The following is a 72,089-nucleotide window of genomic DNA, read 5'->3' as shown; positions in this document are numbered from 1 at the left end:
TGTTTCCTTAGTATGCTTGTTCCCTGTAGTTCTTAGACTCTTTCTGCCTTCTCTTCTGAAGAATTCCCTGAGCTGGGATGGGAAGGAATTGATGGAGACATCGCATTTAGGAGGACCCGCTGTTCCAAGGTCTCCTGCTCTATGCACTTTGTCCAGCTATGGGTCTTTGTATCTATTTTCATTTGCTGCAGAAGAAGGAGTCTCTGATAGTGGCTGAGCAAGACTCTGACCTATGAGTATAGCAGAATGTCATTAGAAGACACTTTATTCTTGAGGTTCTTTGGCAGAACAGTGCTATATTAAACTGCAGAGGCAGGAATAATCTGCCTTTCTTTTTTTATTATATTTTCATTTGTTTTAATTTATTCACACTACACCTCAACTGTTATCCTGTCATTTTTATCTTTTCATTCCTTTCACTTTTATCTATTTCTTCCTCCATCTTCTGCCCTAATCTCCTTCCCTAGACCTCTGAAAAAGGAGAGCCCTCCTCCCGCACTGTCTGACCTCAGCCTATTTAGTGTCATTAGGATAGCACGCATCCCTTTCTCTGTGTGCCCACAAGGCTGCCCTGCCAAGGGGCAGTGATCAAATCACTGACAACAGAGTTCTTGTCAGAGGCAGTCGCTGCTTTCCTCCCCTGTGAAAATGTGGAGAATGAGCTTTCCATCAGCTGTATCTGAACAGGGTGTCTGGATTCTCTGCGTGCAATATCCTTGGTTGGTGTATCAGTTTATGTAGGCCCCCTGAGTCCAGATCCACGGGGCTTGATGGTCTCCTTGTGGAGCTCCTGATCCCTCCAGGTCTTTACATCCCCCAACTCTTTTATGTAATTCTCAGAGCTTTGCCCACAGTCCCAGTATCTGTCCTATCCTCCACTGGGTGGAGTCTCTCAGAGGACATCTATGTTGTGCTAATATCACTTATAAGTGAGAATATATCATGCATGTCTTTCTGGGTCTGTGTTACCTCGATCAGGATGATCTTTTCTAGTTCTATCCATAAGATTTCTTTGTTTTGAAAGCTGAATAGTATTCTATTGTGTAAATGTACCACAGTTTCTTTATCCATTCTTCGGTTGAGAGACATATTGTTTGTTTCCAGATTCTGGCTATTATGAATTGAACAAATGTCCTTATTGTACAGTGGAAGTCATTCGGGTATATGCCAAGGACTGGTAAAGCTGGGTTTTGAGGTAGAGCTCTTCCCAATTTTCTGAGAAAGCACCAGATTGATTTTGAAAGTGATTGTACAAGTTTGCACTCCCACTAGCAATAGAATAATGTTTCCCTTTCTTCACATTCTCTCCAGCACATCCTATCACTTGAGTTTTTAATTTTAGCTATTATGATAGGGGTAAGATGGAATCTTAGAGCCATTTTGATTTGCATTTCCTTGATGATTAAGGACTTTGCGTATTGATTTAAGTGATTCTCAGCCATTTCATATTCCTCTGCTGAGAATTCTCTGTTTAGCTTTGTATCCAGTTTTTTTAATTGGTTATTGAATTTGGTGGTGTTTAATTTCTTGATTTTTTAAAATATATTTTGGACATTAGCCCTTTGTTGGATGTAGCATTGGTGAAGAATTTTTCCAGTCTGTAAGCTGTTTTGTTCTGTTGACAGTATTCTTTTGGTTTTTCTGTTTTTGTCTTATAGATGCTTTTCAGTTACAGTTACATGAGTTCCCATTTATTAATTGTTGATATTAGAGCCTGAGCTCTATTGATGTTCACGTTGATGAAAGGCATCCAGTCTTTCAACCCGTATGGTACTTAAGTTTTCTACTTAGCAATACATACACTTTATTAAGTTGAGAAAATTCCCCCTCTAGTCTGCTGAATGTGTGCGTATATATTATTCAAAACAATGTTGAATTGAGAGAAGACAGACAACCCTGTGTTTGTGAAGTGGAATATGCAGCTTATAGGTTACACACACAAAAAAAAACCATTCACCATAGCAATAGCTGTGAACACACAGGCACAGAGATTTGTTCTAATAAATAGATCACATCTTAATGAGTAATCATAATTGAAATTACAACCATATTAAGGCTGTAATAACTCATGCTGTTTTCCGTGGTTTCCTTATTTACAAACACTCCAGAGGAGATGAAAATTTTTGGTAATCATTAATCTATGATGATCTACTTTCTTTCTCTTCCTTCTCAAACTCCAGTACTGGAGCTTGAATCCATGAACTTTTTCATGATAAAGAAACACCCTATCACCAAATTACAGACACAATCTAAGTCTGTCAAAATGAAAATTTACACTGCTTCTTGTGTAAAATTTTATTTTCAATTGATCCTATCCAGTGTATTTTTTTCATTTCAGATATTCTAATTTTTATCTCTAGTTGTTCATTATAAGTATGTTCTATATAATTTATCTCTCAAAATATCTAATCTTATTTTTCTTGAACATACAGATGGCATGTACAATACTTTAACGCCCCTATTTACTAGTTTTTTAAAATTACTTATTATTAGTTTTACTAACTGATTTTGTTTCACACTAGGTGTTGCATTTTTCTGCTCTTTCAGACTTGAAAATATCTAACCAATGAGTATACACTGTTCATTTTGTCATGTAAGGTCTTATAAATTTTATGTAACTTTAACTGAATTTTTGTCAGGGGCGTGTTATTAAACTATTTGAGAACTGTTTGAGAATCCAGGCCTTTCTTTTAGGCTTTGTCAGATGAGACGGAACTAGTACTGTATTCAGTTTAAGGTTAATTTTCCACACTGTTGAGCCGTGACTCTTCTTAGTGTAGTAACAGATGGCTCCCAAAATATGTGGCTGTTGACAGGACGTGCCATTTCCAGCCTCGTGCTTTATCTGAGCACAGCTTCCTTTATTTTTTTTTTTTAATTGATTTTGTTTCTTGCCTTCTTTCCCCTCACATTCACATTCTGACCTGTACCCCACTTGGGATTTTAAGAGACTCCACAGAAGCCTTGCAAGTTTTTGTATGTATAACTTCTGCTTCTTTGGTATTCTTCCCCAGGAATTCTAATGTGGATGGTGTCCCAAGACAGCAGGGCATCAGGCAGGACCTCTGAGATCTGTCTGGGACTGTCTTCTCTTGACTGCAACCACAACACTTCCCTCCAGACAGTTGGCAGGAATATCCTTCAGTCACACCACTGTTCTTCAGCCTTTCAAGAATCACCACCTACCAGTACCTTTTCATCTAGCATGCTCTGTGTCATCGATATTATTGTGCATCAATATTATAATGCATCTTAATTAGAACATTAAGGTTTTTTGTTTGGTTGGTTGTGTGGTCAGATGGTTGGTTGGTTTGCTACAGGGTTTCTCTGTGTAACAAGCCTAGCTGTCCCAGAACTTGCTTTTCAGACAAGACTGGCCTTAAACTCACAGAGATCCTCCTGTATCTGCCTCCAGAGTGCTGGGATTAAAGACACACACTACCAAATCTGGCTAAACACAAGGTTTTATAATGTAAAATTTAAATTTTAATATTTGATTTTAATATGTCTAATAGTGAAATTAATACATATATGGAGTTATTAAATTTTTAAAATTTATTAAAATATATAAAGTACATAATTCTATTTTAGACAATATTTCTAAGATAACAATTTCAAATGTTTATAAGGATTTATGTAAAATTCTCTGTACTACAAAAATTTCCACAATATTTACAAAAAGGATTATATAAATATTTACAATAGGGTAATATTAAGTAAATCATTCACCAATATAACGTTATGTGGTCATTATAAATAACATTTGAGAAAAATGTGAATCATAACTACATTCTTATATACATGAGATGAATAAGGAAGATTATACAATTATAAAATTAACTTGGTGATAAAAAAAAAAGCTTGTGGGACTGGGGCTGGGAAATTTATAGCCCTTTTTGCTTTTGCCAAGGACGCAGATTCAGTTTCCAACACCCACATGGTAGATCACAATCATATGTAACTATATTTATCAGAAATCTCATTACTTCTTCTGACATCCTTTGTCACCACACAAACATGTGGTACACATATATACATGTAAACAATACACGCATACATGTGATATTAAATAAATAAAAACAAAACCAATTTTATTTTTTTTTTCAAAACCAATTTTAAAATGAAAAAGTTTGTGCAGGACTAAAATATGCCAAAGTTGCATTGTGTGTAACTATAGTTTATTATGCTCAATTTTCTTTAATGCCCATATTTGTGACACTGAGTATACATTACTTTATATAACATGTAAGACAAAGATATAGAGCTAAGTGAATCACAATTTAATAGAGTATATCATAATTTAACATGAAATATGCTAAAGCTGAAATCAAAATTCCTAGAGTTAGAATAGAATGCTTCACCTGGACATAATTATTAACGAGCAATTAATTTTATGTATAAGTAAGGAGCAGTAAAACCACTAAGCTAGATCACACCATGGGTAGGAAGAACAGTTTATTCAGGGAAAATCAGCTGGATTGCCTCAGAGGATATAGAACAGTACCCAGCAGGAAAAGAGAGTTTTATAAGAAAAGATAGTAATGGGAGGTGTTGTGTGTGTGCCAGAAGAGCCTAGGAGTTAGCATAGGGACTTTGGTCTTTTGCATGCTGTTTGAGTTAATCACAAACTAGATGTACATTGCCATAAGACTGTTGACTGTTGGCAGCAGAAGAGGGAAGTAGAAGCTTTCTGAACAAACTTAAGGAATGTTTAGTTTAGGTTTCTGTTTATCCAATCTGGATAGAAACCATTATGTTTGCCTGGTCAGAATCCCATGTGGGTTGTGTGTAGGCTGACATATTACAACATTGTCAGAAGCACTACTATTTTGGGGGCCTGCTTGGAACTTAACAGCATTCAATTGTCTTTTTCATATAAGTATTATTCAATCAATAATCCTAAATACTCTCAGGGTAGGGTGAGATCAAGAATGAAAGGAAATATCCTTGGCACAAGTTGTAACGAGTTCCACAGTCAGTGTTTCAGAGCTGAGCAAGTTTCTGACAAATAAGAAATTTGGAAAATATTAGGATTTAGACTTTAGAACTAATTTATCTCAAGAGCTTACTGAAATTTGTTTCTCATATTTTTTTTAAATTTTTTATTAATTTATTCTTGTTACATCTCATTGTTTATCCCATCCCTTCTATCCTCACATTCTTCCCTCCCTCCCATTTTCCCCTTATTCCCCTCCCCTATGACTGTTCCTGAGGGGGACTTCCTCCCCCTGTATATGCTCATAGGATATCAAGTCTCTTCTTGGCTACCTGTTGTCCTTTCTCTGAGTGCCACCAGGTCTCCCCCTCCAGGGGACATGGTCAAATGTGAGGCACCAGAGTACGTGAGAAAGTCATATCCCACTCTCCACTCAACTGTGGAGAATATTCTGACCATTGGCTAGATCTGGGTAGGGGCTTAAAGTTTACCTCCTGTATTGTCCTTGGCTGGTGCCTTAGTTTGAGCGGGACCCCTGGGCCCAAATCTGCCTATCATAATGTTCTACTTGTAGGTTTCTAGGACCCTCTGGATCCTTCTACTTTGCTATTCTCCCATGTTTCTCTCATTTAGAGTCCCAATAGGATGTCCTCCCCTCTGTCTCAGTTTCCTGGTAAGTGAAGGCTTTCGTGGGACATGCCCCTTGGGCTAGTATGCAGATATAAGTGAGTATATACCATTTGAGTCTTTCTGCTTCTGGGTTAACTCACTCATTTTCTCATGTTTTTAATGTATTAAAGAGAATGGTAGAGGTCTCAAAACCAAATAAAATAATATAAGTGAGGTAACCCAGAGCCAGGAAGACAAATGTTACATTTCTCTCCTGTATTGATTTTACATATATATATATATATATTTCTTAGAGTAGAGTATATAACTCTGAGTAAAACTAAAGCCTAGAAAGATAGAAAGGTTCCATGAGAATGCTGGAGTTTGGGGAAACACTCTAAGACATGGAGAATAGTATAATAAAAAAAAGAACACATGAAAGTAGAGAGAAGGAAAATTCAGGATACAAAGATCTAAGTATGGATGTCAGTAGTAAAGAGGAAAGGAGAGGGAAAGCGAGAGGTAATCAAACTAAAGATGTATGTAAAAGCTATATCAAACCTACTGTTTTTACTGATTTATTTTTTAAATGCTTTAAAAAGTTTGAAGGGAGATACTCTCCATGTATTGATAATTCCCCTGTCCCCAAACCATAGATTACTATCCAGTATTGGACACTCCCTTGTACCTGTTAGACCCGAAGGCCTCACAGGGCCCCTAAACAACACAAGTTCTTGTTATTGCTTTTGACTGTCTACAAAAATTGATGGGAGACCCATGCACTTTGTCCATAAGATGTAGAGAAACCAAGCTGGGAGTTCCATCCCTTTTATAGTACCAGAAGGAGATATGCAGGCTGCTAGGAGAGAAAAGTCATCAGCAGTCTTACTGCCTTAGTTAGAATTTCTATGGCTGTGATAAAACACCATGACCCAAAACAACTTGTGGATGAAGGAATTAGTGTCATCTGAGAGCGTTATAATCCATTACCCAGGAAACTCTGGGCAAAAACTTAAGACATCAAGACTGAGTAGCAGGAACTGATGCAGAAGTCATGGATCACTGCTTACTGCCTTGCTCACCATGGTTGCTAAGGCTCAGTTGTAATTTTCTTCAGTGATAACAGCCACTGCTTGGTTTCTTATGTTCTAGTAATTAAGCTTCTACTCATGCTTTTCCAAGAAATTATATTAAGCTCCAAGGATCACACACACAGACACACACACACACACACACACACACACACACACACACACACACACACAAACACACACCCGTAAAACATGAAAAATAGAAGGGATAAAAATTCCAGTGGAACCTCAGGTGGGAGAGGGTACAATGAGAGGAAGTGCAGTGTGCCGACAACTAAAATTAATCATATTCCTATAGGAAACTATCAAAGAATAAAAATCAAAGAAATCTGTGCTTTTGTGTTGCAAGTTGTGATTGAAGCAGCCTTTCTCTGTGATTTGGGAAACCTGGCTAAAGGAGCATTTAACTCCACAAATGTGAAGCAAAATTACTCCTAAGAAAGCCAAATGAAGTGATGTTGCTACCAAGGACTAAACTACTTGAGTGAGCTACTACTACTAGCTTTGTGTGTGTGTGTGTGTGTGTGTGTGTGTGTGTGTGTGTGTGTGTGTGTGTGTGTGTGTGTGTGTGTGTGTGTAGGGGTTGGGGGGGAAGCAGATTTTTATTTCCTCTGCACTTGAGTCTCTCTTTTTTAAAAGTCTTGCTAGTTTGTTCCATAAATGTACAGGGTAGCATTTTTCCATTTTCCTATGATTTGTTTTTCAGGTACTATGACATATAGGCTGGGAGATGCTTTTTGGATAGACTTGGTGAGACATTTGAAATGATATATTTGTGAATCATCCTGGTGATACTTTGAGGAAGATCAATTCTTGACTCCAAGAAACTCTTCCTAGGGAGAGCCTGCGAGGGCCCAAGACCATCCAGAGTAGAGATGTGGCAAGAAATTCCACAGCCAGTCTGCTGGGTACTCATTACTGCTAGACTTTTCTTTAAATGATTTAACATTGCTTGTGCTAGTTAATAATCCACTACTTCATTCCAAGAATGCTGTGTCTTTGTTCCTTAAAAGGCAGTTTTAAGGCCTTTATTTTATCTTATTTGTCTAGATAATTTAGTAACAATTCTCAAATTTTAGTTTCTTTAAAAAGCACAGGAATATTATAAGAATTTGTTTTCACTTTAATCCAAGGTGTTGGGATACAGGACTGCTTTGGATTGTCCACAGCAGCTGACTGTGATTTGCCTCACGATCTAGCAGATACATGATTTTACCAGATGCAGAGAGTTTCTGTGATTATGTCATGTTTGGAATTCTGGGATTTTTTTCAGAGTGTATATAAATGTTTGCAATAGATGGAGTTGGTGGTTGTTGATCATCCAGGAGTTGTGGATGTAACTTGTGAGTAGTCACTCTCAAAGAAGAGGTAAGAATGAAATTAGATTCAAGGTTCGATAGCTCACTATCTCCCCTCCATCCTTGTTTCTATTCTTTCTAGTAATAGGAGAGGAAACCAACAGATAGAAGGTTAAGAAAGAAAGAGCTCACAAAGCAAAGACCAGCAACAAGAGGCTGAGTTTATTATTCTTTGACAATTTCATACCTGGATATTATGTACTTTGATCATATTCACTGCCATTCTCTTCTTTTATCTACCTCCATTCTTTGCTCTGGAAAAGCTCTTCTTCCTTGCACTGTTCTCTTTCTACTTTCAATTTGGGAGATAACCACAAAGAAAACTTACTTCCCTCTTCCAATGGCTATTTACTATTAATAGCTCCTTGTGTGTTACTATGAGGTTTACTATATTGTGCATAGTTTTACAGTAAGTTGTCTCTGTACATCTATAAATAGGTGAGAAGTAAAAGACACTTTCACTTATAATAGTTCTTAGTTCTGAAAATAAAGGGTAACTCTAAAAATAAATTAAATACGTAAACACAAAGGAACATGAATGAAATATTGTAGAAATAACTTTTTCTTTACATTAAAATATAATATTTCATTAATTTTTTATAATGAATACAAAATATTTTGGCCATTCAACTCTGTCCACCTTCCCCCTAACTATTTTAGATCCTTCCTCCATTCTCTGCCTAATCCTAAATTCATGTTCTATTGTTAAAGTCCACTAAATCAAATCTGTGCTGCCCATATCCTCATGGGTGTTGCACTACCCAAGGGAGATTGTTCAACCTACCATTGGCCACATTCTTTAAAAAAGGAAACTTACCTTCCCTTCGCCAGAAGCCATCAACAGTCAATAACACTCAACTATGGGTGGGGGTGCAGGAGCCCCTCCTGTTCTTTGCGGGAATGCTGACTAGCTTGATTTTCTGCAGTCCATTCAGGCAGCTACCGATGCCATAAATTCACGAGTCCATTTATCCTGTCATTTTGAGAAGACATTGCTTAAATCCTTCTTCTCAGCACTTCACAGAATCTTCTCCAAATTGACCATGTACTTGGTCACAAAGCAACCCTGGACAGATACAAGAAGAATGAAATAACCAGTTGGATCTTAACAGACGACCATGGAGTAAAGTTGGAACTTAATAACAACAGAAAGAACAAAAAGCTTACTAATTCATGGAAAATGAACAACTCCTTACTCAAGGACTTCTGTGTCCAGGACAAAATAATAAAAAAAAAAAAGAAATGACAGACTTTCTAGAATTTAATGAAAATTAAGGTGCAACATACCCAAATCTATCAATGTAATTCACCATATAACCAAACACATGATCATCTCCTTAGATGCCAGAAAAAGCATTTGACAAAATCCAATACCCATTCATGTTTAAAATCTTGGAATGAGAATGGATACAAGGCACATACCTAAACATAATAAAGGCAATATATAGCAAGCCTATAGCCAACATCAAACTAAATGGAGAGAAACTTAAATCAATCCCACTTAAATCAGGGACAAGACAAGGCTGTCCACTCTCTCTGTATCTCTTCAATAAAGTACTCAAAGTCCTAGCTAGGGTAAGAAAACAACTAAGGGAGATCAAGGAGGAAGAAGTCAAACTATCACTATTTTCAGATGACATGATAGTATATATAAGTGACCCTAAAAATATACCAAGGAACTCCTGTAGCTGATAAACACCTTCAGCAAAGTGGCTGAATACAAAATCACTTGAAAATCAGTAGCACTGCTGTACATAAATGACAAATGGACTAAGAAAGAAATTAGGGAAACTACACCTTTCTCAATAGCCACAAATAATATAAAATATCTTGGTGTAACTCTAACCAAGCATGTGAAAGATTTATATGAAAAATTCAAGTCTCTAAAGAAAGAAATTGACAAACATATCAGAAGATGGAAGATCTCCCATGTTCATCTATCAGGAGAATCAGCATAGTAAAAATAATCAACATAGTAAAAATGATCATCTTACCAAAATCAATTTATAGATCAATGCAATTCCCATGCAAATTCCAACACAGTTCTTTACAGATCTTGAAAGATCAATTCTCAACTTCATAGGAAAAACAAAAAACCCAAAATAGCTAAAACAATCTTGTACAATAAAAGATCTTCTGGAGGAATCTCTATTTTGGATCTCAAGCTGTATTATAAAGCAACAGTAGTTAAAAAAAAAAAAACTACATGGTACTGGCATAGAAATAGCCTCGTTGATCAATGGAATCAAATCGAAGACCTGGAAATACAGCCACACACCTATGGGCATTTGATTTTTGACAAAGAAACCAAATTCATACTATGGAAAAAAGATAGCATCTTCAACAAATGGTGCTGGTCTAACTGGATGGCTACATGTAGAAAAATGAAAATACACCAATATTTAACACCATGCCCAAAACTAAAGTATAAGTGGATTAAAGGCCTCAACTTAAAACCAGACACTCCAAATCTGTTAGAAGAAAAAGTGGGGAGGAGCCTTGAACTCATTGGTAGAGGAGATAACTTCCTGAACAGAACACCAACAGTTCAGGCTTTAATATCAATGATTAATAAATGGGGACTCACAAAACTGAAAAGTTTATCCAAGGCAAGGCAAAGGAAACATTCAACAGAGCAAAATGACAACCTACAGATTGTCTGACAAAGGGTAATGTCGAAAATATACAAAAAACTCAAGAAATTAAATACCACAAAAACGTATATCTCAATTAAAAAATGGGGCACAGACCTAAACAGAATTTTCAACAGAGGAATATCAAATGGCTGAGAAACAAATGATGGTTAACATTTCGGGTTATCTGGGAAATGCAAATCAAAATGACTCCGAGATTCCATCTGACACCTATCCAAATGGCTAAGATCAAAAGTTCAAGTGACACCACATGATGGTAAGGATGTAGAAAAAGGGAACACTCCTCTATTACTGGTGAGGGTGCAAACTTGTACAACCACTTTGGGAATCAATCTGGTGCTAGGCTATCTCAGGAATTAGGCATAAGTCTACCTCAAGACCCAGCCATACCATGCCTGGGAGTATACCCTAAAGATCCCAGAAAATGCCCTATCACACAACAGGGACATATGCTCAACCATGCTCATAGCTGCTTTATACATAATAGCCAGAACATGGAAACAGCCTAAGTGTCCCTCAGTAGAATAATGGACTAAGAAACTGTGGTACATTTACACTATGGAATACTACTCAGCTATTAAAAACAAGGAATTCCCGAAATTTGTGGACAAATGGATTGATCTAGAAATTGTCATAATGAGTGAGTTCACCCAGAAGCAAAAAGAGACAAACGGTATATACTCACTTATATCAAAACATTAGTCCAAGGGATACGTACCATGAAAAACTTTACTTACCAAGAAAGTGGGTCAGAGGAGAGGACATCCTATTGAGACTTTAGGCAAGAGTAGCATGGAAGAATGGGGAAATAGTAGGACCCACAGGGTCCTGGAAACCTACAAGAAGAACTTTATGACAGGCAGATCTGGGTCCTGGGGTCTTTTTCAAACTAAAGCACCAGCCAAGGAGAATATAGGCGTTAAACTTCGAACCCCTACCAAGACCTAGCCGACGAACATGATATTCTCCACCGTTGAGTGGAGAGTGAGATCTGACTCTCACATTAACTCTGGTGCTCCTTTTCTGACCACGTCCCCTGGATGGGGAGGCCTGGCAACACTCAGAGGAAGGATAGCAAGTTACCAAGAAGAGACTCGATATTCCAAGAGCATATATAGGGGGAGGAGGTCTCTCTCAATCACAGACATAGGGGAGGGGAGAAGGGGAGAAGTGGGAGGGAGGGAAGAATGGGAGGAAACAGGGAAAAGGCTAACAATCAAGATGTAATATGAATAAATTAATAAAAAAATATGAAAAAAAGATCCTCCAATATACAATGAGGACATCTGCTCAGATATGTTCATATCAGCCTCATTCATAATGGCCAGAATCTGTGAACAACCTAGACATCCCTCAACAGAAGAATGGATAAAGAAAATATGGTACATTTACACAATTGAATGTTATTCAGTTATCAAAAACAAGAAAATCTTGAAATTTGCAAGGCAAATGGATGGAACTAGAAAAAGTCATCTTGAGTGAGGTAACCCAGATTGAGAAAGACACACATGGTATACACTCACTTATAAGTGGATATTAAACTAACATAGATGTCCTCTGAGAGACTCCTTCTGGCAGGTGTTTCAGACAGATACTGGGACTCGCAGCTGGACTCCGGGCAGACTGCTGAGACATGTATAAAAGAGTGGGCAGGGCGTTGGAAGGACCTGAAGGTGTCAGCAGCTCCACAGGGACACCATCAAGCCTCGCAGATCTGAACCCAGGTGCCATGCACAAACTGATGCACCAACCAAGGACAAAGCTTGCTGATTCCCTAGAAACCCCCTGCTTAGATGCAGCCCATGGACATCTCATTCTCCATGCATGTGGTGGGGAAGGAAGGAGATGGGGCGAGGAGACTGCCTCTGATATGAACTCTCGTGCCTGCAATTTGATCACTGCCACTTGGTAAGGCCGCTTTGCAGGCATACAGAGGAAGAGGATCCTGGCTATCCTACGAGATCTGATAAACTGTGGTCCAGTGGTTGGGGAGGAGGGCACCACTCCCCTCAGAGGTCTGAAGGAGGGGAAGAGGGCCGAAGACGATGGTAGGAGTGGGAATGTAAGTGATGGGGTAACAATCAGGACATAATGAGAATAAATCATAATGAATAAAAAACTCTGAACCCCTACTCTGATCTAGCCAATGGACAGGACATCCTCCACAGTTATGTGGAGAGCAGGGACTAACTCTGACATGAGCTCTGGTGCCCCATATTTGATGACCTCCCCTTGGTGGGGAGCCCTGGTAGCACTCAAAGAAAGAATAGGCAGACTACCAAGATGAGGCTTGTTAGCCTGCCACCATAAAGTGGGGGAGGAGAGCCCCTTTAGACATGGACCTAAGGGAGGGTAGTAGGGTGGGGGTGGAAGGATAGGAAGAATGGGAGGATACGAGTGATGGGAGAACAATTTAGTTGTAATCTGAATAAATCAATTAAAAATTTCTCAAAATAAATGGGACTTCTTGAAACTGAGAAGGTTCTATGAGGCCAAGGACATTGTCCATAAAAGAATAGGACAGTCTGCAGATTGTGAAAAGATCTTCACCAATCCTGCATCTGATACAGGGCTATTATATAAAATATATAAAGAACTTAAAACATTAAATACCAACAAACAAAATGACCCAATTTAAAAAAAAAAAAAAGAGCTAAACAGAAATTGTCATCATAGGAATCCAGAGTGGCTGAAAAGAAATGTCTAACATCATTAATCATCAGGGAAATGCAAATCAGAATGACTCTGGGATTCCATCTTACACCCTGTCAGAGTGGCTACGTTCAGAAACACAAGTTATAGCTCATGCAGGGAAGGATGTGGAGAAAGGGGGACACGCCATTGCTCATAGGAATGCAAACTTGCACAGCTACTTTGGAAATCTGGTGCTTTCTCAGAAAAGTGGGAATAGCTCTACCTCCAGACTGAGCTATGCCACCTCTGGGTATATACCCAAATGATGCTTCACTGTACAATGGCACTTGCTCAACTATGTTCATAGCAGCTTTATTTATAATAGCAAGAATCTGAAAAGAATGTAGATGTCCCTCAACTGAAAAATGGACAAAGAAACTGTGCTACTTTTACTCAATGGAATACTACTCAACTATTAAAAATAAAGAAATCATGAAAATTTTAGGCAAAAGAATGGAACATCCTAAGTGAGGTATCCCAGACCCAGAAAGAGACATATGGTGTGTACTCACTGATAAGTAGTTTTAGCCATATAGTACAAGATTAACATACAACAATGCAAAGATCCAAAGAAGATATATAACAAGGAGGAATTAAGGGAGGATGCCTAAATATCACCATAAGGGGAAATAAAACATGCCGAGAGAGTGGTTCAAGAGAGGGATCAAGGTAGGAGAGGAAACACGGAGAAATATAGAGGCAGACATCAGACCTTGGGAGATTGGAGAGTGGCGGACAAAGGCCTGTATAGAAAAGAAAAACAGTGGGAGAGGTCATTTCTATGACAAGCTGGAGATCTAAGTCAGGCTAGTATCTAATAAAATATACATCTAACAAAAATTAATCAAAAGAGATGGGGAAGGACACTTAATACTTGTCAAGTGAAAAATACACCAAGACAATGCCTCAATTCTTGATATTTCTGTCCCAAACACAAGGGCACTCACATTTATAAAAGAAAGACTACTAAAGCTTAAATCACACATCAAACCCCACACATTAATATTGGGAGACATCAACACCTCAGTCTCACCAAAGGGCAGATCATCTAGACAGAAACTAAACAGAGAAATAATGGCTTACAGATGTCATGAATCAAATGGACCTAATAGATAGCTACAGAACATTTCACCCAAATCCCAAACCTTAGCACCTTACAGAACCTTCTCCAAAATTGACCATATACTCTGTCGCAAAGCAAGCCTCAACACATACAAGAAGATTGACATCACTTCTAGTATCTTACTAGAGAACCATGGATTAAAGTTGCAACTCATCAACAACAGAAACAACAAAGAACCTAAAACTGAACAATTACCTACTCAATGACTCCAGGGTCAGCGAAGAAATAAATTAAAGACTTTCTAGAATTCAATGAAAATGGAGGCATAACATACCAAAACTTAAAGGGCACAATGGAAACAGTGCTAAGATGAAAGTTCATAGCACTAAGCACCTTTACAAAGAAACTGGAGAGATCCCATACCAGTAAGTTAATAGCTCATGTTAAAAATCTTAGAAGAGGGAGACGAGGAACAAGATGATGATGCTGATCACACACACTGTTGTAGGGTCAATTTTCTTAACAAATATACTTTATTACGAACTTATTAACCGAGTGTACATTACTCACAACTCAACTAACCGAAACAATAGGAGAAGAGGATTAAAGAATACAATAACAAAATCGTAAGGATATCCGTTCCGAGGAACGATTCTCCTGGCATAATCAGCAGGATTTCTTCTGCTGGAACCTGGAGCAACCAGGAACCTCAGCAGGAGCTGGAGGCCCGAAGCCTTCCCTCGAGCGAGCGGTTCTCTCTGGGAGTGTCTTGAAGTGGAACAATGAACAGCCAAAACTTTCCCAAGTCTCCATAGGCCCCACCTCTTGTTTTTGGCTCACATTTATACCTTCTCTCAGCATTTTTTCAAGGATGTTTTTCAGCTGCTTAATAACCAATCTCCCCCACATGGTGGTTCAACTTCTAAAGGGGATAAACATCACCTGCTCTCTCACAAGTCTTTTTTTCACCACCACTTGTGATCTAAACAAAAAACATGTTTATCACTCCTTCACACTGTCTGACCAGTAGGACAGCAGTGACTGCACAGCAACCAAAGGAGTGAACTATGGTCTCCAAAACACCAGTGCTGGTGCTTACTAGGTGAGCGGGGATAACACAGAATGGAACACAGGTGGGTGGAGCCTCAGGTCACCTGGCTAATCTGCAGAAAGTCTTCACAAGCGTGGGTTCTCAACCTATAGCCACCCACATACAAGATAATCTCAATGGCCAGGGAATGACACCAGAACCTATCACCCAACACCAGAGAGATCTAGATGGCTAAAGGCCAACATAAAAATACAAACATCAAAAGCCAAAATAATATGGACTCTCCAGAGCACAATAATCCCAGTGAAACCAGCCCTGAACACTAACACAACCAAAACAGAAGAAAATGACCTCAAATCTCTCCTTATGCAGATGATAATGAAGGAAATGAAAAAGTCTGCAAAGAAATATAAGAAGGAGACTGACTTTCACACGAACTCTGGTGCCCCATATTTGGCCACGTCCCCTAGATGGGGAGGCCTGGTGGCACTCAGAGGAAGGACAGCAGGCTACCAAGAAGAAACTTGATACCCTATGAACATATACAGGGGAGGAGGTCCCCCTCAGTTACAGTCATAGGGGAGGAGAATAAGGTGAAAGTGGGAGGGAGGGAGGAATGGGAGGATAGAAAGGGTGGTATAACAATTGAGATGTAATATGAATTAATTAATAAATTAATTAAAGAAATATAAGAAGATACAGTAAAACAGATTGAGGCCCTTAGAGAGGCCATTAGAGAGGCCTATAGAAAGAAAATGAATAAATCACATGAGCAAATTCAGGATAATGCAAACAATCATGTGAAAAAAATCAATAAAATAGTTAAGATATGAAGATAGAAATGGAAATACTTAAGAAAAGCACAAATTAAAGAAATTCTGGAGAGAACTTAGGGAAGAGAATAGGAATTACAAAGGGAAGCATTGCCAACAGAATATAAGAGATGAAAAAGAGAATCTGAGGTGTAGAAGATACAGTGGAAGAATTTAATGCAACTATCAAAGAAAATGTTAAATCTAAAAAACTCCTGACACAAAATATCCAATAAATCAAGAACCCTAGAAAAAGACAAAACCTAACAACAGTTGGAACTGAAGAAAGATGACCTGACCAGCTCAAAGGCCCAGAGAATATTTTCAAAAAAGTCGTAGAAGAAAATTTCTCCAATTTAAAGAGATGCCTATAAGCATACAAGAGGCCTACAAAAACTCAAATAGAGAATACCAGAATAGACAATCCTCACACCATATAGTAATAAAAATATTAATATATGAATTATATATTTTATATATAAAAATAATAATAAACACTTAATGTACAGAACAAAGAAAGCTATTAAAAAACAGCAAGGGAAAAAACAATTAACATGTAATGGCAAACCTGTCAGAATCACACCCAACTTCTCACCAAAACTTGAAAAGCCAGATGGCCTTGGCTGGTGTCTTGCAAACCCTAAGAGGCCAGAGATACCAGTCCAGACTATTATATCCAGCAAAATGTTCAATTACTATAGATGATAAAAATAAGATATTCCATGACAAAAACAAATTTAAACAGTACCTATCCACAAATCCATCCTTACAGAAGGTAATAGAAAGAATTAGGAAAACCGAATTAGTGTCTCTGGTTTTATGTTGAGATCTTTAATCTGCTTGGACTTGAGTTTTGTACATGGTGACAAACATGGGTCTAATTGCATTTTTTTTCTATATGTAGATATCCAGTTAGACCAGCACCATTTGTTGAAGATGCTATCCTTTTTCCATCTGATAGATTTGGCTTCTTTGTCAAAAATCAAGCACTATTGATGACACTCTGCTGTAATTGCTGATGGGAGCCTAGCATGGCAGTTCTCTAAGTAGCTTCACCCAGGAGCTGATGGGAGCACATATAGAGATGCAAAACTAACCATGGGGTGGAATGCAGGGAGTGGGGGAAGAGTGGAAGGTAGAATGAATGACTCAGAGGGCACAAGAGCTCTATGGGAGGATCAGTAAAGCCAGATAACTAGGTCCAAGGGGGTCCTGTGGAGAACGGGGCTCCAGCCATGGACCACGCATAGGACTGGACTTGGACTCCCTGCACACATATAGCTCATGGGCACCTTGGTCATCATGTGGGAGCTGGTTCTGATGTGGATTCTGCTTCCTGTTTTTTCTGTCACTTTCCCCTGGCAGAGCTACCTCACTGGGCTACAGGGGAAGGGGATGTCCTCAGTCCTTGCATGACTTGATATGCTGGGGTGGATGGATAGGGGTGTATCCCTTCTCTGGGGTGCAGGAGAGGAGGATGCAGGAAACAGGGAGAGAAGGTGGGAACTGGGGGAGAGGAGGAAAGGGCCTATGACCAGGATATAAAGTGTATAATTAATTTAAAATGTAAAAAAAAATTATTACAGGAAAACATTGGTGAAACATTTCAAGATCTAGGCAAAGCCAATGGCTTTTTAAGTGAAATTTCAATGTCAGGAAATAAAAACAAAAAAGAATTGATAAATAGAATTGAATAAAAAAGTCTTCTGTAAAAATAAAAAGAACAAAACAACAATCCAAAATAGCTCATAAGGTAAAGGTACTTGCTATCAAACCTAATGACCAAATGATGGAAGACAGAACCAAGCCCTTCCACATATGTGCTGTAACATATGAGAGAATGTGTGGCTGTGCATGAATGCATTAGCATAAAAAAGATGATTCTTCAGACCCAATGAAGTAATTACCAGAGTGAAGAGACAGCTCATAGAATTGGAGAAATCTATAACAAGACATTCATCTGACAGAAATAAATACAAAATATTATTCTTCATAGAATGAAAAATTTTAAAAATCAAATGAGCAAATAATCCAAGCAAAAACAGCCAAACTAAGTGAACAGGATTTTTCAAATTATACAGTACAAGTAATTACATAAGACATGTAAAGATTTTTCCATGAAGGAAATGTGTCAAATCTACACTGAGATCCCATCATATACTCACAAGAATAACTATGGCCAAGGGAATAAAAGCTAATCAATGTCAGTGAAGATGCCAGGGAAAGTAACACTCATACATACTTTCACATTGTTGATGAAAATATAGATTAGGCTGTATTCTATGGAGATCACTATAGGGGTGATCTCAAACATAAATATAGAACTACCGTAGGACTGAGTTATACTACCTCTGGGTATTTTCCCCAAAGAATCAAAGTCATCCTGTGGAAAGAGATATCCACACATTCAAGTTCATGTAGCTCTATTCACAACACCCAAGTTATGCAATCAGTCTAGGTGTCTATTAAAGGATACATGGATAATGAAAATGTTGGAGATATATATATATATATATATAGTGAAATTTTATTCAGCCATAAAAGCAAACAAAATTATGGCATTTTTAGTAACTGGATGGAAATAGAGATATCATCATAACAAGAAAGATACGTCATTTTCACAAAGTCAAGCATCATATTTTTGTTTCATATGCTGGATCTCGGAGGAGTGTGAAAATTACAGGAGAATTATTAGGGATGTAGGAGAGCGAGTGAAGAATAGTCTAGTGATTTGGGATTACGTTCATGTCATAGAGGCTGAGACCCTGTTCCTCGTTTGAACTGTCGCTGCTGAGTTTCAGTGAACACTTTTAGACTGGTCTCCTTCTCTCCTTACAGGGACGTACTCAGGAATCATCAGTGAAGTTATGGTTCGTAGAATGAAGACCCCTCCCATTCCTTATGTAAACTCTAGCGGCTTGATCAGCGTGTGGCTAAATGTCAGAAATAGCACTTCAACTTGACTCTGTTTCCTTGGTTATTTCCTTTATTATTACAATATCTTCTTCTTACTTGAACTCTGTAGTCTGATCAGTGCAGGGAAGAGGCGCCTTAATAAGCAAAGCCATTGCTTCTATATTAATCTTTTAGGTGTTTGTGCTACCTTATTTGAATAATGTAAGTAGAGAGGATAGACAAAAAATAGTTTCCTTAAGCTTAAAAGTTCTGTCCTGGCTGGCCACCTGCTTTCAGCCTCGTGCCATTTTACTGAGTTGACATATGAACCCGTCCCTCCTTCCTGTCCTCCTCCTCTTCAGGAAATTGGGTTTATAATAGAAACACTAAGTCAACATTAACTAAAGTGATACTGTCAAGTGATATGATGAGACCCCTGCCGATGTTTTATGGCAATAGATTCTCTTGGGGCTTCCTTCCTAGGATCAGGAGATGATGACTCACCTCTCAAAGGGCAATCATTATGAATAAATAAATGAAGAGTGAAAGATCCAGAAGAAGGAAAGCCAGGGCATATCAGGCTTCCTGCGTACCTTCATTCTCAACTCGCCAGAGAAACATGTGTTCCATTAAAACAAAATGCTGCAAAGCTCATTCATAAAAGCAATCTCTTGTTAGTGAGCCTTGTAACAAACCAATACTATGTTGTTCCTCCAGTTTCCCATGTGGGTCTATTTATCATGATTCCTAGGATTACACTCATAAGACCTCTTTATTCGAATTCTTTAGAACAGAAGTGATGTAAATGTATATTTTATTACCTTCATTGGTTTCTCTTACTTGACTTATGGTAGGCAACAGTGAAAAGGGTAGCCGACGTGCAAAGAATATTAATGAGGATAAATCATATTAGAACTGCTTAAATGGACACATTTTTACTCCCTGGCTTAATACACTGTAGTGGCCTAAGACTAAAAAATTTTGTTTCTCACAAGGCTTAGATCTTTTTCAGTGCACCTCTCATGCCAACTCTCATTTTAAATCTTGGCTTATAGCACTCAGTATCTGTGTTAGGTGTTATAAAATATAAAATAGTATTTAATATGAAAAGTGGGAATGATAAATGCACCTCTATCACTGGATTGTTGGGAGGATGCAATGAGATACATTTAAGTATTTGGTATACAATGTGCTATAGGATTCATTAAATGTAATTTATCAGTACTGCTAAATATCTTGGTAGATAAAACTGAGTTTTACAAAATATAGTCGATTCCCATATGTGCTTAAAAACAAAACAAACAAAAATTGAGAAGTACAGATTTTTCACCACTCTAGGACCAGAGTATTTACCTTCAGCTTTAAGTAGAACAATGTATTCAATTTTTTATATTCTAGTGATGCAGACAGTGAATTAGCCAGTCATTTGAAGCATTCTTATGTCATGATAGATGTGCCCTACATGTGAGTCTAATCTTTTAAGATGCAAAAAGCCACATGAACCATGCCAAAAACCATTCAAAATTCAGCAAAGGGTTAATCTCTCTGTGCTACCTCATTTTTATGTTAACTTGTCACAGGTTGGGGTTACCTAGGAAGAGGAAATCACAATAGGGAAAACATCTCTGTAAGACTGGCCTGTAGGGGACATTTTCTTAAGTAGTGATGTATGTGTGAGTGTCCAGCCTATCTTAGGAAGTACTACACATTCCTGGGGCACATAAGAAGCAGATTGAACAAGTCTTAGGGAGAAAGTCAGTAAGCAGCACTCCCCCATGGCTCCTCCTTCAGTTTCTCTCTCCAGATACCTGTTCTGCTTAACTTCCTACTCTGACTTCCCTGGATGATGGGCTACAAGCTGTGTGCTGAAATAAACATTCTCCCCCATGCCACTTCTGCTCATACTATTTCATCACAGCAAGAGAATTCCTAAGATACTCCCTGACTCTATGAATATTATTTTTAAATCATAAAGTGGCCTCCTTTTATATTATTCATTGCTAAATACTGTTCTTTACTAATTGTGCAAAATTATGATGTAGAGAAACATCTAGGATCTTTCAGGTGATTTTACAAATAATGCAGAGATCCCATTGGATTATTGCCTAATTCAGGGTTTGGGAGATTCAGTGCTAAATTTAGCCTGCTGGTGTTAGTGGTTATTGGCTTGATAGCCTTGATTTCACAGGCACAATTATTAAGGATGCAAAAGAAATGAACATAAATTTAAGCTACATACCATTTAGAACCTTGCAGATTTTTAGAAGCCTCAAGGCTGTGACCTCTTAACCCTATTACATATATTACATACATGTCTATGCTGTTGGAGCCATGCTCTGTGCTTCCAGATGTATTTATCAGAGAAGAGTTCTTCAAAATGGTTTCTTTTTGGTTTGTAGTTTACTGATATAATGCTGGATAAGAAGCAGGAAATAGCTCAAACTCTCTTGATTTGATTATTTCATGATGAGATCAAAACGGATGTTTCTATAGGACCCAAGTACATTCTGAGCAGAGGACACCGCGATATGTAAGTTTGCAGAGTGCAGGTAGTGTAACGTCTTTTAGTCCTTTTTTGGACCAAGGAGTGTTCGCACAGAAAAGTCATGGGGCTGCGTTAAAGAGGGCAGATGGCTTGGTTTTTCCTGGTGAGCAGGTTGTTTAGCTTGCAGACGGCGCCCGCCTTGTGTCCTGCTGCCCGCTGTTCTGGACACCACCCAGATGAATCGGTCACTCCTCCTCCACAAAAAGCATATTCCAGATATTTCCAGTGTGGAAAAAAAGACATGGATAGTTTTAATGCATTGGCATTTAAACTGATGGGAACTTTAATTCCTATATATAAAGTTGTTCAGCCTCTATGTGTGCCTGAACATAGTAAAAATGGCCTATGTTTACCTCCAAAGATACACATGGAACTGTGGCCTCTAACTAGATTTACCTCTAGATAGTTTGGGTTAGAATTATGTTTCTTTCTTTTTCTTACAGACATTTTTTTTTTACAAAGTAATATAGCCCTTAAGGAACTTTGTCAGATGTTTTCTGTGACAAATTCATGTTCACTAATAACTCTTGTTGGAAGAATGCTCCCAGGGCATGAGTCTGCAGCATTCTCTCCTTACTCAGCTCAACCTGACAGCCTCACAAAGGCAGGCAGGAGTAATCTTGCAGTTATTACTAACAGAGAAAGGAAGAGAGATTTTTATGAGTCAAGACTGTGTGGCTTTGAGGTTATATTCCTTTTACTGAAACACCAAATGCATTTAAGAATGAGCCCGCCCCCACCCAGGTGTGGTAAAAACTGCCCCAATATAAAATATACAGAAACACACATCTCTGTGATCTGCATGAAGCTGCAGCTTAATTAATATTATCACAATAGGAGGGGGGCTTGGCTCTAACAAGCTGCATCCCTGAGTAAACCACACTGATCTTTGATTCTGTAATATTTGAGAAAAGAATTTGGGGATGCTCTCCTCAGATCAGAAATCCTAGTGCCCAATACCACTGTGATGGTGCTGATGAGAAGAAGCCTTATTGTGTGTGGTTAAGGTTGCCTGGCAGATAATTGCCAGGATGGAGTGCTAAGCAAGCAGCCTCCGTGTCAGAGAATTCGACCTTGGGAAGATAATGAGACAAGGAGAATTCAGAATAGATGAAAGCCAAGAGTACCTACTTTATCTACTGACATCCAGAGAACACCTTCATGCTCAATCAGTTCCCACTAATGAGACAAGATGGGGCAAGATGGAAAAACAGCAGTAACAGGCAAACTTTTTTTTTTTCAGCTTAATGATCTATAACTTAGTCAGATAAAATTATCTTTTAGGTCAGGCAGCATCATAAGTCTGAGGCTTAAAAAATAAGGAACACCTGAGTCGTTTAGTTTTATTTACTTTGTAAAAGGTGGCGATGTTCAAGGAAGTAACGGAATTGAGAAGGCTGGGTGGGAAGGCAGCTCCTGTATGTTTTAAAGGATCTGCTTCTCGATGGAGACGAGTCGGGAAGCCGCGTTGTGAGGTGGCTGTAATTCCCTTAAATTGTTCTCGTCTACAAATCCTGCTGCCAGCGGATTCAACCTCCAACAGTAATTTTAACACACATGTGACAGTCTTAATTACTCAGTGTTTTCATCTTTCTTTTCCGTGCGGCGAGCGACTGCATGTCTCCAGGAGGCGACACTGCTATTCCCATGAAGACTTGAGTGCCTACCAACAGATGAACTAGAGAGGCTTCTTACTGTTTCGCAGGTGAGGAAACAGACCCTGGGCCATGGAAGAAACGAACAATTTTTTAGCGACGTCACACTCCTTGCAATCATGCAGAATGTCATGTAAGATCTGTATAGTAATTCTCACTTAGCTTATGTTATAAAGGGGAAAAGAGAGAGCTCATAAGAATGGCAAAATCAGTTTTATAACTAGTATGCCATTTATTGTTATCATGATCATAGGAAAGTCTCCTAGACTTAGGAAAACTGACTCTTTTTCAGCCAATTGTTTTACGTGAATGGTTTTCCACTGATATTTAAGCACAATAATGAATTAGTGAACTTTAGATTGTTTCTAAATGTCTAATTTTTCAATATATTTAATATCTTGAATTATAACTTGATATGTAATATTTTCAAGATAGTTGACTTTTTTGTATATTTTTACTTCTTATTTAGCATAAATATCTTTAAGTGAAATTTAAAAGCTAGGTGTGGATGCATCTGCCTGTAGCTCAGTACTTGGACATTTGAGAGAGACACATTATAAGGTAAAGGATGGTTTGTGCTACATAACAAGACTTATCTCAATAGAGAGATGAAAAGGAAGGGAGAGAAGGGAGTTGAGGGGAAGTTGAGGCAAAGAATGAACAGGAATTCATATATCAAAAGACATGCTTCTCTCATCTAGAGTCCCAGTAGGATGTCCTCCCCTGTGGGAAAGAATAAGCCTTGTCACAGGTGGGAGCGGTCTTGGGTCTTGGTGGGCTTTACCCTTGGGACACCCCATGAATACCTTGTGACAGACTGAGTGGAGCCATTCTGGGTCTGGAATTCCCACGTGACTCAGGCAGTTGGGGAAGAGAGAATAACAAAGTCGGCTGCAGAGCGAGTGGCAGAGCAGCGGACCAGCTGGACCAGCACGCAGGCCAGAGAGACACCTAAGGACCCATCCCGTGGAACGGCTACCGGAAGGTTCACTCTTTTGTCCCTTTAACCTTTTTCCTTCTTGTATAAGCTAGTTGGGTTGTATAATAAAGTTTAATTGCTAAGCAACAGAGTCAACACTCCCCTCTGTCCCAGTTTCCTGGTAAGTGAAGGCTTTCATGGGACATGCCCCTTGGGCTAGTATGCAGATATAAGTGAGTATATACCATTTGAGTCTTTGTGCTTCTGGGTTAACTCACTCATGATCATTTCTAGCTCAATCCATTTATCCACAAATTTCGGGAATTCCTTGTTTTTAATAGCTGAGTAGTATTCCATAGTGTATATGTACCACAGTTTCTTTATCCATTCTTCTACTGAGGGACACTTAGGCTGTTTCCATGTTCTGGCTATTATGAATAAGGCTGCTATGAACATGGTTGAGCAAATTTTCTTAGCAAAGTAGAAGGATCCAGAGGGTCCTAGAAACCTACAAGTAGAACATTATAATAGGCAGATTTGGGCCCAAGGGTCCTGCTCAAACTAAGGCACCAGCCAAGGACAATACAGGTGGTAAACTTTAAACCCCTACCCAGATCTAGCCAATGGACAGAACATTCTGCACAGTTGAGTGGAGAGTGGGGTATGACTTGCACACGAACTCTGGTGCCTCATATTTGACCATGTCCCCTGGAGGGGGAGACCTGGTGACACTCAGAGGAAGGATAGCAGGTTACCAAGAAGAGACTTGATACCCTATGAACATATACAGGGGGAGGAAATCCCCCTCAGGAACAGTCATAGGGGAAGGGAACAAGGGGAAAATGGGAAGGAGGGAAGAATGGGAGGATACAAGGGATGGGATAAACATTTAGATGTAACAAGAATAAATTAATAAAAATTTTTAGAAAATATATGTGTTTATCATATGCAACTTCACTTGGTAAATTAGTTTGTTAATTGAATTTGTAAATATTTGGACATACTTCAAAATAAAGTGTCCAATGCCAGCAACAATAACTCCCACCTCACTTGCCATAGATAGAACAATTACTTGGTTAGACGCCATTACACACTAGGGATAGTTCAGGGAGTAGAACCTAGGTTTCCCCCATGAATCTTTCCTGTCATAGAGACACAAAGTTCACGGAAATAAGAGAATGAAGCAGAAGATGAAAAGTTAATCTTACAGTAGATAAAACAAAGCAAAAACTACATTGTTACTCAACCCAAGATAAAGCTTGAAGAAAGGATCCTACAAATGCTGTTGAAGGCTTTACAGATCATGAAACATATTTAAAATCATAGAGAATTAGTAAGGATGAGAAGAAAAATTAAATAAACCAAATATATTTTATATCTAAACATATGAATCTGTTATATATATGTATTAAAAGCATTTAATAATGAAATTTTTTTCCATCACTAAGAAAATGGTCAAGTGAATCAAGTTTATTAAGAGTGATTATAGGTATTTACTTAAGAAATGGAAATTATTTAAAGGTAACATGAAGAGCTTAAAAACAAAAAGAAACGCTAAGTCACCATCATTTGTCTCTGAAGTGAAGCTTATTGTTCTGGGAAATTTCATCCTTGAGGTGTTATGCACTTTTTAAATTTGTGTTATTTATAAGACTTTTGTACATGAGTGCAATGCTACAGCCACCGCCTTGTACTCTGTGCTACTCTTCCTGTGCCCTCGACTCCTTCTCCTCAAGTCCACGACCTCTTTCTCCAATTATTATTCTGTTATATACACACACGTGTATATTGTGTATATAAAAACAATTTGCGGAGTCCTTTTGGTGTTGTTCATATAAGTGTGTTTATTACTGACCCCTTGGTTTTGGATGACCTATCTTATGGCTCATCTCTGGGGAAGACTGCTACTCACTTTTTCAGTAGCCATTACTTCCCTGTAGCTCTTCATCCAGCAGTGAGCCTTGTAAGAGCTGTTCAGTACATGTTGGCATGTCAGCTGCTGATGCCATTGTGAAGGTCTTGTTTAGGCAACAATATATTTGAGGTTTCCTGTGTCCAGCTTCTTTGTCATATAGAAAGGTAGAAAATGTGGTCTTATGGCTCTTACTATATTTCTACCCCTTCGTCCAAAATGTTCCCCTTAGGTATAGGAGTTGCAGATGTATCAACCGGAGTTGGACAACCCATAGTCCAACCCATAGTCACTTGTCTTTTATATTTTTACCACTTGTGGATTTCTTTGATGGTCTTTATCTGCTAGGAAAAGACGCTTCTTTGATGAATGGTGAGAGGCTAGTTGTGGGAATATGGACAATTGTTTAGAGTGCAGATAGGATCTACACTGGCTTACACAAGTGGCCATATAAGATTCTTCTAGGCCTACAATAAAAAGCATACATTCTTTTCTACTGAATGGGCATTGAGACCAATTAGCTGGCTATGTTACTACTATACATTTGGATATCTTGCTGTGCTGGTCATTGTTGTGGACTCCAGGCTTCATCGCAGGGTAGGATAATTGAATACTCTATTCCTGGCAGCTCATATTCTCCTAGTACTTCTGGTTCTATGAGAGCCAGTCCTCATAGGGGAGAGTTTCTCCAAGTCCTATTTCTAAAGCTTATAGTGTCTTCACTAATAAGGTCTTATCTTCAAGTTCTGGGAGGCAACCTAAGGACAACAGCAATAAACTATTTTTGTTATGGGAGTCCTGTGGACTTTCCTAATGAAAACTATGAAGGGAGTTTTCCCATGAGTGGCACTAAGGTTTCTGTCAGATAGTCTCTGGCTGTTGGAAAAAGCACTGTAAGCCCAAGTGGCTTAAGTTCAATTAATGCATATCTGTATATTAATATATATTGTATGTGTATCTTAAGTAAGTTAACAATATGATTTCTGCTTTTATAAAATCCTTAGTGTTATTTACACATCCTTTCCCCCATCTTTTGTACTGCTCTTTCCAACCTCCTCAGTTAAATTACTGCTGATTTCACAGTTACCCCTTTATGTAACCGATGTCCCACTGTCCTGTTCTATTGGTCCTCCCTCCCTCCCATGTTCCCCTACCATGTTCCATTTTCACTTTTCTATCTTCTGTGGTTATTTCAGGTTATGCACATACATGTAAAGATTTGGAGCTGGGGGTCACAAATAAGAGAGAACACGTGGCAATTTTATTTCTGGGTCTGGATTACACTCAGCATATTTTCTCAATTCCCTCAATTCACCTGTAAATTTTGTTATTTTATTTTTCTTATAACTGAATAGTATTCCATTTTATGTACACACACATTTTCACTATCTATTCATCAGTTGAAGGACATTTAGCTGCTTTCTCTTTCCTAGATCTTCTGAATAGATTCGTAATGAATATTGCTGAGCAAGCATCTGGAGGTGGGATGTAGAGTTCTTTGAACATATTCAGAAAAGTGGTGTAGCAGAGTCACAGGTCAGTCTATTTTTAGCATTTTGAGAACATTCCACACTGATTTCCAAAATGTCTGCTTATTTTGGGTGTGTCTGCTTCTTTTTCTTCTAGGAACTTCAGATGTGCTGTTAAGTTGTTTGTATGAGATATCTCTAATTTCTTTATATAGGTGTTTGGTGCTGTGAACTTTCCTCTTAGCACTGCTTTCATAGTGTCTGCTAAGCTTGGGCATGTCGTGGCTTCATTTTCATTTAATTTTAGAAAGTCTTTAATTTCTTTCCTTATTTCTTCCTTGAATAGAGAGTTGTTCAGTTTCCATGCATGTGTAGGCTTTTTGTTATTTCTGTTTTGGTTGAAGTCCATGTTTAGTCCGTGGTGGTCTGATAATATACAATGGATTAATTCAATCTTCTTGTGTCTGTTGAGCCTGGCTTTATGACTGACTATTTGGTCAGTTTTGGAGAAGGTTCCATGAGGTGCTGAGAAGAAGGTATATTCTTTTTTGTTTGTTTGTTTTTGTTTTTATTATTTATTAATTCATTTACTTATTATAATGTATTCATATTACATCCCGATTGTTACCTCCTGGCATGTATCTTCCAGTTCCCACACTACCTCATCCTTCTGCGCTATTCCCCTCCCCTAGACCTCTGACAGGGGGCTCTCCTTCCCCACCTTCTGAGCATAGCCTATCATGTCTGGACACATTTCCTCTGTGTGCCTACAAGGAGAAGTGATCAAATTGCAGGCACAAGAGTTTCTGTCAGAGGCAGTCCCCTCTCCCCCAACAGCCTTGGAGAATGAGCTGTCCATTGGCTAAATCTGAACAGGGGGGTCTAGGTTCCCTACATTTATTGTCCTTGGTTAGTGTATCATTTTGTACATATCCCTAAGTTGTCCCTAATCTTTCCTCAGTTTGTACTTTTACTATTGTTTCCATTTTCATTTTCAGATTTTGAACCATGTTATTGATTTCCTTCCCCTGATTATTTGCATTTATTAATTTCCTCTCTATAGGCCTCTGTGGGATCTTCTTGGATTTCTGTATGGATTATATTCATTTCCTTCATCATCATCTTCTTCATAAGAGAAGATTTGAGCTAATTTTCTTGTGTTTCAGTTGTGTTAGAGTGTCCACGTCTGGTTGCATTGGGAAAACTGGGTTCTGGAGGTGCCATATTATTTTGGCGTTTTTGTTGATGTGTTTTTATGGTGGCCTTTAGCCATCTGGCTCTCTCTGGTGCTGGGTAGTAGTTTCTGGTGTCCTTCACTGACTGTTGAGAGAAGCTCATAGGTGAATGAGTATAGGTTGAGACCCTCACCTGTGGAGATCAGGGAACCCTTATGGTATATCAGGCAGGTTACCTGAGGTCATGTCTACTTGGGTTCCACATCTTGTAGTCTCCTCTCATCAAGGAGACTCAGACACTGGTGTTTTCTGGCCCCCAGTTCAGTTTGAGACATAGAAGTTAGCATAAATGTGGCTAGACTTTGGACACTGTGCACAAGTCTTCAGGGACTAGAGATTTTTCTGTGGATTAGCAGGGTAGCCTGAGGCCAGACCCACCCATATACAACATAATGTGGACTTCTCTCACCTGGGAAATACCAGCACTATTATTTTGTAGCTCTCAGTTTGGTCTTTATGTTGCTGTGTAGTCACTGCTGTCCCACTGATCAGATACAGTGTGTGACAGGCGAAGCTATTTTGTATATATCTGTAAGTTATATTCTTTTGTGTTTGAGTGAAAGTTTCTGTAGATGTCTATTAGGGCCATTTGATTCATGACATCTGTTAATGTCATTATATCTCTGTTTGATTTCTGTTTTATTGACCTATACTTTGGCAAGGGTTGAGTTTTGAAGTCTCCCACTACTAGTTTGGGTATCCATGTGTGCTTTAAGCCTTATTAATTTTTCTTTACAAATGTGGCTGCCATTGCATTCGGGGCATGGATGTTCACAATTGAACTGTCATCTTGAAGGATTTTTTTTCTTTGATAAGTATTAAATATCCTTCCTCATTTTTTGATTAAATATGGTTTAAAGACTATTTTATTAGATATTATAATGGAAAGTCTAGTTTTATTTTTAGGTCTGTTGGCTTAGAAAACCTGTTCTCATCACTTTATTCTCAGGTAATGTCTATCTTTGTGGCTTAGGTATATTTCTTGTATGCAGCAGAATGATGGGTCCTGTTTACACATCCATTTTGTTAGTCTATATCTTTTTCACTGAAGAGTTGAGTCCATTGATGTTGAGAGATATTAATGACCAGTGACTGTTAGAACTTTTATTTTGATGTTCATTTTGGAAGAGTGTTTGTATGATTGTCTACTTTTGGTTTTGCTGTAGTGAAGTTATTTATATCCTATGTTTTTGGGGATATAGTTAGCCTCCCTGAGTGGCAGTTTACATTCTAGTATCTTCTGTAGCACTGGGCTTGTGCTTAGATATTATTTAAATTTGGTTCTGTTGTGGCCTATCTTGTTTTCTCCATCTATGGTGATTGAAAGTTTTGCTGGGTATAGTAGTCTGGATTAGCATCTGTGGTCTCTTAGGGTTTACAGGAAATATGCCCAGTCTCTTCTGGCTTTTGCGGTCTCTGTCGAGAAGTCAGGTGTTATTCTGGTAGGTTTGCCGTTATATATTATTTGGCCCTTTTCCCTTGCAGCTTTTAATATTTTTTATTTGTTCTGTATATTTAGTGTTTTGATTATTATTTGTCCAGAGTATTGTCTTTTCTGGTCTCCTCTATTTGATGCGCTATGGGCCGCACGTATGTTTATAGGCGTCTCTTATGATTATGGAGATTTTCTTCTATGATTTTTTTGAAACTATTTTCTGGGACTTGGAGCTGGTAATCTCTTCAGTTCTTATTATTCTTAGGTTTTTGTCTTTTCATGATTTTGATTTCTTGGATATTTTGTGCCAGGAGCTTATTACGTGGTAAGTCTAAAAGGCTGCTAATAGTCTAGGTTATACTGAAGCTAAAAGATTCCAGGACTAGGTCTTGATTAACAGAAGGAGGCAGTAAGCCTCCAAAACAGCATTTGAGACAGTAGAATAAATGTTGCTTTCGCATATGGATGCATCAATTTCTTCCAATGTGTCTTCGGTACCCAAGATTCTTTCCTCTGTCTCTTGTATTCTGTTGATGATGCTTATGTCTCTGAATCCTATTTTCTTCCCTAAGTTCTCCCTCTTCAGGATTTTGCTGGTTGGGATTTCTTTATAGTTTCTATTTCTAGCTTCATGTCTTGAACAATTTTATTGATTTCCTTTACCTGTTTGTATTTTCTTATAGTTCTTTCAGTGATTTATTGATTTCTTCTCTAAAGACCTTGAACTGTTTTCCTGTACCTTCTTGTATTTTTTAAGGATTTTATTTATTTTGTCCATTACCATTTTCATAAGCATAGATTTATTGTCATTTTCCTGAGTTTCAGTTGTGTTAGGGGATCCAAGGCTGCTTGCTGTAGGATAACTGGTTTCGGGTTTTTTTTGGTTTATTGTGTTTTTATGCTGCCTTTAGCCATCTGGTTGTCTACCGTGTTGGTTATTACATTCTGTTGCTTGCTGGAGTTTCTCATGCAGGTGTATATCTGTGTATGAAGATCCCTGGGCAAGAAGCTGGATGTTCCTTTAGGTGACCTCCTCAGAAAGGCAGTAATGGTCTCAGACTGACAGGTGGCACTCAGGGGTTTGCTTGTAGCTCTCCTTAGGTGTATGATCCTAGGTAAAACGTGGGCTCCTCAGGAACCTGGGGGCCTTCCTTTCACTAAGGGAAATCCTAGAGTTGGCTTCCCTGCTATTGGCTTTTTTGCCCCAAGGTAAATGAGGTCCCAATTCCCAGACATTGTCCTCAGACACTGTGCTCACTGAGTTGGAAAGCCTGAGGGTGGAGGTAAACTGCTCGGTATCCGAAAGCTATCCATTCCATGGGATGGTCCCAGGCTAGAGCCATGAGCCATGGTGCCTAGAAAGTATCCATGGGGCAATGGGAGTGGGCACCTGAGGTTGGAGCCTCATGCTACAGGTACCCAGAAGGTATCCACAGATGGTGGGAATGGGTGTGTGGCCTGAGGCTGAGAGTTACTCCAGGGTTTAGCTAGGTGATTTGAGATTCATCCCCCTAGTTTCCCTGACTATGGGCCCTTGTCTCACCTGGGAAACAGTCATTAGAGTTTTGGAGTACACAGCATGGCCTGTCGATCTCTCTGCTTTTATTGCTGTCCTGCTGTTCAGATACTTTGCACACTTGGTTCCCTGCTAATTCATTTTTATCAATTTAATAGAATAATGTTTCTTTCCTAAATTATTAAAAATATTTTCAAATAAATAAAAACAAAAAGAGCTAAATTTTAGTCCAAGCAGAAATTTTTGAAAGGTGACACTAAAAGCAGTGAACATGAGGCAGAATGAGGAAAAGCAGGAGATGAGTGACCAGCATTTGGCATTCAGAGAAGGGTATCAAAATATTTCCATTGTTTAAGAGTGTAGCGTGGAACAAAGAAAAAAAATAATTGGTACATAAGAAGGATGTTGTAGAGGAAATTGATTCTACTGTGTATCTTTTTGGGCCCTTAAGATGTGTTATGGTGTGATATAATATGACCTATCTAATATTGGAAAACACATTTGTTACTTTTCTAAATGCTGTGGTGACAGGCTTAGCAAAAGTAACTCAAGGCATAAAGGGCTTATTTTGATTTACAGTTTTAGGGTATAGTCCATCAGATACACTCATTATAATTCTGAAATTATTATAAATAAAAACTATCTTTAAAGCAAGACAGAGTTTGTTTTTTATTCCCTCAGGCTGTTGGCTACAGTGGCACTCAAATTGTGTTATACTATTTAATCAGATCATATAATTGATATCAATCCTTTATATAATGTATTTTGAAGGTAAAAGCTAGGCTGTGCATAGGTAGGTATATAATGAGAGTTTATTGAATAAATGGTTAAACAATATTAACAGAGTATATATGGTGTGTGGCAGATACAATTTTTAGTCTGACAACAGATTCTATCTATAGCTGGGTGCTTATCTTGTTATCTTCAGGAACATACTTTTAGCTCTTTGGCTTGAAAGGGTGAGTATCTGAAGTCTTACAGATCTCTTCTTAATGATACTTAAAGGACCCCTCCCCATCACCAATGATAAATAATTATTTATCAAATAAAGAGGGCAAGGAGTAGGTAACAAAGTAAGAGGCAGCTGTAACAAATCTTAAGATGTGCGTCAACTTTTAACCCTATGCCTTGCCTTCATCATCCAACATATGACTTTCTTCTTCATCTTTTCCTATCATATTCATTTGGACAAATGTCAACAAAATCTTATTTTTTGTTCTTTGAGTACCTGTTGTTGGCATCAGGGAGCATGACTCAGAGTCATGCTGAGCAGCTATCAGGAAGAAGCAAGGTGGTGACTACAACATGGTCACTGCTCTGACATTCATTTCCAAGCTTTTAGTTGGGAGAGTGACTTAGCCATCTGGATGAGAGCTATTTTTCAATTGTTCCTTGTAACTGCACATTCTTATGTGCATGATAAATAGTCAGGGTGACAGGCAGCATCTGCCCCTGATGGAATTTTATGTTATCCTGCAGAGAGGCAGTGCAGCCCAGTGCAGACACTCAGACACGGCCAGTCAGTGCTCACACACTGTAACCTAAGCACTGTCCTTCAAATTTCTGGAGTGAATTTACAGAAAGCATCAAGTGATCTGTAGCTCTGTTCTGTTAAACAATCTATAAATGTGGAGGAAAGACTGGCCTTTAGTGTGGGATATGTTTGGTGTTAAAGTGGTGTATAGAAAAGAGGGAAATCAACAGCATGCAATTGGACTTCATGGTGCAGTTTTGCAGGAAATGTAAAATTTATTCCAGATCACTTGAGGAGAAATGCATATTGTCTCTTCAGAAAACCTTTGAAAAATGACTAAAAGTTTTATGTATTCTTCCCAGCTTCCTGGGCAGAACACACTTGCTAGATGTTGGGAATAGATAGAGTGAGTCTCAGCACGGAAAAAACTGGGTGACGCTGCCCTATACACAACAAATATGCCTGATTAGAGTTTTGCTTCTGGTATAAAAGGCAGTTTTAGTTAAACTCCAGTTCAAAAATATGAGTCTTTTCCTAGCAGGCAGAAGGTTTGGGAAGGAGGACTATAAAGGAGACTTTTGAAAAACAGACAATATCCAGTATACATTTGTTAAAATTTATTAGGTCAATCTATTAATATTGTGTATTTACATTCTTCTCCACTTTTTGCTCTGGTAAATGATGTAAATTTAAGTGTATTTCCAGTCTGTAATCATGTCTTCAACTCTTGCCACTACTTCGTCCTCACAAGCATAATTTCAGGTCAAAACGATGGCTCAGTACATATTAAAATCTCTCTTCTGTATGTAGCCTTGAGGCAGTTACTTTGTTTGTCCTTTCCTTCAGTTTCTTCATTTGCTGCATGATATTTTCATTGCTAATTACACGTCATGAAGGAGTATTAAAGAGACAATAAGAAACTATACATGCGAAATGGAAGACAGTGACAAACATGTAAGAGATACTGTGTAGACCCTGACTTCATAACTGATCTATTACTCAGAACCAGAGACTTCTGTGTTTTTCCAGCAATTTGACTCAACCCCTTCCTTCAACACTGGGAGAAGTGTTCTTTCATCTGGGAGGTGAAGGATAGCCCCCTGTCTTCACTGACTACATTTGAGGAATTACTTGATTTCCCCTTTGCTTTTTACCTCACTTATATCCCAGGATGTCTACCCGTTGGATAAGTTTCCACCACTCAAGGTGGTTTGAATAGTCATGGCTCCTATAGGCTCATGTGTTTGAATGTTTGGCTTATAGGGAGTGGCACTGTTAGGAGGTATGGCTTTGTTGGAGGAAGTGTGTCACTGTGGAGGCAGGTTTTAAGGTTATATAGCCCAGTGTGGAATAACAATCTCCTCCTGGATGCCTGTGAAAGATAGTCTCCTTCTCCTGCCTGAGGAACAAGATGTAGAACTCTTGACTCCTCCAACACCATGTCTGCCTGCATGCTGCCATGATGATAATAGACTGAACCTCTGAAACTGTAAGGCAGCCCTAATTAAGTATTTTAGTCTATAAGCTGCCTTGGTCATGGTGTCTCTTCACAGCAAAGGAAACCCTAACTAAAACACCAACTAAAGCTAAGACAATTGAGCATATAGATCAATGAATGTAATATAATGTCTGTCTAGATTTAAAAGGGAAGTTTATGTACATATATAATAATTAGAATGGGAGTACTCACCTCCTTGACTTCAAGGGAAACATACAAATTGAAATTTGAAGCATTTCCTGGCATTCATCAAGACTTTAAGATGGGACAATAGAGTTGTGTTTTCTGTATTTTCCAAATATTATAGCACATATCACTATAATATGTCCAGAAATTTACCCTCTACCTCAAACAGAAATTTCTTGATGAGGTTATTAGAAATCTGTAATGACTCCTAGGAAAAAATGTGGGAGAAAACAACACACACTACATTGTATAAATTCTTCAGAACATTAATTTAACATTTTGTTCTCTAATATGTACTTTCTTTGATGGAGATAATTATTGTGGATGTGAGCCAAGCTGAATTTGAATCACCTAAGATTTCAGCATTCATAAATAATGTCCAGCAGTGCTTATTTCTCAGATTGGCGTCTAGGCAGTAATTCATATAATGAAGTCTTATTGTGTTTCAAGAAAATCAGCAACCAATTTAAGATTTTGTACTATGTGGATATGAGTCAATGTGGGCATATATCCCCCTGAAGAATGGGACATGGTAATACCGTGACTGTCAGGACTATTACATAATGTCTTCTAAGGCAGCATACTCTCTGCCAAGAGTGTAAAGAAATGGTCAACTAACATAGCAAAAAGCAAGGAGTAAAATAAAAGAAGTATGCACGTGTGAATGGAGATAAATATTCAGAATTATTTTCATGAAAATCATTTTTCCTTTATTTCTTCTATCAAAAATTCGTTTCCTCTGTCTTTGTGAAATCAGGAACTAGTCTAAGGATGTTTGAGGAGGTTTGGTTTAAAGAATCATCAAAACCTTGGGAAAGAGTCAGAGAAGGTACACACTAGTGACAAGAAGGCTGAATGAAAAAGAAATAAGTGGCAGGGACACAGTGTCTTAGAGCAAGGAGTGAGCGCAGCGGAATTGTGCCTCATTTCCCAAAGCATTGTAATCCTCCCATTCAGTCTTAAAAGACAGTGTCAGAGGAAAAAAGCCCCTGAAGCTGTGAACTTGAAGACCTGGTGTCCCACTGCAAGTTATGAGACAGAAGACCTGTGGAACCTAGCTGGCTGTTTAGCATAGAGTCTTGACAAGGATCCTTTGTGACTCAATATTGCTGCTCAAAATGCAGAACTTGAGATGCTTTCAGCTTACACCTACTATGTGTATAAAGGTCTGATGAGGCATCTAGTTCATTAACATGGATTCTTACAAGGACACTGTGCGACCAACTCCAAACAAGCCCCCTCATAACAGGAGAGAATTATAAACACATGGAAAGGTAGGTCCTGGAAATCTGGTGGTGTGAGAGTGAAATCTTTAGAGTAGGAATGCTCTTTCCTTTGTATTTGGAAGAGAGGCTGGCCTTAGCTAGCTTTGATCTTCACAGTGGGAAGAAACACTACATTGGTAGCATAGAAAAAAAGCATCATACTGGCATAGTGGTCACGTTTGTTGTTTTTTTTCTTGACCAGCCCTTAGTAAGGTATTTAGGTTGCCACTGGAACCACCTACTCTTAAGAGAATAAAAAATGGATATGTGCAGATCTTTTTGCGCAGGCAAACACCTTTCAATACTTCCTTCTTAGCTCTTAATGCCTTATCTTTGGGACAATACTCTATGACATAGACATGGCCTGATGGGGAAAAGAAGACATATATTCTGTTGGCTCCTGATTTTGATGCTCAGGATCTTGCCAACAAAATTAGATTATATATACTGAGTCTGGATGGATAAGTCTAAATACTCATTTTCCCCCATTTTTTAAAAAAAGATTTTCAGTTGCTTTGGTATAGCTTAAGTTTAGACTCAGAACTTTAAAAAGAAACATTTCTCCACTCTGAATAAAGATAAAAATCTCATTATTATATTTTTGAGAGGCAAGTTTTCCCCATGGTGTACTTGAATATAATAGTAACTTTTATTCTCCTGAGAAAATTGTCATCTCTGAGGCTTACTGTGTCCATCTACTAATCACGCCTAGTGCTGGGAGCTTCTAGTCTCTGTACAATCTAACCTAGGTCTAAAATGTTTTCAGCCTCTGAGACTTATTGCTGAATAAACTCGTGCATTCTAGTTCTTTCTGAATTCTGCTTGGCTGATTCAACTGAGCTGTTCTGGTTCAAGCTCCTTGCCAAGCTGACTGATTCAGCCTGGCTTCTCTCAGCTTCTGACTGACTTGTTTTGTTTGGTCTTAAAACTAACTTTAGCAATCTGTTCCAATCTTCTGACTTCTGATACTGTGGTTCATTACATCTTCACTTGTGTCTAGCTTGTTCTCTCTTTAATATTTCTCTGTAAAACTTTTCTGGGAAATCTGCCTCTGAACTCCATGATCTGAAGTATCATCAACTCAACTCCACTTGCTGCCTCTCAACTAGTCATTTCTTTAAAAAAAAAAAAAAAAAAAGAGGGGGGGGGTGGAGTATTCCCTTCTACTAACTTTACCTTCATTATTTGGGACTAAAGGTGTGTACGAAGGGCATGTCTGTATTCCAGGCAGAATAGGCTTGTTTCTGTATTAAAATCCTTTTACATCTGAAAGAATGGGGCAGACAAAACTCTGATGCCACAGACTGCCTTACTTCAGTTTTAGTGTACTTGTTTATACACATGAATAGAACAAAGAAAGCAATGGTCTAAAGAATGTTGTTTGAGTTCAGAAAGCTATGTAAATAAATGTCAATAAGTACTATATATTAACAGGGCAGCCATTTCCCAGAACTTCCTCAGAACAGGCCAGTCTTAACACAGTTGTCGGGTACACACTGTATGGGAAAGCATGAAAGCACGGCATAAGGCCATATCCAGATTAACGGTGCAATGGTCACATTTGGTTCGTAAGAGACAAAATTGCTCACTTTGTAGGCTTTCTTCTTCAGTCCTCCTATTGATCTGTGGGAAGAAGCCATGTCAAATTCTGTCATGTCAGAAATCTTGTGACCTTTGAGTTGCTGACCTTTACCTCGTGAGGTCTTGTGTTCTAGGCTACCCTTGGATTCAGGCAGAGTTGACAGCCATACTCTGCCAAGACAAGGTAAGCAAGTCCTCAAGAGTTCCTGCCTCACAAATGTGTCTGTCAGATATATTGGGCCAGAAGGCTGAAGATGATGCCGCAACATTATAGAGTTTTGGGGGACTATTCAGGCAGCAAACTGTCTCTATCATCTTCTCATTAGGAAAGCTCCTTACTTATACTTCTGGTTCACTCAAGTAATTAAATTTCATTCCTTCTCAAGTCTGTGATGGGGTTTAAGACCAGATAATTTAGTCTTACAAGCAACCTCAGTTGTTTAGAGGTTAAGACATTTTAAAATCTAGTAGATGTTTTAAGTTGACAGAGATGAGATAAAGTAGATATTGAAGCTCCCTCAGAATCTTAGAAACTACAAGATAGGAAAGATGGTCTCTACAAGGTTGCCAAACCAAGTATGTAACATTCATATAATCCCTGATGGTTCCACGGTTCTGTGTAATAATATAAGTGTATATGCCAAAAAAGATTTAAAAAGAAAGAAAATAAGCTTTGGATTTTTCTATTTTGCGCGTTCACTTCTTTGAAGGAGAAGTAAAAAGAGAATAATTTTCTATTAAAGTCTTACTCAAATGTACAATTAAATCAAAAAGTCATAATAAGTAAGAGCAGGGATATGTCTGCAGGAAAAATTCATAGCATAGTCTGTGATAGTTTAATGAGAATGGTTGCCATAGGCTCTCATGTTTGAACACTTGATACCCAGGTGGTGAAACTATTTGAGAAAGACTAAGATGTGTGGCCTTGTTGGAGGAGATGTGTACCTGGGGGTGGGCTTTGCGGTTTAGAAAGCCCATGACAGGGCCACTCTTGCTCTCTCTGCCACCAACTTGTGGATGAGACATAACAGTTCAGCTACTGCTCTCCCACTGTGCCTTCCTGTCCTCGGCCATGCCTACCTGCCTACAGCTATGCTTCTGAGCGTGACTAACCTTCTGAAACTGTAAACTAGGCCCCAATTAAATATTTTTTATAAGTTAGCTTGGTAATAGTGTCTTGTCACTGCAACATAATAGTAACTAAGACAGGTTGTGATGACTGACAACAAAGATTGAGAACTATAACTATCAGTCTTTAGAAATTCCTGGAAGTGTTCACAAAAGAAATCTGAGATTTTCCTTTGGGTAGATGATCCTGTAATTCTAGAAACTTGAGACTTTTCTCAGAAGTTTGATAATTTAGCTATCTATGGAACCTTCTTAACTCCAGAAAGTGGCTAGTGGTCACAGGTGTATGATCTTATCAGGAGGGCAAAGGCACGGTCATTTCTAGAGAGCAGAATCATTCTCAAAGATGGTATCATGTTAACTTCAGGCAGATCCTATAATTAGAAACAAAACCAATCAGCAATAATGTCCTTCATTCATAAATTAGAGGTAATAGTTATTGTCATAATGTTTTTGAGAAAAATTGATACATATAAATATGTAAAGCAATAATACTCAGCATACAATAAGCTAAAATTTGACTGCTATCATTGTCAGCTCAAAGGAAAGACTTAAGCTGTTAGGAATGAACAAAAGAAACTTACCTTAAGTATTATTATTTTGTTTTTAGACTCTATTTAATCAGAGGGATGAGGGTCCTAGAGCATCTCTGTTCCACCCCATTCTACCAGAAAACTCTTACCCTAGATTCTCCCTCATTACAGAAAAAAACCTGCATTGGCTCATAAAGTTAAGATAAAAACACTACATTGTTAATATAACCTTGAAGAGAAGGCACACTTACCTTGCCACGTGTTTCCTCCTTATGATCACTTCTGTCCACATCCTGAGCCGGCCTGGTACTTGAGGGCAGCTTCTCCAACTTGCTTGCAGGGTCAAACAAGCTCATGTTCCCAGGCCCTGGGGATCTACTCCTATCCTGATTGATGGAAACTCCCTCGCTCACCCGCTTGAGTCAAAATATGATTGAGCAATGCTACAGCCCTACCCCCTACCCCACTTTGTGTTCCCATCTTTCAAAACTGTTGAACAATCTCCCTTTTGGGATGCAGTTCAAATCCTGAACTGTCTGCCTCCCTGAACCCAAAAGATAAAGGTTTCATTTTAAGGCTCTGTATCTAAAGTGAGTTTTCTTAGCTTCCACTCTGAACTCAACAAAACTTCTAAATATGAGGCAAACTCATACACTAGGTAGGAACAGACAGAAATCTCTATGTATACATTAGACAAAACTGCCATGTTGAGCAAAAATCATTGACAAAAGAGGCCTATGACTCCTCAAACACAGTAAGCTCTGTGAAGATAGCCATTCTGTCTCCCAATCTTCAGCCCAAGTCCCTAATAAGAAGAGTGTGGCTCAAAATGAGGACTTAGCAAATGCTTGTTTGAATGACTATGAAATGAATAGATTTCAAGTGTTTTCTCTGGACCTAATAGGTTATTCACTTATGTAATAAGTTGCTTATAAACCCTAGACCTCATATTTCTCCTTTAGTCACCTGTCATTGTGCAGAAACTCCTTGTCAACTCTTTGAGTAAAAGCATAACTACTCCAGGTGATAGGACTTAGTGGTAATGCAGATCTCATAACTGGTCAGTGCATAAGAGTGAGAGACTTGGGAACACTCATACCTAAATAGGATATCTTTATAAAACCCCTCATCTCAATGCTAAGCAATGTATGTGGAAAAATGGGGATGGGAAATGAGTGTAAGAGCCAGAAGTAGCAGACAATTAAAAGGAAATTTGTTTTCTAGACACAACAGTTGCGATGCACATATGAACTCACAGAGATTGGAATTATCACACACAAGACATGAAAAAGCTCAATCAAGACAAAATCTCACAACAGAGAAGTGGACATAAAATCCCAGACCCTAACCAAGAAGCTATTGGCAACTAATAGCAGCCCAGAGAAAGAAAATTATTTTGGTGCACTGGAATAACACAAGGCATATCCACTTCACTGGACAGCAGACCCCATGCTCAGGAGTAGCTGGACAGCACAAAACAGACTCCATGATGCTTGTGGGTAGCTTTGTTATTGTTTTGTTTTGAGAGAGAGAGAGAGAGAGAGAGAGAGAGAGAGAGAGAGAGAGAGAGAGAGAGAGAGAGAGAGAGAGAGAGAACAAGTAGGGAAGGAAGGTCTAGGAGGAATTGGGAAAGGAAAGAGAATATTATCAAATTATATTGTCTAAAAAATTTTTAACTAAAATATGGAATTGTTTCATTTTGTTATAGTGTTTTCTCCACTGCCACCTGAAATAAAGTCTGTGTTCTACATGCTTTATTTGTGTCTCTTTCAAGTCCATCTGATAGAAAATGTAAGAGTAGGGAGCCAATCAGAACAGAATGAGACCCCTGGCAACATCTCCTGTATCCTTGATCTTCTTGTGGGAGGGACATGCAGTGCACCCATCACAGAAGCCCAGAGTGAAAGGTATCACAGAAAATTGTGTCCCTGAGTCTGTTCCTCCCATTCTTTTTATTCCTTCAGGGATGTCAGGAATATTTAAGATCAGGGCTGTGAACAATTCCTTGTGGACTGTGAGAGATATTCAAGGGGAAAAAAGGCAGAGGACCTTTCTACTTCAGGCATATTTTGTTCCCTGGTTTATTCGTGGACATGAGTTCATGCCTCTGGCATTAAACATTTATATTCAATTTATAAGACATGTTTATTCTTGCTGGACATCAGATCATAGCTACAGAACTTAATCTGGTCAGTGTATCCTGAATTTGGATATGGCCTTCTGCTTTCCTTTCATGATTTCCCAGATATAATTAACCTATAGTACATGCCAGGCAATTGTGTTTAAATTGATCTGTCCTGAGGAAGTTCTGAGAAAGGGCTGCTCTGTTCATATTTACTATATGTTTACTGACATTTATTTACATTTTTTGAAACTCTAACAACCTTCCTTGGATCACTATTTTCTTACATTTGTATATAAAAGCTCCCTGGAACTGAAGTAAGAGGGTATACAGCATTTGACTGTAGTCGACCCAGTTCTTTAAGGTCCTCAAATCCCGGGTGTAGCAGACACATCTCCATAGGTTGATGAAAATCAACACAGGGCACTGACTGAAAGGACGTTCAGGCATCTTCAGAGATGGCTTGTCACTCATATTTTTGGAAATTCTCAACAACAAGCAAGGCTGGTCTCCAAAGACAGAAGGTGTAGCATACAGTTCGACAGAGCAGATGCACAGATGGACATTTGGACAACTGCACTTGATCTCAAATGGAGGTAGAAAATGGTGGTGTTCATCACAGACTTCTTGTGGAGTTGGTTCCTCTTTTGTCTCCTGTAATATATTGTAGCCTATGTTCATAAGGATGTACCAGAGTTCTACCCACTGGACAATTGTCCTGCGTGTGTGGAGAACATTGATGGGATGACCTCATCCTTTCTGTATTCTCTGCAAATTTGAGTGATCACAGGTTATGGATTCAGGCTTTTGATGGAGCAGTGTGCTACTGACGTTTTCTTGCTTACCTTCTAGTCTGTTCTTGGGATAATCATGAATTCCTTCATGTATGGTGTCATATTACCCAAGATTTCCAGGTGTAAAAAGAGTGCTAAGACCATTGCATTCAGCAAGAATGTGGTGATCAGCAAATGTGGTGAGATTAGCCTTCTCATCTTTGTGTCTGTGCCTTTTGATTACCAGTCACACATATGACAAGCTTCTGAAGACTAGTGTCACTCCTGAAGGAGAGACTAATATTTTTGGATCAAACCAATATCAACTTTTTAGTAGATACTGGCACTGAAAACCTGCCATGTCATTGAACACAAAAGCCCTTTCTTCCACACTACAACAGAAATGCTTCCTGAGCAGGACTTTGAATTACTTGTCTTCTTTAGGTCAACCAGTGCTACCTGGCAGGTTCCTACACTGTGTGCCACAGAAAAGGTGCCTTGGGGCTACAGTTTTGTTCCTATAGTATGCAAGACCAGAAACAGGGAAATGCCAATATTGAGTGGATTTCCATAACTTTCGTAAGGTGGTGCAAATGGAGACTCTTCCCAGGGCCATGTGCCTTTACAATGAGAAAGATGCCAAGGCCAGAATGAAGAGAGACTATGAAAACCCTAACTTTGCCTTGTCAGAAGCTGATGAAACAAATGACACGCAAATTTGCCGGTGGCTTTTCTCCCTGCAAAAAGCCTCCCGTGAACCTGATGGCTAGATGTGCTCTGAAGCAACCAATAGTTGGAGGTATGAAACCAGGATGAGAACCTGTAAAGTCTGCCAGCACAGTCACCCGTGAGCTCCATGGCTGTGACTCTACAAGACTTGTAACTCTATAGGGCGGCAGTAGTGAGCATACAATGGTCACATATGAATGAAACTGGTACATGGAAGCTATAAGAATTCACTTGGAATCTTCAGTGTGATTATGTGGGCTCATACAATGATTATTGGAACAAAGTCATCCGTGGTCCCTTAGACAGGCAATAGAGATACTTCTAGAAGAGTTCTGGAAGAAGATAGAAGCATTAGATAGATATCTTTGAGAACTAGCCATATTTCCCATTTGATTCTGTGGATGAGAAAGATGCCACTGTTGCTTAAAGTAGGCTTTTACCAATAGAAAAATCTGTTGTATGAGTGGGGAAAAGTGACCCAACCAATCATTGCTAATAAAAGGCTGCTATACAAAGAATAACTTTAGGCTCTAAACTTCTTAAGCTCCATTGTTTGAAGCCCTTATCCGAGTCTGGGCCTATGTTTCAGAAAGAATAATGTGGATTCCAGTGACTGCACTTCTCTGTACCCAAGGCAGAGAGAAAGGAAGGGCCCAGCAAGCTTTACGGCTTATCCAAATGATGCAGCTGATTATAGAATTTGGCCTGAATGATTTCCTGTGGTACATTAAACAGAGACCATGTCTGTTCTCTAGACATTAAATGAACATCCTCCTGCAAAGAAGAATGTTTGGGTTAAAAATGTTGGTGAGGAGACTGGAGAGATAGTTTAGCTTATAAAGTGCTTGCTGTGCTAGCATGAAGACCTGGGTTTGGACTTGCAACAACCACATGAAAAGCATCCCCCATAACCATAATACTGGGAGTGGAGATAGGAAGATATGTGGGGCTTGCTGTCCAGCTTGAATGGATGAGGTCCAGGATTAGTGAGAGAATATTTCTTAAAGAAACAAAGTGAAGAGACTGTAGAGAAAGCTCAGTGGTTAATACACTGTGGCTGCTCTTCCAGCAAAGCCAGGTTTAATTCCTTGCAGTAACATGGTGTTTCACAACTGCCTAAAACTCCAGTTTCAGGGCATCTGATGCTCTTTCTGACCCTCATGGGCACCAGGTGCACAGGCATACATTGCAAGCCGTACATCATGCACATAGAACTTTTAAAAATGAAATGGAAACTGACTCAGAAAGAAATATTATATATCCACCTCTGGTCTCCGCACAGACACACTCACAGGAAAGCTATGGTGATAGTCTTTCCATATTCCATGAATGTGTTATATGGCTACAGGTCTGTCAAAATAGGTTTTGTTCCTTGCTCTTCCAAGATGGTAATGAGGCTGAGCTGCGGTGGTTCACACATTTAATCCTAGCACTCAGAAGGTGTAAGTTCCAGGCCACCCTGTTCTATGGAGCAAGTTCCAGGACATCCAGGGTTGCCCAGAGTAACCCTGTCCCCCCACCGCCAAAACAAACAAACAAACAAACAAAGTCAAGAGAACTGTGACAGCAGCCTAAAAGGGGCGTGATGCTAAGACTGAGTGATTAGGGGAATGATGCTAAGACAGAGTGATTCCTGTGTTTCTTTGCATATTACTTGGACTGAAACTGTAGTTATGAAGGAGGAGGGAATGAGGTACAGCCTCATAGCCAGCGTGTTGCTGTTCTCTTGCCTACGAGGGCCGTCCCTAGATCTTCCAAAAGAAAAAAAAAATCATCAGGATAATTTAGTTTGAAGCAAGGTTCTAATGTGAATGTCTTGTTTGTTCATTCCCCTACCTGTATTATTCTGAATACACCTTGAGAAAAAGTAGAATTTAAAGGTACTCAAAAATCACAATATTTTTAGATTGTTATTAATACATTTCTGAAACTGCATGAACAAAACAAAATGCATTGTATACCTATAAGAATTCTCAAGAACAAGTAAAAGAAAAACACAAATAACTCAGACAACAATAACTAAAACAACCCAAAAGTTTAAAAGCCAAATACAAACCAAACCAAAACTGAAAATAAGGAAAAGATGTAGGTTCTGAGTCTGTCTTCATGAAATTTAGAATTAGATATATGTATTAGTCACCTCTGAGAAGTGCCCAGCATTGGAGATATGTAAATACATATACACAAACATAAGCCAGATAAAATTCTGCACAGGCAAGAGGAAGTAGGTCCAAAGTCCCATCCTGACCAAAGAAACCCATACACACACAGGCACACATAGGAACACACATACAATTTATTCAACACATGTGTGCACACATAAATGCTTATCCCACATATACACATGCACATAAATACACACACACATACACACCCAAACATGTATACAGACCTACCTACCTACATACATACATACATACATACATACATATATGATACCATGTACATATATACAAACACACATTTACATATGCACATATACACAAAAATACATAGACACATATATATTTTATACATATGTAGACACATACACATATATATGTCCACATATAAACACACATACACATGAATACATACATGTACAACCCCCATACACATAAATACCTATATATACATACATATATACACACACACATGAGCTGCTTTACCATCTTTCAACAGCCAACTATTTGTTTCTATTTTCTATTCTTAAATAATTCCAAATTTCTGTTGACATCAGTTAAACCGCTGGCTTTGCTATTTGCCCCTGCAAAGTAATAAATTTGCAACACTCTCAGCTGACAATACCCGGTTTCTCCTAGGAAGTTTTCACTGCCCTTTATCCTTCTACAGTTCAGCTGTGTAGCTAACCTCTGCATGTGCAGGTCCTGCCTTAAGCAGAGGTTCTATAGCTATAATAAAACACAAAGGCAAAACTCAAGACAGGAACCTCAAGGTAAGAACTGCTGCTTACTGGCTTGCTCCTCCTGGCTTGCTCCTCCTGCTTTTTCATACTCCACAGAACTCGCTACCCAGAGGTGGTACTCAGTTCCTCTTCTCTGTCTACCCACTATTCTATAGTGGTAGCCCTTTTAGTTCTGAATTCTTCTGTTTTAAAATAGCATAATCTACTTAGGTTTCCTCTTTTGTGTCTACTTCCAACCTTTCCTCCCTCCTTCTGTGGGAATCTCTGTGACCACCATAGCCAGAAGAATGTTGACTTGCATGAGTCAAGGAAGAAGTTGAATTCAACACAACTTAGTGTCCAGTGTTGGTTCAAACTTCTAGAATCTGACCCCAGACAGTTTATTTTAATCATATTTAAGTGCTGCATAATTTAGAATTTATCCTGACGATAAATAACTCAATCCCTTGTGTACAACAAAGCTTAAAGCATGGTCACATCTAAATTCTTTATCGAGAACCACATAAAGATGGTTCTATAGATTGACTACATGTGAAATCTTAAATTTCTGGGGAGACGATCTGGTTTTGTTTGTGTCATATAGATAGCACAAAAGCCACCAACCTATTAACCATGTCTCCTCCCACTGTACATGTGACATCTCCCGTAAGTATGGGTTCTATTGGCTGAGAAACAATGCTAATGATATAGATCTGGCATGGGTGACTCAGATGAACATAATATTATGGGGGAGACAGGTATGGCCTTGGTCAGACAGTTAGTGCAGAGGTGACAGCGCTACATCTCTACTTTCAGCCTTCTGGGAAGAGAACAGGTTTTACATCTTTCCCTTTGAAGAGACAACTTCATGTTCAACATTCCTGGCTGTCCTAGTGCTTATCTGTGAGCTCACGGCCCTCTCTGCCCCATCCTTCCATTCTTCCTTCTTTCCCTCCTTCCTTACATTTGTATGTTTTGGATTTTTAAGACCAAACTGGCATTGAAATCATGATTCTCTTTCCTCAACCTTCAGAATGATGCATTAGAAACAACTGATAAATTTGTAAATCTTTATAACAGTTTTTCTCATGGTAGTAGTTTAACACATATTGTCACAATCTGGATAAAATCATTGTTAATATTGTGATGTATACCATGTTAAAATTACTTTCATGTACTACAACATTTTTATATAAACTGTTTTTTACAAAAATTTTGGTTATGTGTTGTTTTTAATATTTTTGTTATTGTTAAGAATATATGAGAAATGGTGGTATAGTGAAGTGGAGAACATTTGCCAGCATAAAAAGCCTTAGCAATACACAACACACACACACACACACACACACACACACACACACACACACACACAGGCTTTCTATGACACAATGTTCTTACATATAATTATTTCAATAAAAATTAACTAAAAGAAAATTCTTTTCATAACAATTTTAGCTCCACAACAAGTTTTACTTAAAAAAAAATTGATGTGATGTTCTTTTTCTACACAAATCCTAGATGTATTTTACTGAAGAAATGATTACTTCATATGAATAGATACATAGAAGTGATATTTATGAATAAAGAGGTGACTTATTTTTTCCAATTTGGATTATCAAATATGTCCCACAAATATAATACCAGTTAATGATTCCATTTGGGGTTTTGTTGTTTTTGTTGTTAAGTTTTTGCCTCAATTACTCCTGCCTTGCCTTATTTTCATTCTATTAGCCATGAAAAGTTCAGACAAAAAAGTGAAATGACACCACATGGCAGAACGGAAGAATGTGCTTTCTCTTTCCTGTGACAGTCATCACATACTAACTAGGCCATGCTTGCATGGTCTGTCTTTCATCTCTCTGGGATCAGATCTTGGCAGGCTATTTGGGTTCTTAAATAGGACAAGTCCTCTGTGGATATGTAGAACAGTAACTCCCACAGATTTCTTTTCCTTAAAAAAGTTCTGCATTAGCCATCCCACAGGTCAAAAGCTGCAGTTCTCTACAGTCTCCACTAAGTGTCAGGCAGGGAACTGTCTATTGCACACGAGCTTTGGCTGATTTCCTTTTCTCAGCCCGAACCTCGAGCCTTCTGTATAAACTAATGTTCATTAAGAAAACCAATGAGAAAAGCCCCAGGTGATTCCCAGTTCCATCCCCTTTATATTTGAGGTGAAAACTAATCTGATGTATTCCTCTCAAAAGTTTAAAAACATTATTTTTTTTAAATTTACAGAAATGTTTGTAATATTCATCGTTTCCTCCTGATCACTTTTTTTTAAATCACTTTTCACTTTTGTCTCCATTTTAATATTTATGTTTCCAACAAAAGGCACAATAAAAAATACTTGGAATAATGCAATCAAAACCTCAATACCCCAGAGTACAAAGTATGCATTGAACTCCAACTACAGATGCCAAAATCCACAGCTCCTCAAGTCCTTTATGGTAGTACATAGTATAGACATAACCTCTAGTATGCCAACACTGTATTACATATACTATTTAATGCTATGTGAATTTATGCTGTATGGTTTAAGCAATATTGGCAAGAAAATTTCTCTGCATGACCATGCTTTATTTGACACTTTTAAATTCAGTTGGTAGAATATATGGGTACAGAATATAATAAGGTTTCACTGACGAGTGTGGATGCACAGACCAGTATAACTTGTGTCATTATAAAGAGCCATCTCTATATACACAGAAAGACATGAAAAACACTCCAAGTGAGGATGAAGACAGACATAATAATTAAGCCAAGGAATACCAAAGACTGTCATGAAGCCATTAGAAGCCGGAGAGGGGCAAGGAAGACTTTGTGAACAAGAGGAAACACAGCCATAGTGAAACCCTGGTTTCGGATTTCTAAGCTGTGGTTGTAAGACTTTAAAACAACAAATATCTGTTATTTTAAATTATGTAGCATTGTGGTACTTTATTATGGCAACCTTAAGGAACTATTTTGACATTATGCAGGGCAATAAAAAATGTATTAAACTGCTTATACAAATACTATTTATGAATACACATTTTGAGAAGGGAACTAGTTTAAGAGTTGGGGGTGGTTATTGCTATACACACATACAGTTTGACTCATGTACTTATCCCCTGGTGTGTGTGTATAACTAGTCACAGGATACCCACAGACCCCAAAATATCCAGATTCTCAGTGTGTGTGTGTGTGTGTGTGTGTGTGTGTGTGTGTGTGTGTGATTGTAAAATGATGTAGTCTGGCACACAACTTACACAACCATCCTATATACCATTGTAAATCATCCATACCATCTACTCCAATGTCACTGTTGTGAATACTACTGTACAGTGTATGGGTTACGACAACAAAGATACCTGTATATATAGATAGAAACGTTTGTGCATGTGTGGGGGTGCTCTGTGTGCACTGCGTACACACGTACGTGGAGGCCAAAAGTTGACAGGTGTTGTCTTCTTCGGTCGCTCCCCATAGTATGCATATATGAAGGTCACTCCCTGAGTCTGGGGTGCTCCAACTTGACAATCTAGCTAGCTAGTTTGCTCTGAGGGTGCTTTATGTCTGCCTTCCTTGTCCTGAGGTTGTAGCTAAGGGGCTCCCCACCAGCCCAGCATGTACACAGATGCCGGGTCCCCTGATTCTAATCCTTGTCCTGAGGTCGTAGCTAAGGGGCTCCCCCACCAGCCCAGCATGTACACAGATGCCGGGTCCCCTGATTCTAACCCTTGTCCTGAGGTCATAGCTAAGGGGCTCCCCACCAGCCCAGCATGTACACAGATGCCGGGTCCCCTGATTCTAATCCTTGTCCTGAGGTTATAGCTAAGGGGCTCCCCACCAGCCCAGCATGTACACAGATGCCGGGTCCCCTGATTCTAACCCTTGTACTTGTACAGCAAATGCCTGCCCCAGTTGCCCATCTCCCCAGTGCTTTTAGTGCGTCTCATCCACAAGTAAGTTGAAGTCGCAGATGTGACATCCGTAGGTTCAGCTGGCCAACTGTCTGCAGTACTGTACGGAAGAAGTCATCCCTCACTGTGCATAAATAAGCCCCACAGCACTATAGTTCTGTGGTGTATGTAATGGACAGGGGTCAGCCTGTCACTAACATCCGCAGAAGGTGGAACATGCATTTGGTTTCTGGGTTTTCTACCACTGTGCTGATGGATGTCAAAAGATACCCCATGATCTGATAGCCTCACATATCCTATTTTGAAAACAAATGCCAGCAAGCAGAGGAGCAGGGGCTGTCTCTAACACAGACTGTGCTGCCTGATTTTGGATAAATTTCTCCTAGCTGGAATGCCTTGTTGGGCCTCAGAGGAATAGGATACATTTGGTCCAGATGTGACTTGATGCATCGGGGTGGATTGGTGGGGATTGGGCTCCTCTTTTCTGAAAAGAAGAGGAGGGGGAAAGAGGTAAGAGCACGGGACTGGGAAGCAGGGAGGAGGCTGAAATAGGGATGTAAAGTGAATTTAAAAATCTTTTAAAAAGAATAGGCTGAGGAAACTGGGACAGAGGGGAAGGCATCCTATTGGGACTCTAAATGAGAGACGCATGGGAGAACAGCAAAATAAAAGGATCCAGAGGGTCCTAGAAATCTACAAGTAGAACAATATGATAGGCAGATTTGGGCCCAGGGGTCCCGCTCAAACTAAGGCACCAGCCAAGGACAATACAGGAGGTAAACTTTAAACCCAGACCTTCCCAGATCTAGCCAATGGTCAGAATATTCACCACAGTTGAGTGGAGAGTGTGATACGACTTTCTCACGTACTCTGGTGCCTCACATTTGACCATGTCCCCTGGAGGGGGAGACCTGGTGGCACTCAGAGGAAGGACAGCAAGTAGCCAAGAAGAGACTTGATACCCTATGAGAATATATAGGGGGAGGTAATTCCCCTCAGGAACAGTCATAGGGGAGGGGAATAATGGGAAAATGGGGGGGGGAATGGGAGGATACAAGGGATGGGATAAACATTGAGATGTAACAAGAATAAATTAATAAAAATATATATATATAATCTAAATTAAAAAAAAAAGAAAAAAAAAAAGAATAGGCTGTCCAACTACTACTGTACTGGGATTGTGTGCATTTGGCAATATCTCAGTCATTTCGAATTTAGAAAGGTCTCCTAAGTGTCTACTGAGGGCAGTGTAAAAAAAAAAAAAGTAGGTCAAGAAAATATATTGCTGCAGTAAAAATTATTTAGTAATCAATTTATCATGCCATTGAGTCATTTGAAAATATTTTGTGTAAAAAAAATCGTGACACTACTCAAAAGAAGAAGAGGTGAGGAGAAAAGAAGGGAATGGGGCTGCTGTAATGATCACATTTCAAGACTCATCCCAAACTTTAGGAGAAATTAGACTTGTTCCTTAAAATACATGTCAACTTACTGAATAGAATTAGCTATCAGATGTAATTCAGGTATAAAGATTCATCATCATTTTAGGGAGCGAGAAATGACCGCTCTGGCTGCTGCATTGTTTTTCTGGGTCATCATGCCTGTGAAGTTTCAGGGTACTGATGCAATGCACTTACGATCTCTATTTTCTGAACTCCACGTGGTGAGATCCGAGCCAGAAAACGAAATGACTTGACTCTCTGGTGTGAAGATAAAACAAAACTCTCACTGTTTCACTACTGGGGAGGTTTTAGACATGAAACCATTAGAGTTCTTCCTAACAAAAGAGCCATGTAAGTCTGAGCAGAAATATAGACTTCAAAGCTTGTGGCCATCGATTGTGCCCTTCCTGTGTGCTGTGAGTCCTAATGTGAAGAGGGCAGGTAACACGCAGTGTAACCCTTTGCTTCTCTTGCTCAAGTGTAACCATTATAACAAAGCATGTTTCCTCCTCTGAGTTTTTTCTTCCTCTTCTTTAGTAGGCTGCTCTAATTACCAATGCCTTTCTGATGTGGGCAGTTTAATGAGGTTAAAATATCAGATGCTGCGGGTGTGTGGCCGAAGGGCTGATTCCACTGAGCCACGGATCTAGTTTGTTCCGACTACACACACAGTTCATTCACAAAGTGAGACACTCCAGATGACTAATGCTTTGCGCATACTATTTCACTTTCAAATGTCAAGTATTACTTTTTTTTTTTAACTGTAAAGTAGCTAACAACACAGTGAGAAAAAAATTCTTCAAATGTGTTACAGCCGAGGTGTTCACACACACATAAGTTGTGGCTGAATCCTACTCACTTTCTCCATGTTTCACAAACATGTTCTACTGGTGAATCGCGACTCATTAAAACTGACCTTAAACGTGAAAACCTTAAGTGGATGTTACTACACAATCAAATTTGTCCGGTGTTTGCAAAACCACAGAGAACAGCCACATGCACGCCCGCCCGCCCACCCCTCATTTGGCAGGCAGGCAGGCATTCTGAGCTTGCTCATGGAGTCTTTAACCCTAGACTTGCCTTCACAGTGTTTAGTCCCTATGCTTGCTTGCTTTTCTATTCTGGGCTTAACTCAATCCAAGCAGGTGAGTTTTTAAACACCTTAAGTAACAGATTAAAGCCAAGAAATGCATACTTTGTGGGAACATTATTTTCACAAAAACGTAGTTGTCTTTTGGGGCCAGAAGGTGGATAAGTGGGTAAGAGTACTTGCCAAGCAAGCATGAGGACCTGACCAGCCTTGTAACAAGCCAGGCACAGATACAAACAGCTCTAACCCTAGTGATGCTTAAAGCAGAGACAGGAGGATCACTTGGGTTTTTTGGCTATTGGTCTAGCTCCAAGTCCAGAGATCTTATCTCAGTGGAATAACGTGTCAAGGACACTAAGGAGGACACTAAGATCTGCCTCTGGTTTCCAGGAGCTTACACACCACTCAGAGATGCTCACAGACACACACACACACACACACACACACACAGAGAGAGAGAGAGAGAGAGAGAGAGAGAGAGAGAGAGAGAGAGAGAGAGAGAGAGAGAGAGAGAGGAGAGAGAGAGAGAGAGAGAGAGGGAGGAGGGGGAGATTTTTAATTGGGGCCAGACATATATTAACTTCTTTTGGGACACCCAAAATCAGATCATTCGTTTTCTCTGCACTGTCTTGGATTCATGGGATGTTCGATGTGCCTCTGGGGGCAAACTTGTTCTACTTCACCTTGTGTCTCTATTCCTGGATCTATTGCTAGTCATATTCACCCCATTCCTGAGTTAGTTGGTGTCTGTGTTACACACTCAGTGATTGTGCATGAGCACTGGGAAGAGACTGGAGAACTACATTACATCTCTACACATATACTAGGAGGTGCGGACAATTTTCTGAGTAACTCCAGTTGTGAATGGTCCCTTGGCAGGATCTGTTCTTACACATTAGCGTTCATGCTCTTCTCTGTTTAGTCACCTGCATTTAGATGCAACTAACTGTAACTAATTCTTGAAATTTCCTCCAAAGTTACAGTGAAAATTAAAAAAGGAAGCAATTTTTCCATTGAAGATTATGAAAAGAGATAGGGCTAGTGAAAACATTTTGTTCTTAGCCTCACCAAATTTAGGAATGAGAACAGCCAAATTTCCAAACAATTTAGCATGTTTACTTTTTTTCAAGTCAAGGAGCACATGAGATCTGTCTTTAATGTAGTGTTTTTAATGCAGGGCCGAACACACTCTGGCACTCTGCAGCCGCGACTGACGGACTGACCACCTACAACTGTCTGACTGAGGTTGCCAAGAAAGTTTGGCACATATGTCCTCAATTAACAGATTGGAGAGTTGCTAATTATCTGGATGAGGGACTTGGCTCCCTGAGCTTGCCTTTTCCTGCAAACAGGAAGGAAAGATTCCACCATAGTGTTCTGAGTTATTGGAATTTGTTCCTAAAGAGCGACCATGATGTCACACTGACATTTTCTCACAAGTAACTTTGAGGGTAAATTCAGAGTTTAGAGAATTAATGTGCTAGTGTGGGGGGAAATGACTTTATTTTGAAAGAATCCAAAGTTGAGAGCCCCTAATTTTTATGACTTTAGAAATGGATGTTATATAAAGTGTGTTGGGTTCCCCCCCCCCCCAGATTGTTTAACAATCTCATGATTAACTGGTGACAGTCAGTGGGTAGACTTCCCACCAGGCAGCTTGCCCACATTACATTCTTTCTCCATATTAGCTTCTTTTGCCACACTTCCTTTTTTTTATTAATTTGTAGCCACACTGGGGCCCACACTTCCTAGCAAGATGAGGTCACTTCACACTAACACAACAAATTCCCTCTTGAAAAGGGAAATTTTTAGCGAAAATATTATCCATATTACCAACAAATAAATAATATACAAGAGTTAATTAAAGATTTCCTTTGCCCTTATTCTTACTGCAGATAATTAACACACACACACACATGGATGTCATGGCACATGTCTGTAATCTCAGCATTGAGTACAACACAAGAGGACTGATGAGAGTTCTGAGTTGGTCTGGTCTCAATAGTGAATCTTTGTGTGAAAAATTAAAATAATATTAGTGAAATCATAACACATTTTAGCCAGATGTAGTGGCATAGGAAGGAAGCACAGGTCCTCAAGATTATTTTCTCCTTATATATGTAGTGAGTTCAAGGCCAGCCTGAGTTCTATGTGCTCTTGTCTCAAAACACCAAACAGGGCCCCAAGGTAGCTTAAAGGATAAAGGAGCTTGCTCTGAATCCACCCTGGTGACTCAAGTCCCATTCCCAGAGCCCACATGGTGGGAGGTGAGAACTGCCTTCATGGAGCTGTCCTCTGGCTCCACGTGGGCATCTCAGCAGTGTGCACTCATACGCATACACAGAAACAACAACAGTAATCACCCAACAACAACAATGAAAACAGATCTCCTGCTCTTAGTAAGTAAAGCAATGTGTTTCTTTCTTTGACAACAGAGGATGGGTGCACGCAGAGGCTTCAGGCTCAGCTTTCTTTGTTGTTTTCTTTATTGGTGGCCATGATATGTTCAAAGATGCAAAGCTGGCTCAATGAAAATCTATATCACTTTCATAGTATTTTAAGACGTAAAATATGCAAACATAAAATACTATGACTAAGAAGAAAATTAAAATAACGGAGCTTAACTAGACCATTAATTTTCTAACACAAACTTGTAAGGAGTTCTGGCCTCTCTGAAGGGAATGTCCTTGTTCCTTCTGTTTCAATACTTTGCTGTGTAGAAGGGAGGTGACAATAACATCTATGCCACGGATTTGTTATTAGTAGTTAAAGGGCAGAGTGCTTGGGGCCGTGCCTGGAACACCACAGATGGCAACATTAGCTTTGTCACTTTATTTATTGAAGTTGTAAACATATATATGTAACAACAAGTGGACTAGTGTAACAAGGTCATTAACAAGAAAATGCTTAAAGAAGTGACCCTTTGGAGAAATTACTGACAGTTTTGCTTTCTAGAGTCCAAAATATTTTGTTTTGATGTCTGTAAATCTTGGTTGAGCAAGTTCCGGCTTTGTGAAAAGTATTGCTGACTAGGTAGATATGCTTTGTGGATGGAGGTAAAAGAAACATGCCATTTTGTCACATCAGAAAAAAATGATTGCTGTGAAAAGCTGAAGTTTTATACAATAACCACACAAAGTAAATGTAGTTGACCTAGAAAGTGTGCTTAACAATGTTCTTGCCTTTTCTGGCCTCTGCCGGCTTCCAAGGCTCGCTTGCTGACTTGGAGAGAAGACACTGCTGAGACTGGCAGGGAGGTGTGCCACAGAAGCAATGTGGCCTTGACCCAGTACCCTAAGAGCTCAGTGTCTAGAATAACAATAGAGATTGCTCAGACAGCTGATTTCTCTAAGGTAATAATTATCAACAATACTAGTAGCAATGGGACCTATTGATAGACCAACATGCAGGTGCAGTGACATTACTGAGAGCTCAAGGGACATTTTAAGCTGGTGGGAGTGTACTTTTACTAAAGGGGGGACCAAAGCCTTGGTGTCATCATTTCCCACCCATGGCTCTTTCAATTTCATTCCAATTTTTTTTTAGAAATTTAGTGATGGTATTAGAGCTATAGTGCTGTCTTATTTTTTAACACAGGTGTGTGGGAAACTGGGTAGGAGCTACCTGATTCATCATAGCTTCAGATAAGCAAGTCAAGAACCATGTTTGACAGTGTGGGGAATAAGAAATATGCTTTAGCCCCTCCCTCTCCCTAGTTATAGCACATCTATTTTGGTATAGTGAGAAAAACAAAGGATACCAGAGAAAGCTTCCTACACAATTAACAAACCACCCGACATGTGAGAGGACAGGAGCTTGTCTCTCCATAATCAGAGGAGGCAAAGGTGTTTTCAACATGTTCCCCGAGTTACGGAAATGAATATCTCAAGCTTTCCCCTTCAGCAATGGCTGTCTGTTAATACCCAAACTACTTTCAGATTTATTGTGACAAGTGATACAGTCCCACGTTCAAGGGAGAATTTTGGGAAGCATGCCTTGGAAACTTTTTTTTTTGTTGCCCATCTGTTTTGCTTGTCGCAATTCCTGTTTGTTTAAGATGTACGTGTGCCAGAAATGTGGAAAGAATGTGTGCATCGACAAGTGCTATCGAGCCGTTTTCACACTGGACTTATGGGAAGCATGTGCTGCCCATCTGTGAAGTTCTCATTTTATGCAAATTTAGAAAATATATTCTTATGTCATGTTGCCTTAATGCCCAAGGGTGGATTGGAACACACACATGGAGGAGAGAGACAGGGAGGACGCATTCTCACACCCATGAGTAGGGTGGCCTTGCCAAAAGCAAGAGGTTGAGCATGGACACTGGTTGTCAGAAGGTGGGTGTCTGAGGAAACTTTATTTCTAAAATTACCTACAGTAAGATGCATTGCCTTTAATACCAACCATAAAATGTATGAATGAGATTTTAAAAGTCACTGTCTCAAGAAACTTCAAATGGGAGCTAGATGGAGTGCCTGGGAACACATAACAGTAGAAAGAAATAAAACCTTATCTGTGTATCTTATCTGTTGGAACATTTTGTGCCAATCATCTGAGACATGTGCCAAGTTCTCTAGAAGGAGAGTTTTAAAGAAGGCATCAGTATATTGCCAGGGCAATGAACACTTCTGAGATGTCACTCCCTCTGGACCACTGAGACTACATGTAAGATGTATCATGCCTCCACATATCCAATGATCATGGTAGACCATTTCACATCAACTAGGAAATGTCTACTGAAACAAAGCCCTAGAAGGTGATACATGCTAGAGAAGCCACCTGAAACTTACTGTGTGGTTGAGCATCCTAAGACAAAGTTGCACCATAAAGGGGTCTAACATGCTAAACATTAGTGCTTTTTGTTTTATTTTACCTTGGGTGGGTGTTTAGTGGAACTAACACATATGGCGTCTCAGCATGACTGAAAACTTATTCTAATTCTACTTTTAATCATCAAGACAATGACAGAATATAAGGATAAGTGTAAGTGTACTTTTAATTGACTAAAAGCATTTGAGATGCTTAAGAAACTGGTCATGAAGTCTTCAAAATGAGTCTAAAATAACAAGTTAAAGTTAGTGGTGTTCTTAATGCCTACAGCCGATTCCTCAAAATCAGAGAACGTACACAGACCCTTGAGTCTCATATCACATGATGCTTAGAAGTATCTCAAACTTTGTTTACTTCTATTCTGTCCTTCATTATTTAAAAGCTGGATGCTCTGCATTTTCAATTTGCCTTGCTCCTATGAGTTATGAAGGATCCTGGTGAAGACAACTATAAGTATTTGTGGACTCATGAGGCTTGAAGAGGAAAACTGAAATTAGAAGTTAACACAAGAGCAGAAAGGAACCAGTGTAACCAAGGCTTCCTCTTGTGCCCTTAGTGAATTTCTTTTGCTGTAACGCACACTGCCAATCTGGTTCCTGCGGACATTTTCTTCTTCTTATACCTTCTTGGGGGATGCTCCTTGCCATCATAGCTTTTTTCTAATTGCACGTAGGTTGGACTTAGACTATTGTCTACTTTTCCTGGAAAATATCATCTTGATCTCCTTAATGCAATACCCTTCATTATATCTGGCCCAAAACATGAGACCCAGTAAAGAACACAAAATAGAGAAAGCATCATTTCTTCTTGGGACTATCTATATTCATATTTGTCATAAAAACTTTTATTCAATGGCACAAAATCCAAGCCCCCACCCAAACTGTTTTCTCACTGAGGTGTGAGGCCTTATTTCTATAGGTTCAGTATAGCTCCCATGAAGGTTGCTATAAAGGAAAGCCAAGGTGTTCAGCAGTGTTATTACTGGAAACCAGTGAGTGATACCTCAAATTTAATGTAAAACTCAAAGCCCTGCCTAAATGTGGTCCCTTCAAAGCCAATATTCTTAAAACCTCCCCACTAAGCCAGCTAATATGTAGCAACCATTCATTTATCTAAACATGTGCATTCACAAAGAAAAATCAAATATCAGTTCTCAAGACAGAATATTCTAAATTCCTTTTTTCAGTAGCCCATTTCCTTCCCCATATTTTTAAAGTGCCTCTTGCAAAATGGTGTCAGTGTTTTGCTCTGTTTCTCTCATGTTTTCAAATGTATTTTATCATTCTAATTGCTTTCTTTAAGTATCCACCAGGATTAAAGAAGAGTCAGTCCATCTGTTATTTAGCCTACCACTCACTCACCAAATATTAATTTCTTCTTGTAGATACTGAGTATAAAACTATGACTGAACTAGGCAGGGTCTGTGTTATAGAAACTATAATTATTTTTCTAGAAAGAAAGGCCAAGCTCATTAACAGGTATATATGAAAGAAAATATCAGGCCAGGTATGTTAGAGCATTCATCTAATTGCAGCGCTCAGAACACTGAGGCAGAAGAACCCTGAGTTTAAGGTCATCCTTGGCTACAATAGAGCCAAGGCTGCCCAAAATAGCCAAGGCTGCACAGTGAGACATTGCTGCAGATGATGATGATGATGATGATGATGATGATGATGATGATGATAGTAATAATAATGATGATGTCAGATACATTCCAGTGTTTTAAAGAAGTCATATACACATACCCCCAAATTCAGAATATGCTGAAGTTGATAACTTCAACTTCACATGATTTTACCTCATCTTTCTTTGTGTGTGTGTGTGAGTGTGTGTGTGTGTGTGTTGTGTGTGTGTGTGTTTCTTGTTGATGTTGCTTGGATTATGGTCTTGCTAGGTAGCCCTGACTGTCTTTGAAACTGTCCTTCTGCCTCCACCTCCCGAGCTCAGGGATTAGAGGCATGCACAGGCATGCCAGCCCATAAGTTCACTTCATTTTACTTCTAATTTGAATTAAAAAAAATAAAAAGGAAAGGAAAGAACATGACTGCTCCTAGGTATGGTGGAGGAGAAAGTTTATTATGAATAATGTGAGAGAGCATAGCCAGAGGCAGACACATCTGGAGAGCCCAGAGAGGTCACAACACTGAGCCATGTGAGGAGAGGAGACAAAGGAGGATGGAGAAAGCAGAAGCAAGTACAACACCTAGGAAACCAAAGGTTCAAAAGGTACCAAAAGAGGCAGGCAAATGTCTGACTTACATAGGAAACAGCCTCTGGGGAAAGTACAGCCCAGCCTGTGGCCTGGAGAGTTCAGGATAGAGGGTGGGATATGGCAGCCATAACCTGTAATAGGACTGAGGGGTAGTAGGAAAACTTTGAAGCTAGGTCTGTTTTGATATGTTAAATGGGCACCTCAACAGATTGTCCTGGGTGTTAAACATAACCATCACTTCTTTTTCTACCAAATGATTCAAATACAATTTATAGCTTACCCATCATTGGTTCCCATTCAATTTGTATCTACATTCCTCTTTTAATTGGGCAGGGAGAAAGAAGGAGTGGGTAGCCCTACCTCCTCTTCCACTTAGCCCATTTTTATAAAGTAAGTAGGTCACTAGATGATAAAAAGCTGTAGAGGGACTGGGATAGATCCACATGTTAGGATCACAGCGAGCAGCTGGAGGTAGCCACATGTGACTGAGTGGTTTCAGTTGCTATAGTCTGACTCTTCTACTAGCCTGATGAGTTTGGCTAACAATGGCCTTCCCTGTGAGTGAGCCAGATATCTCAGCACATCCCACGAGCATGTATCAGAAGATCAATAAGCATCTATGAAATCAATGGCATGAAATAAAAAAATAAAAATAAATAAATAAATAATAACTTTTCCAATTGTATATATGGCACATTACTTGAGGCGACAAGGGACCCTATCCAGTCTCTATATACATAGGTGGAAGCTTGCTGCCATGGTAGTTCATCTTATTAATGGATATACATGGTATGGTATGCAATATCGGCTATAATCAGAAATAGAAAGAGGGAAGAGATATAAAAGAGGTGGGAGGAAAATGGCCTGAGGGAAAGAAATTTTTTATTCTTTTCATTAAGATTAATAAATAAAAATGAATATCCAGTAATTCCTTCAAAACCGCAATCACGCCATGCCAGGTGGCAGGTGAGGAATGTCTCCATTAAGCATAATGCAAAAACCTGGTGCATTTCTAGTTCATAGAAACATAGCAAATATAACCAGGCTTAGGCACTAACTTTCTAAAGCTAAGCTTCTGTTCTTCCTAACTACTTGTGACCACAGAATCCTACCCCATTTCATTGTTCTGTTTCATCTAACCCTAGGGATATTCATTGATCCTTCCATTTCATCTTCCGTTCTTCCATCAGGGATTCCCTATGGGTCACAAAAAAATCTCCCTAACGTGTTCCAGCTTTCTGTGCTCAATCATCTTTGATTTACGTGCCTGCATCGACTTGGTTCCACCCAATAGCCAAAGGCATCTTGATCATCCCTGCCTCAGTTTCCTCATCTGAAGTGTGACCAGTTTATAATGTTCTCATGACAACTACACAGCAGAAGAATTAAATCACATAAGATGATTCTTGGCATAACCTTAGTTGTCACCATCATTAAAGCTTAAATAAATGGCCTTTCTGTTTATTTGAGTATGAAATGTCCCTCCATCCCTGACACCCACATACACATCATTTTTGTGTGTGTATGTTAGTCTTGGTCTTTAGCTGCTGATGCTGTCTGGTGGGACTCTGTAGGTTTAGGAGCTAAGGCCCAGATGGAGGAATTGGCCATAGGAGCCCTTTTTACTCCTGGTACTATACCTAGTCACCCCCTTTCTCTGTCTCTCTGCCTCCTAGCCACCAGGACGTGAGAAAGGTGCTCATTCTCATGCTGCTGTGGTCTCCTGCCTTCCCTACAGCCCAAGCTGCAGATGCATCCAACCGTGGAGTCAAACTTCAGGAATTGTAAGCTAAAAAGGAATATTTTAACATTTTATATTAATTCTTTCAGATAGTTGCCACCGAGACAAAACCAAACAGTTAAACAAACAACCAAATAATAGTGGCAAAAAACCAAAAACAAACATAAACAAACAACAACAACAAAAACCCTAACATCTTCCCTTCATTTTATCCTCCCTCATGTCCTCTTACTGAATAGCCAGAGAGGCTTTTTCTAAAATGTGAACCTCACCCTATCATTCAGGTTTACCACTGATTTCATAACTTGACCTACCTGCAGATAAGGAAGCTTGGATTAAAAACTTTCCTGTTGATGTTACAAAATGACTGTCAGTAGCAAAAGGGAAAAATTGTATTTTGGTTCCTTGTTTAAGAGGGCACAGTCCACTGTGACAGGAAAGACATGCTGGAGCTCACAGCAATGGGAACACGCACATTCTACACAGATTGGCAGATCAGGAAGCAGTCGGGGAAATGCTAGGAGACCTTGGCTGGTTTTATCAAGCTGAGACCACAGCCCATGGATGGAGCTGACCACATTAAGAATGAGTCTTCCCTCCTCAGTTAACCTTCTCTGGAAAGATCCTCACAGACACCCCCAAATGAGTCAGCTCCTATGACCCGAAATGTTGCTTTGCTTTGGTTTCTCCTGCTGTGGTAAACTTCATAACCAAAAGTAACTAGGGGACGGAAAGGTTTATATAATTTTACAGACAACAGTCCATATTTAAAGGAAGGCATGGTAGGTACCTGAAAGTAGAAACTGAACCAGAGGTCATGGACGAATACTGCTTACTGGCTTGCTCTCTTTGGCTTGTTCAGCCTGCTTTCTTATATAAGCTACACTCACTGATTAGGGATAGTATAACTTATAATGCGATGGGCCTTTTCATACCATCAATAGAGACAATGTTCCACAGATAAGGACACAGGCCAATCTGATGGAGGCAATTCTTCACTTGGAGTTGCCTCTTCCCAGGAGACTCTAGTTTGTGTTTAGTTGATAAAAACAAACAAACAAAAACTCCACAACATATCTGTCAACTAAGAGCATGCTTTCCTGTTTGTATTTTTAACTACCTTAAGTACTGGCCTTCCTCTCTCACTACTTTTCTTGTCCACACTTTCATGGACCACTTATCAGCTTAACAATTTGCTAAATAAAATTCTAAATGCTGAGGAGGACATCAGGAACTTAGAGCTCTGCTTAATAAACTCCTGGAAATATCCAGTTTCCTGTGTATCTAACAAAGCTTATGCAAGCCTTCATACAAAAGTACATCAATAACGAAACATAACACCTTGTGTGTGCATGCCTGTGTGCTTGTGTGCTTATATGAATGCATTAGGTTTATGTGTATATGTGTGTATTAAAATTTAGGATGTGAACATGAAAGTTGTGAAAGAAGAGAACAAATGAGAAGAAAAATAATATTCCTCAACAGCACAAAAAGTTTACAAGGTGATAGTTAAAATATTTTATATAACTGTACCACTTTTATCAAAGGTATAAATGGGATGTGATGTGTTTTTAAGTGAGACTGACAATGTAAACTCAGCCATAATCACCTAAAGGAAGAAAGGAGGAGGAAGGATAAATGGTGTGAGAAGTATGTAGAATCTAGACATCGGGTCTCACTTCCTTACTGGATGCATAATTTTGAAAAAGTTACCATAGTTTCAGAGGACAACATCTATTTAGGGCATTTCAATGGCTTAGTGGCTCTGATATCCTTATTTGAGTTTAGAGAAGAAGGAAAGGTGGTGCTAACCAATACTGCAAATCAAAGGATAAGAGCAGGCAGAAGGGGAAGGCAGCAATGGGGTGTGGAGACTACACAGGCATGAGAGGACTTCCACAGAAAAGTGGCTTTGCGGTGTCCAGGTCTTCAGTTCTTGATGAGCAGTACCAGTAAAAAGTTGTGCCTTTCCTCCTCCTATTCATTTCTATTTCAGCTCCACAGCTTGGCTTTTTCATCAAAAGTGGCTTTTGTCCTTAAGCTGTCTGACACTGCAGGAGACATTCCTATTAGGAATTGAATGTTGGCCCCTCCAATGACACACTGATGTTTCCAATCCTAAGAACTTGTAAATATAATTTTACTCAGGAGAGGATCTTTTTAGGTGTAATGAGGGTAGAAAAAGTGAGACTAGATCTTCGGAGGTGTGGCGCCCGCGCCACCATGGTACCAAGTCGAGGGAGAGGGACTGCGGATTTAACTCATGCACGCGCGCGCACACACACACACACACACACACACACACACACACACACACACACACGGGTCTTTCGTGCTATGAGAGCAGCAGCCGTAGCAGCAGCAGCCGCGGCAGCGGTTTATTATTCTCGACCGGCCCCTCCAGCGTTCCAAAGAGCCTTCTTATAGGCAGCAAAAGAGGAATCCCCCTCCCAGGTGAAATCCCTCAAGGGGTGATTGCACACAGGAGGAAAAGTCTCGAGGATGGGAGGGGTACGTTCTCAGAGCAGTAAACATGACCAGCTAACCAAGATAAACACAGACATGGAAGCTGCTAGAAACAGGACATGAAACAGCAAGACAGGCAGGCAGCCCAGTCGGGCCTGGTTCCTACAGGAGGTTATCTGTGTAGGCTCCGAATGACAAGTGTCCGCACAAGAAAAGAAACACTTAGGAAGAAGAGGCCATGTAAAGGCAGAGGCCAAGATTAGGAAACCTCCAGGCACTACTGAAGCCAGTAGCCACCAGAAGAGGCAGGACAGATCTTCCCCCAGAGCCTTCGGAGACATCAAGGATCTGGCAAACCTTTGAATTTGGATTTCTGGCCTGTAGGACTGGTAAAGGAGTATCTTTGGGATGCAGTGGGCCTTCTATTTGTGGTGATTTGTTACAGTAGTGGCAAGAAGCTAAAGGATCTCATGGGATGCTCTTCCGAGCATAGCTTGCCTTTGAGAGCTATTTCTCACTGTATCTCATGAAAGCTCATCTGCTTGAGTAATATGCATTAAGGCCCCAGCATGATAATAGCTGTGACACCTGATAGAGCATAGTTCACCTGCATGTGTTTGTATTTATGAATAGCAGAGACCTTCTTGCTGAAAGGAAAAGAAAATCATATTAATCTTGTCATAATATTGTGAATTTAAAAGCATTTTCAGGAACATTAGCGTGTTCTTTCAAAATGTAAAATTAGATGAGCAAAGGATACCACCATCCCCATTATCACCACTCTCATTTTGTCAATGAGAAAACCAGATAAAAATGCACTCTGTAGCTTATTCCAGGACACCATGCACACGAAAAGAAGCCTGAGACTCAAGTATCTGCCCAGGTTTCCATGAAAGGATGCTATGGAATAGGCTATAAAAATAAAGTTTTATTTCTCATAACCCTGTAAGGTGAGAAATATGAGAACCGGATGCCTGCAAATTTGGTGTCTTGCAGTTCGCTTCTATGTGACACAGCCATTTTTAATTTAACCTTAGCTGGTGGAATTTGGACAGGGACTTCTATACAGTCTCTTTATAAACATATTAATTTCATTTATGGGGAGTCATTCTCAGAAATGAATCAGTTCCCAGAAGCCTTGTCCTGTAACACTATCATCTTACAATCCTGTGGCTCAACATCGTCACTCAAAGGTAGCAACAAGCCTTTGGGCCAAACACGGGCTCAGAATCAACTAGGGAGGGCTCATAGGGGCTGAAGCAGCAAGCACAGAGCCTGCATGGGTCTGCGTAATAGGGATTTCTGCAAATATGTTATGGATGTTAGCTTTGTGGTTTTGTGGGACTTGTAACAGTGGGGGTGAGAGTGTCTCTGACTCTTTCAGCTGTTCTTACGACCCTTTTTCTCCTACTGGGTTGCCTCACCACGCCTTGATATGAGAGTTTTTCCTGGTCTTTTTATGCTGTGTTTGGTTGATATTCCTGGCAGACCTGCTCTTTTCTAAAGGAAAATGGAGGAGAAACGGATCTGGGGGAAATGGGAGAGTGAGGTGCCAACTGGGAGGACTGAAACGGAGGAAACTGTGCTCAGAATGCATTGTATGAGAGAAGAATGAGGGGAGAGAGGGTAAGATACCCTGATGATGGCACAGAACCAGTAGGGTGGTTTTGATATATTAGGATATGAAAACTTCTCAAATCAGAACAGAAGTTACTATGTTGGTTACTGTCAAACAATGGACTTTTCTATCACATCACAGCAGTGGACAGGTGATTTGCATCATCATGAGCTCCCTCTCACTCCTGTGTCCCTCTCTGATGCACCCTCCCCCAGCTCTGCTGCTCCAAGGCTGGGTTGACCAGATGTCTAGAAATCTGTTTTTCCTCTGCCCTCATTACTTGTCCTTCAGTAGTCTTGTGGCCAGTGTTGGGTATCCTCAGGGTCTCTTTGATCTTACCACTCACTTTGCTTCTTTTCCTTTTCTAAAGCCCAGGGAGGAAATGTGTCAGAGGTTCTCTTATCAAACAAAGATTTCCAGAAGAAAGGCAATGATCATGAGCCATGTTTGTAATCCAACAAGGAAGGTAAACAAGAAGCAAGGATGAGATGCCACCCAGAGCCGAAGCATGCTGTCCCAGGCTGCTGTCTATTTTTGGGTCCTTTCATCTACATAAACTCCCCATAGGCCCTGTTTCTCTCTTCTTTCTAAGAAAGAGCACATAAACTTCTAAGTCTTGTTGGATTTTGATGTACTACTTACCATTTCCTCTATATAATGCATGTAGATAATTCTGTCCATTTATTCACTTGCTTACCTTGTCTTCAGAGATTGAGAGAGGCTCCATTTACCCTTACATCTGCTTCCCCATCTCAGTGATATGTCACTTATGTTCACATACCACGTTTCCGGTGAGTTCTACCCCTCGAATCTATTTAAAGCCAGTATGTCTGTCTACCCTGCTCTGTCTTGCTTTTCTGCCATGTTTACTGTATTCTGTTACATCATTTCACTCATGCTTGAAGATGAAGGAAACCACAAAGATAAAATTGGAAACTGGGAAAAAAAAGTTTTCCAAAATGAAAATAAAAATCATGAACAACAACAAAAAATAGAAGAATGAAAGTTCAGGGTTGTCATGGAGCCAACATAAAAGGTGGACTCTGTACTTTAAAGTCTCTAATTCACAGGAAAGCACTGTCCACATGCAGGGCTTTGCTTCCGATGCAAGAGAGGACATATGGGGTTGAACACTGTGGTTCCTCTGTGTTCTTGTTTCCAAACCAATGGCAGCTTCAAAACATCACAAGACAATCTTCACAATACAACTTAAATAAGGATTTGGCAAAATTAAATATTTTCTTTATGTACAAACAAAAGAAAAAAGGTAAAAGCAGAGAAGATAATTACAGAGATCTGATATAAATAGTAACTGGATCTGGCAAAAGTCGTATATGCCTCTGTCAGACCTACAGCACTCAGGAGCACACATGGGTACATCACCTGCCCCGGATATCCTAACAGAGGACTGTTTAAACTCTCAGTAAAGGCAGTGCAAACCAAAATCAAACTTTGTCACAATATATTTCTTTTTTTGTATATTTTATTAATTTATTCACAATATATTTCTTTATAACATTCTTTTATAACATTGTGTGTGTGTGTGTGTGTGTGTGTGTGTGTGTGTGTGTGTAGACCATGTATAGGATGCCTGTGAAATTCGAAACCTTGTGTTTAAGAATTTGACCCAAAAGTTTGAGATGGATAGTTAAAGTGAAAACAAATTGAAGGAATATAAATAATTTTCTGTCCATCTACTTAGGTGATTGAGGAAATGAACAAAGTTTCTTCTTTCTACCTCTTGTCTTTCTTCATTTCTTTCTACAAAAAAAATTCTTGATATTATTGGAGGGAGACTTCAAGGATGGTCACAAGGGGACTCTATTGAGAAGAGTTTAGTTTTTTTAGAGCTAAGGAAAAGTAAAGTCTCAAGACATGTAGCTAGGCAATCAAAAGAATGGACAGCTGCTTGGAGTCTGGGTTCTTAATAAGTTCAGTGGAAAGGGGGGTGTCATTATTCCTGGATGGAGATGCAGTTTCCTTGACTTGAGTTTAGATCTTTCCTTAATTCCTCCTACAAGTTTGGCCCAGGAAGTCAGACAAGTACTGTCATTGTATACTGGTAGGTAGAAATTTGTTTAATAGCAGTGCTAATTATATGTTAATTATCATGGTTCTTAACAGTTAACTTGGGTGCCAAAACATTCTGTTTTCAAGGAGTAGGTAGTCAACCCTGTATGGTCCCACCTAGTAGTTTCATTTGTTGTCCTAATGCTAATTGCATGGGGATGTGGTTTTGTAATGGGATCCAAACCACTGTTCCTTCTATAGTAATTTCTTAACCTCCTGTCTTTCCCTACAACAAAATCACTGGAATCTCACAGGTCAGATGGGCTTAGTCCAATGTCCTGGTACGTTCCTTTTAAGGCAAAGGCAGTGTAGACAAGCCCTTATTGGCTTCTAGCTTCCATTTTCTTCATCTCAAAATATTTTAAAATCACAAATCTCAATGACTCCATGATAAAAATTCCATCTACCATAAATACAAAGAAACATCACTCTTGAGGGGAAAACATGTCAGGCTTTCTTGTGCTCAAACCCAGGTCCAGTTCATGCTGACTTCATGAAGGGCCAGAGTTAGCCCTGTAGGATCTCTACTGTCAACTCACGGTGTTAAAATCACTCACTTGATAGTTCCAGGGACAGGCCATGAAAATCTCCCACCAGGAGAGCAGCTGAGAGAAAACAACTGAAATGTGAAAAAAATCTTACCACAAGACTGACTATCTGTGCTTGACACCCTGATATTGTCTAGGTATCTCATTTTGTGATAAAACATTCGTGACACAAGAGTGAAGTCTGCTGGACACAGGAGAGTCAAAACCCAACCCATGCTACTGCTTTGCTGACCACCAATTAGGTTTTACGTAATCTAATTCTTGCTATAATTCCTATCTTTACCCATAAAAAGCCCTGCCAGCTGACATCCAGGGTTGCCATTTTGTAAAGTGGCTGACCCCTGCATGCAGAATTCTTGCTTTTTCAAAATAAAAGTGTTCTTGCAAAATTGCAAGAGTGGCGGTCTCCGAGTAGAGATTTCGGACATAACATTTCACATTTATGTGAGTTTAAAGTCATGACTTGGTTTTGTCTTCTGCGAGGTGGGCATAGATGTAGCTTCATTTTCAAAGGGCTGTTGTTAGAATTTTTTAAAAAAATCAACAGGAGTCTCTTAGAGCACAAATAGATAAAACTTAATGCATAGCATAATTAATATAATAACAGCAATATTTTACTTAACTGTTGGGAATGCAGAAGGTACTCAGTAAATAATATTAGATCAGATAAGTTTACAGCTCACCACTTGCAGATATACGCTGCTTCTTTCCTCTCGTGCTTGTGCATGTGTGGTCTTCCAGTGGATCCTGGTTGGCTTGTTAAGAGCAACACCCCTAAAGAAAAATGACTCCCACAGCAGCTTTTGAAGGTAATAGCTCATGACCAATGCAGCACAAATTGGAAGAGGAAGAAGCAGGAGGAGGAAGAGGAAGAGGAGGAAGAGGAAGAGGAGGAGGAAAAGGAGGAAGAGGAGGAAGAAGAGGAAGAAGAGGAGGTTGCATGGCTCTCCTCCACCCAAGCTGCTGTTCAGGATGAGGAGCAGGGCATCCTGGTCTTCTTTCGTGAGTACAGAGGCATCAGACGCAGGAGACTATGTAGGAGGACAGTTCACTTACTGAAACAAGGAAGCTAGCTTACATGGCTTGGGGGGGGGGGTGCCAGGGGTCAGGGGGTGGGAGGAGGAAAAAGACAAGGGAGGAAATGTACCTAATTTGCATATGAGGGCCTGATTGAAGACAGGCAAACATTAATGTTGCACCAGTTCATTTACTAAAGCCCTCTGGAAGAGACAGGGACTTTCCAAGGTATCAGCAGAAATCACATTCTTTCTGAGAACCCAATTTTTTGGAGGCTAATCAGAAGCCTAACTGACCTTAGCATGATGTAGCCTTGGTCTCTATGAGGTTGAGTAGGCCCAAGCCTGATTTGAGTAAAGAGCAGCCCTGCTCCTGCCTTTCTCTTTGAGAGCTCTCTGGGCCATGGGCAACATTCGACTGTCCCTCCTCTGGTTTGGGAAAGAAGACTTATGTCTGGCAGGAATGGAGAGGGGGTAAACATGATCAAAACATATTGTTCAAGAATCTCACATTACTAACAAAAAATGTATTTATCCATTAAAAAAAAAAACTATTTCTCTGAGATGCACAGCTGTGGTGCAGCCTTAGCAATGGGGAAGTATGACATAAGCAGCCGTTGGTCCAAGGCCAGAATAGCAGCTGCACTGTGCTGCTACATGGCTCGCACAGGTGAATTAAGTTACTGAAAAGCATGGCACGAATAACAGTCTGTGCTTTTAGAAACAATGTCCTAGAAAATCACAACATTTTAGTGGACTAAAACTGGGGAGGAGTGTAAATTAAAGTGATAAACGTGTGCTTCTGTCTTCAGATACTGTGTTGATTGTTGAAATAATTCTTTGGTATGGGGGACGTCAAGATAAGCCTTTTGGAGGCCCATGGGGGATGATGTGTGAAGCATCAGTGACTCCCAGGCCTCCTCCAGCGGTCCTCATCCACTGCACACAGTGTTTATCCAGTAGGGACAGCTAGCACACTAGGGCAGTCTCAAAATGGACCCAAGGCTAGAGAAGTGGCTGCTTCCCCCTTCCTTACAGAAGCCTCATGAGGTGGCCTGGCCCCCACGCCACAAACACACATTTCTTTATAGCTACACCAACCTGATTGATTGCTATTAGTGCTTGAGGCTAGCATGGGAAGGTCTGAATGACACTTCAGTCTTTTAAAGGCTTTTACCCTGCACAGTACAGTTAGATCTGCACCTTGGGTCTGGTCTCCTGAGTCCGGTTCCCAGGATTCTGCATGGACTTTGTTGCCACTCAGTCCCCTTACCCTCAGCTTCCGGATCCCCACGCTGTGAGGTAACAGCTCTCCCTCCATTTATATGTCGTAGTTCTTAGTATCTAAGGTATACTGCCCTGGATTCAAATTTGGGCCTTTTAAAGTCTAGAACCAATATAATTAGCCACTTAACAGGATAAAGCCAGGAGCAAAGACTTACGTTTAATGCAAGGCAAGATACATCAAAAAAATAGTGGAAATCTGATTAAATTCAGGATGAATCTGCATCCAGCTAAAGGGGCAACTGTATGTGGAGGCAGATCATGTGACTGGCTTCATTTGGTGAGAACGGGTTCACAGCAAGAGATTTAATTTTACCTTGGAGAAACTCAATATCTGCACTTTCCTGACGTTGCCACTAGGTGGCTCTGTGACACGGAAAGTTAAATAACCCAACACCTTGGGTGTCCAATCTCAATACGTGGGGCTATTATGCTTTTTTTCAAGAAGTGAGAGCATGGAGAGCACAAAAAATAAATATGCATGTTCTTATTACAGGGTCGGTGAGAACAGAAAACATTTTAAAACGTGAAATAGTTTATGGAAATCTGAACTTATACCTGAATATGGCAAGGGAACTCAGATATATGACAAAACGAAAGACATACTTCATCAGATTCATGAGGATGGAGAGAGTTGAAGGCCTTTTTCCAAGCTCATGAATAAATATGAAAATTTTTCCGGGAGGGGGAAGAAAGTAAAGGAAGTTTTTGTGTTGAGGTTCCTTAATCAGACGATAGCCAACCTTTATGAAATATGGAGTCTTTGGTCAAAAACACTGGTCCCAGAAATCAGCATATTTTCATGACCACAAGACTCAGAAAAAGCACTTCCAAACAAGCAGCAAGCCCCCCCCCCAAAAACAACATATTGCCATCCTGAAAAAAAAAAATCTAACTGTACTGAAAAAAACAACAACATATGGCTGAGTGGGGTGTGAGCACAAGGAATATAGTTGTCACGTTTGAACATTCCCTTTTACAGGCTTAAGGAAAAGGGAAATTATCTAGGAGAGAATGCAGAGAGGTCTCAAAGCCCCTCTTTTGAAATCACAATTAGGGATAAGAAAGCAAAGAGGTCTTTGTCCCAGGTGAGTTGTGGCTGAGAATCTGAGAAATTGAATTTCACATTTGACCCAAGAATATGCTGAAAAGAAGCAAAGCAGACAAAAGCTAAAAATACCGATTTCATTCAGTGCTTTGTAGCTAGCGCGCCATTGAGATTAAAACAGAGGGAGGAATGGAATGTGCTTGAACATGCTTGGTCTCAACACCAAAGCCAAAGCCACAGTGTGCTGATATTAACACTGGGGTGCCACCATTATGTACCTAGAATCTGGGTTTTGTTTGAACAAAACAAAATCAACTTTAGCACAGTTCTCTGTTGGGAATTTCAGTAATGTGATGGTTTCATAATTCAAGGTGAGGCCACATAGCAAAGTGAGAAGAACGCTAGGAAATAAGGTTTCAAACTTTGGGGTTCGCAATTTGTCCACATCCAGACTGTTTACGGTTAGTTGCATAAGCCAAAAGTGTCCCCCTATGGCAGAACCCCATTAACAGCTTGCTATCTATGGAAAGCATTGATTCTTCCAAAATATAGCTATGGAGAAACCCTCTGTGGTGTGACGAGAAAGATTCTGACACTTCAACAAGCTCCCAGCCTAGGAAGGAGTTTTATGAATTAAGGTGTTCCAATAGGCCACTCTAAAATCTGCATCTCCAGCATGAGGGTTATTTTGAGCTGAAGATGTTTGATATTCAATGAACGTGGGATAGCTCTTAGTCGGAACTCTGTTTTTGGACTAAAAGCAGAGCCTGTTGCCAGAGGAAAGACCACGCCTTATCACT

At 39.5% G+C, this 72,089-nt stretch overlaps 1 pseudogene; it reads left to right on the top strand.

The window, feature by feature from the left end:
- Positions 1–34,621: 34,621 nt before the first annotated feature.
- Positions 34,622–43,179, top strand: LOC127183634 (ATP-sensitive inward rectifier potassium channel 1-like; annotated as a pseudogene).
- Positions 43,180–72,089: the final 28,910 nt, after the last annotated feature.

This window comes from Acomys russatus, chromosome 31 (assembly GCF_903995435.1).
Source record: "Acomys russatus chromosome 31, mAcoRus1.1, whole genome shotgun sequence".
NCBI classification, from domain to species: domain Eukaryota; kingdom Metazoa; phylum Chordata; class Mammalia; order Rodentia; family Muridae; genus Acomys; species Acomys russatus.
This window is presented reverse-complemented; position numbering and strand designations above follow the sequence as displayed.